Here is a 72,089-nt window from a genome sequence, read left to right as displayed (position 1 = left end):
GTTGTTGTTGGCTTCTTTACCTTCTTCTTCTTCTGAACGGAATCCTGTTTTTCCTGGTTGTCTTCCAAAGAAGACTCTACAACCTATCAATTAATTACTTAATTTCATTGGTCAGCACTCATTGAGTAATTCAGTCCAGTGTGAGATTTAATTTTAAAGACACATTTTGGAGATGACTCAATTGCTGCTAGGACATTTCAGCATTCATGGCTTTATATATATATGGATAGCTCAGTGGTTTGAGCATTGGCCTGCTAAACCCAGGGTTGTGAGTTCAATCCTTGAGGGGGCCACTTAGGGACCTGGGGCAAAATCAGTACTTGGTCCTGCTAGTGAAGGCCAGGGGGTGGACTCGATGACCTTTCAAGGTCCCTTCCAGCTCTAGGAGATAGGATATTTCCATTAAAAAAATTACTGCTTTAGCATTCCTGCTCATCAGTCAGATAAGTGTTCCTGTCCCACTGCTTCCAAACACAGAAGCCAAGAGTGCAGACACGTGTGCAGTGAAGAAAGAAAAGTTCTATAGATCTAAAAGGCCAGGCAAGAAAACTTCAGTGTGCCCAAATTAAGCCCATAATTCAGATTGGTACCTCACTTCCCTGGTCTGTTTCAGCATGCGTGTTGTATCAACCAGGCAAGGTACTAACAAGCTTCAACAGGACTTTATTTTTACAGTGTAAACCTCTTTACCAAGCTACCGCTGCACCCTCTGTTACTCTCACTCAGCCTCCTCAACTCCTCCCCCCTCCTTCCTGTTTCCTGTCCTTTCGGACTCCCAACAGCCAGTGCTCCCAGTTCTAATAATCACAAGCAGCATCTAAACACCACAATGCAGCAACAAAATTATTGTTTGACCTGCCTTACAGATCTTTTAGCTGTAGTGTGGAATGTGTAATAGGGATCACGGCAAATCTGAGAGGAGATCGTTACCTTTATGCCTAGAGTCTGCAAGTCCGCGTGTATTTCGTAGCCAGGAGTGCACGGCTGATGTGCTTCAGTGACATGTTTAGGCACAAAGAAGCTTAAGCACTAGACTTACTGAATGGCAGTAGGTTTCAAACTTTCTTATTCTCGAGCGCCACAAGAGTTTGTCAGTGGTAGAGTGGTCATGAGGAGTCCCTGGTCCCAGGCTACATCCATGGTGACACTACGACACCAGACCACAAGGCCCTCATAGACAGGGAGTTGCCCAGCGGTAAATTTAGGAGCAATGGTAGAAGGGAACCGCAAGGGCGTGCTGTCCAGTACCCCTCAGCCTGAATGATAGTGTCCACAGATCTGGATGAGGGCTGTGGAAGTGGAGATACTTTGGGTGTAGGGAAGAAAAAGGTTTGCCTCTGAAGGCTTCTGTTACTGAGGTTAACGTGCCTGTGGAATACCAAGGAGTTAGACTGCAGGCCAGTGTAACTTTCTAGTTCATTTTTCCCAGCACTGATATAAATGGAAGCACATATTCTCTCAGGCAGAAGCTAGGAGGGAGTGTTCACAAGCTGGGGGGCATCTAGAGAAGCCACAGAAGGGTGAATGTGTTGTACCCAGGGTCCCGTGTATGGAAATGCACAATAAGGGGCATAAGTGACACTCGCATGGGCATCATGGCACTCTGCCAAGGTAACATTTGTCTCCAGAGACAACCCTACCTGATAGTTAAGGGATTAGAGCTGCCCTGGAGCCCCTCCCACTTCTATCAGGGGGCTAAACTGCTGCCCTCCATGCACGAATGGCTCTGCTTGAGCAAACTTCAGGATTTGAACCCAGAACCTTGTTCTAAAAGTATGAGCATCTACTGCTTGTAGGAGAGGACTAAACCCTCCTTTGTAAACCCCTCTTGTGTACTAGCCACTACAGGGTAACTCATGCTCTCCTAGCAACGGGCTATGCATGGTTAAAAGAAAAACAAGAATCGGCAGACTTTGGGGCTAATATTTTCAAGACACCAGTGCGGGATGAGGTTGAGTGTGAAAGAATAATTAAGTGCTGCAGTAGATTAGATTGATTAAGGCTGGGATCATTTCTGACATTTGTAATTCGAACTGAAGGACAACCCAGAACACGGAAATGTGCGGTTATGACATTTCTTAAAGTGTGTTTGGGGATTAAAGGCCCTAGATAAGTGGGAGTCATTATACAGTTATTTTAGGTTTCTCCCTTTTCAGATCTTCTCCCTCCCCGGAGAGGAGGGGGCTAAGGTAAAGAGATGGCACTCTGAGCCCCGCAGAGAAAAGTCTTCACCTCTCTTCTCAATCCCTGAGCCAGTTAAGCCACAAGAATCTGAACGCAAATGCTCTCTAAAGCTATCTTAGCTCCCGGTCAGAGAGTTCAGCACTACATTTAGGTGGAATGCAGGCTGCTGAGGTGGAATACCGGAGGTATATCCTACGATTGTTTACTCACCGAGGCTTTGATCCCAGAAATCCTTGCATTGTGAGCAGCTGGGAGCACAAATACAGGTGTTGACTGAGGCTATGGCCAAGAAGTGTGTGTCCATTTACACCAGATGAGGAACCGGATTTATATGCAAATACAAGTGTGGTTGAGTAATAGGCAAGGACCTCTACAATGAATGGTAGCACGAGCCAAGTTCCTGGCAAGCCCTAAAAAAAAAGATCAAAAAAGGACAGTTTGTGGGCAAGGAGGAGATATGGGCTCATGAGAGATCCTGATCATACAAATGTGGCACTTAGCTACATGCATCGCTCTTTGACAGAGTCGGGGTAACTGGGACCAGCAGCTCTGTCTATAATGCTGGCTGTTAAGACACCAGCACTGTGCAGGAACATAGAAAGGATGAATCTCGTCTGCTCCTGCTGGCACAGAAGAGTAACTGTACCTGGGATAAGTGGCTATAGGTTGCTTTCTGTTTTTTGCCATTGCCAGAGGATGAAGTTGCAGGAGATTGCTGTTTGTAATAAGAGGGCCTGATCCAAAATGCACTGAAGTCAGAGTCTTTCCACCACCTTCAGTGAAGTTTGGGTCATCCCCTCAAAAATGGGTCCATAAGAACTTCCTGGAGAACTTTCCCTGGAGAACTTTCGCCATCCTCTACACCCTTCTAGTCCCACTCACTAAGTACATAGAGAATTTGGAAAGAGCAGGAGGGACCATGATGAAGAGACAACTCCTCATGAGAGGGGTGATGTCCATGCGTGAAAGGCATCCTCGGCGCATGCATCCAGTTGATATGCTCCTCCCGTAAGAGCTCATATCGAGATATATACCAGGGGTGGCCAAACTGTGACTCGTGAGCCGCATGCGGCTTTTTGAAGTCCCCGAAGCCTTCCCCTCTTTTCTCTGCCTACCAGACTGGGAGAGAGCTCAGGGCTTCTGCCCTGAGGTGGGGTGGTGAGGCTTGGGGCTTCTGTTAGCGAAGACTGGTGCCTACTGAGAGTGGGGGACACAATTTAAAGTTTCAGCCCCCCAATAGCTTGAGTCACACACACACACACACAGGCACGCCCCCCTCTTTCCCTCAGCAGCCTTTCCCCACTGCTTTAGCTCCCAGCTTGCTGACTCCAGCAGTTGCCATGCCGGGAGGGGTCCCAGCAGCACCATGTGACCGAGCAATCGGGGCTAGCAAACCCTGGCAAAAATCGGGGGAGGTGGGGAACGTGACCTCATGTGCCCCCCCAAGCGTCACTCTGGCTTCTGCCCAGCGGCAGGACTTCAGGACTTCTCAGGACTTGAGCCTGCCAGGCCTCAGAGCTTCATCAGGAACAGAGCTTCAGCCCTGAGCCCTGCAGACACCTGCCACGGAGCTGAAGCTCTGAGTGAGACCTCCCATCCCCGCAGGGCTGAAGCCCCGAGCCTCGGTTCTCGAACTTTTGAAGGTTGTCCTATGCGGCTCGGAGGGTCAGTAAGTTTGGCCACCCTTGATATATATCATTCGCTTATGAACACACTACACCGTACTCCCTCTGTCAGACAGCTGACTTTGTTACTGCCAGTAATCTACTCTCTTATGAATCAATGTTCATCACTCAATGAATCAATGTTGAAGAAGCAGTGATATGCTGGACCATTTTCAGAGCATGAAGCATATTAATATAATGCTCAGTAGCTTAAAGGGATAAAGTGGGGGATATTTTGTCTCATATATTTCTGCCGATTTCTCCAGGCTCCGGACATCAGTGTCTCTTAAATAAACAACCACCTCGGAGGTTGTATTTTCCCTTTTGTTTTGGAAAGGTGGGGGGAGCGGATGCACCTAGTGATAAATATTACATTTAGTAATTACATTTTCAGATTTACAAGGTCCGTGTAGTAAAGGTTCTAAATTAAATAATCCTCATTTACATAAATTTCAATCCAAAGGGCATCATTAGAGGACATCTCCTCCTAGGCAATAATGAGTTGCTTTCATTAACGGTGCCCCAATGCTTACAGCTGGCTTGTACTTCAAGAGTTGTGAGAAGGTTAGCCAGGCAAGACCGAAAAAATAAATTGTACATCTTTATCCAGTGCACTTGCTGTGTATGTCACTCAGTCATAAACTATTCCCTGCTCTCGGGCTGTTATACTCTGCAGCCCAAGAGAGGGTATTAAAAGAGGGGGGAAAAAAGCTGAATGTAAACTTATCAGCCATTTTGAATATGAAATCGGGACCATAGTCTGATTTCTGTTACTCCTCTATAAATCTGGAGTAACACAACTGACAGGGCCGGCTCTAGGCACCAGCAAAACAAGCTGGTGCTTGGGGCGGCACATTTTTAGGGCCGGCGCCAGAATGCCGCCCCTAAAAATGTGCCCCGGCCGCCCTAGCTCACCTCCGCTGCTGCTGCCGAAACAGCTGATTCGCTCGCCACTGCTCGCCCTCCCTCCCAGGCTCTCAAACCTGGGAGGGAGGGCGAGATCACGAGCGGCCGCGGCGCGCGAAACAGCTGATTCGCGCGCCGCTGCTCACCCTCCCTCCCTCCCAGGTTTGAAAGCCTGGGAGGGAGGGGGAGACTGAGTGGCCGCGGCGCGCGCGCCACTTCTCCCCCTCCCTCCCTCCCTCCCTCCTAGGCTTGAGAGCCTGCGGGGAGGAGGCAGGGCTGGGGATTTGGGGAAGGGGCAGAGTTGAGGCGGGGCCGGGGGGGGCGGCCAAAATTGTTTTTGCTTGGGGCGGCAAAAATCCTAGAGCCGGCCCTGACAACTGAAGTGGAGTATGCTCTTTGGGGCTGATATTGGTATTTATTTTTGTATGGCACCTAGGATAAGGGACCTGTTGGTTGGCTTCTAGCAGCTACTGTAGTAATAATTATTATTATTAATAATAATAAATAAATAAATAAATCGCTGGGATTTCCAAAGGACACTACAGAAGTTAGATGCCCAACTTCAGTTGACTTCCTGAAAGCTTGTGTGTCAAAGCTATAGACCAGCATGGTGAGAGAATTGTTTATTTTTATTGGTAACTTTTGCTGCTCAAAAGCTATTTTGTCTAATACTTCGTTTGATTAATTTTGCCAGTTTCTAATCAAAATAATTGACTTGGTGAATAATATTTTGTGATGCTACCCAGTCTTTCACTGGCTGAATGGTATGCATCAAATATATTACACCACCAACACTGCTATATAAATGATTCTGTGAATACTATGTCGAGCCGCTCTACAAGTGACCATTGCGAATCTCAATCTATCTCTGCATTTGTAACTTATGCGTCACTACAATGGACTGAAATGATGTGCAGGATTCTCAGCTTGTGTAAATCAGGAGAGATGCATATGCTTTATTGGGCTATCTCGATTTAAACCCACCGAGACTGTGCCCTATTCACTTCCCAGGAGATATGCCCGGTTGACACCAGCTGGCGATCTGGCTAGATAGCCGAAGATTAACCCAGCTCTCCTTCATATTTTAAACTGCTTTCTAAAGTGCGGTTAATATTGGTAGTTGATATGCCACCAAGACGTGCCATGTTGTAACATGTGGCAGATCCTAAAAACAACTGTATCACAAGCCAGATGATTTGTCAACTTCGCCATAGTTGCTATATGGATTGTCATACCAAGCTGGTGCACAGATCAGGGGTGTCACAAACCCAACCAATCACATACTTACCGATAAGCACCAGTGAGTACTCCCATCCACTTCAATGTAGTTAGTCATGTGTTTGACGTTTGGGCTGTGTTTAAATACCTGGCTGAATTAGGACCTAGAAGAGGGAGTGATACTACCGAGGACACCATATTAAGGGAGGTGTTTCAAAGGGGGGAAATAAATGATCCTTTTGGATACTCTGGAAATAAAATAATTCAGGTAGATTGCTTTGTGATAAACTGCAATACTCCATGGCCGGGGTCTTTCTGGAGTTATTACTGGCTAACAATAGTGTGTTAAAGTGCTTGTGCTCAGAGAAATCCAATCCTACGAGTCCTGGGAGAATCAAGTCACATAAAAAAAGGAATCTATTCCAAGCATGAGCCATTAGTTCTGCTCTGAATATCACTATTATTAACTGCAGGGCTTGAGTGAAAGCTCCAACCTGCCAAAACCTCAATCCTCATCAACTGCCAGGAAAAACTACAGTGACAGGCGTTAATTGGTGATTATAGAAAAGACTAGCTGAGGATTGGAAAAAATCACCCTCCGGACTAAATATGAATAATGGCCACTCCCCAGAGAGGATGAGGCTCTAACCTACTTCTCTTTGATTACCAAGTCTTTATAGTTCTACCAGAGCCCAGCTCATATTCACCCTGCAGACAGATTCATTTTAGAGATATGAAAAACTTTGGTAACAAATCATCAAAGCGGGTGAAATTTACTAGGCTCCAGATTCAGATGCAAACTGTCACCATGTTCCTTGACTGGGAACCTCTGTTCTGCAATGCTCTGCCACGTCCGTCCAATCATACAAGGCTCAGACTGCTGGCTGAGCCCCGGACAGTCCACCCCTTCTGTGTTGGCAACAAACGCAAAAAGAAATGAACACAAATGAACTGTCCCATCGGTGTGGTACGGCTCTCTTCCTTGAGCTTCTGGTAAGCTGTGGCCCCAGCTGGGCTCACAGGCTAATACAGAAAAATGGTCCCACCAAAAGTGGATCAGCATCATGCTCGTCTTTCCTTCAGGGAGGGGGGCTGTCGGGCAGCAGTGATCCAAGGAGCTCTTGCCTTCAGTCAACCCTCTCTCCAGGAGCTGAAGGCTGGAGGTCTTCTCTCCTCTCTGGCTTACCACCAACTGTGTGGTGTTTTCCCCTTTTAAGTTCCTCCTTCCTGGTGGATGGGGCGGGGCTGACTGGGCCTGAAATAGCTCATTAACCCGGTGTTAACCACTGTGGGGTGTGTATACCCCATCACACACCTCTATTCTATTCTATTCTTATAGCACGCTCCTATCACCTTGGTATCTGGGGCCACTGAGATCCTCTAAACCTGCTCAGCTGCCACCTAAGTCTTGAGGCACCTAAAGTCCCTAGGTGCCTACATTTTCACCATTAGAGTCCCCATGGCATCTAAAAATCTGCCATTGAGCATGTGCCCAGTTGTCTTAGTCTAGGCACCTAGGAGCCTCTTTCACATTTAAGGATCCTCAAACTCAGCATTCCCCCCACCCTACCTTGGCAGTGGGCTCTGGTCTGGTAGGCATTCTCAGAGCATGTCTAAATCCACACAAAACTGCCAGAGGAGGAGACAATGGCTCGGCCCCTCTCCTCAGCATTTCTACATGCTACATGTCCATTCAGCTTTCTGGCTTTTAGGAACCCCATTTTTAGGCACCTAAATCTCCCTTTGCATTGTACAGGGACCCTGGGAACCTAACCTAGGGATGTGGATTGAATTTTGACATAAAAAAAAAAGGTTTACACCTATTCTGGTATAAAATAAAAGAAATTTTGAAACAAAGAGCCAACCTGAAATGTAATTTTGAAATATTCCATTTCAAAATGGTCAAAATGGGATGTTTGGACCTTACTGAAAGCCTTTTCTTTTTTTCCACAAAAGGAAACATTAACTCAATTGACATGTTCCTGTGGAACGGTTCGGTAGTCATGAAACAGCACTTTCCTATGGAAAATGCTCTATCAGAAAAATTTCACCTGCTCTCTATAAAGCTTGTTTTGGAAAACAACACAATTTCAATCATGATTTTAATCATACTTTGATAAAATGTCCATTCAAATTTCAATAAGATATATCACAAAAACTTTGAGACAGACAATAAATGGAAACAACACTGAAAATTCAAAATTACTTTTTAAAATCCTTCTGTTGTTTGGTCTAGCTGTAATTCTCTGCAAGCTGACCTGATATTTATGGCAGATGACTATGGAAACTGATGTATGCTTAATATAAATATGCATGCAATGTTTCTAGCTGAATAGCATGGTCCTTCAACAGATCTTTATTCTTCACTCTTCCTCATCTGCTTCAGAGATGAAAGTAACAAAAAGGCAGTGTCAAAGAATGGCTTTTAAAAAAAATAAAATAATGGTTTTTTTGCTTTTGACTTCCTTAATCTTGTTCTTTGCCTAATGTCTTTTTTTTTTAATACAAGAAAACATTCTTTTGTTTCAAATGCATTTAATTCTCCACATTTCCACTTGCTGGTTGTTTAAAAAAAGGCATTATTTTCCTTTATTCCTTTTCATCTTTTGGTACCTTTCCTAGGTAAAGCCAATTTGTTAAAATAAACATAGAATGACCCAAGCCACAATGGACTCACACTAGCATGGAGTTTCAAGTGTTTCCAATGTAATCAAATAAAAATATATTTCCATCTTCGTGTGACTAGAAGGCTGAAGTAGCATGTAATTGGGATCAGCATGAAGATTCATAGAAATAAGAGATGAGACACCTCATTTGCTGATCGATAGGCTGAATTCATTGTCAGACTGTAAGAGAGAAGATGGAAAATCACCAACAGGAGTCTTACTGACCATAGGTTTCATCTTAAGTTTCCATGGTTGGAAAATGAAACAGGGTCACCATTTGCATTGGATAGACACTTCTTCTGAATTGTCAAAGGAGTAAGGGAAATGAAGGACATAAGTCTTAGGCTAGAACCTCAGTAAATGTAAATCTCCTTAGCTCTATAGAAGCCAAGAACATAAGAACGGCCATATTGGTCAGACCAAAGGTCCATCTAGCCCAGTATTCTGTCTTCCAACAGTGGCCAATGCCAGGTGGCCCAGAAGGAGTGAACAGGACAGGTCATCATCAAGTGATCCATCCCCTGTCGCCCATTCCCAGCTTTTGGCAAACAGAAGCTAGGGACACCATCTCTACCCATCCTGGCTAATAGCCAAGGGAGCACTGCTAATTCACACCTGATTTGGATCTGGACCCGGCAGTCAAATTTCCAGTGGTGTAATTAACAACAGAATCAAGTTCCTTTTCCTCAGAGGGGGAAAAAGGTTACTTTATTTTTAATAGAAAAAATATGTTAATTGAGAGTGACTATAAATCGACAGTTAAACTCTGTAGTACTCTTTGCCATGCTCTGATGCAAACCTATCCTTCACAACTCAGGGAATAACTACTTTCCATCCAAACGTCTTAATGGCTAGGAAACCTGTGATTGCTACTGTTAACAGCACAGAAATGTAGAGCACAAACTGATGTTGCCAATACCTCATCAAGGAGCAAGTAAAACACATTATCATTTACTGGTCACTAGAATGGCGCAGACTTTAAAGGAACCAACTAGAAAGATCGACCAGTTATGAGGATGAACTTTGTGGCTCATAAGGTGAAAAATAGTTAAGTAGACTATCGGCGATGCACAGTATGAAACCCAAATGCTATTACATGGACTTAAGCCACTAACAAGATAATAATTCCATGGAATCTCCTCGCAAATACCCCAGTACCCTTAAAATTGCACCTCAATTGTTGGAAGGGTTTTGTTTACAGGAATGCATTGATATACAATGGATTTCACCGTGAGAGGCAGGACATGCCCAGCTAGGTCAGTGGGTATTTGAGTGATGATATCCATATAGGGTTGACCCAAACAAACACACACAGGACTCATGGGTTTAGGAGAACCACCAGAACTGATGGAGAGCAAGAGGTAACACATTTGTTCTTCAAGGGGAGATGGGACATTGTCGGGATAGTCGGTCAATGTAAACAAGCAGAGGTGGATTTCCAAATCTGAGAATGATCGGAGATCCCAGAGAAACTCCAGTATTTTCATTATTTTGATACAAAACCCCCACCCACCCCACCCCTCTCAAATGCTTGTCATCAAGGGGGCAATTTTCTGGGAATGGTAGCATCACAGCATCGGGCTCAGTAACTTGAATGACACTAGGCTGATGTCACACAAACAGGTGCTTCCAGGACTGCAGCCAAACCACACCCACTCTTACTTAGAACTGACGGCTGAAAAGATGGGCTCCAGTCCTGAAACCTTTACCCATGTGAGTAGACCTTTGTCATACATGTGGTGCCATTGGCTTCAGGGAGACTATTCATGTGTGCAAGGTTTTCTTACAGGAGTTGCAGGATCAGGCCTCAGGCTACTTAGGAGACCACCCAGGGGCTCCGTGATTTATTGGTAAGTGTTGTACGCATATCACTGTCCTCTGTTAGAAGAGACCATCTCATGTACATAACATTTTCTTTAACTACATGAAATAGCAGTTGAACTCCTTTTGCTCCCTGGGTAGAGGCCTCCAGGAAGTGGAAGATCTACTGTTATATTCCCAGTGCCTCTTGCATGGTGGATTGATGATTTGCTATTGATTAATTCATCCATCAATCCTATTTATTATGGTAGTTCCTAAGGACCAACCAAGAATGGAAACCCACTGTGATAGGCACAGTACAAGCTCAGAGTAATAGACAGTCCCAGCTCTGAAGAGTTTACAATCTACATAGACAAGACAGACAGGGGTGAGGGAAAGAGGTCTAACTCGAAAGCAGAGTGAACAATGTGAAGGCAGAAAACATTAACTCCATGATTTATTTAATTTTTTGGAGCAAGCTTAGTTAGAAAGTGAGGGGGAGAGGGCAGCAGAAAAGAGGAGACAAGGAAGAAATACTTAAAATACTTTATCGGTATTTAAAGCCTTGGATGTATACTGGCGGTCTACTGCCTACTACTCTGTGTCCTTCTGTAGAAAGGTTGCTGAGGCTGGATTTAATGGGCATTGTTTGGAACAGATTAGGAGGGAGGCAGGATTTTCTCTGTTGAAGGGAAACTCTGAAAGACTCTTCACTTCAATATGACCCAGAGTTTAGCCAGGGCATCTTTCAAGTCAGGGCCAAATACACTTTGGATTGATATTTAATTTTCAGTTGCTTATTGGATTCTGCATAACTTGTATATGGGGGGTAATGAATGAGGGTCGGTTTGATTTGTGCTTTCTTATGTGTTTTGTTATACTTGTGCTGAGAAACTCAAGAGGCTTTAAATATGGATGTGGCCACTAATGAAGAAAAAAACATTGTAGTGGTTATTATGATTTATTAACCCTAGTGCCAGTATGTATCTGCCCATTGACTGTTACTCATGACTAGAGCTTGTTGGAACATTTTTGACTAAATTTATTTTCATCAGAATCTGCTGTTGTGTCTAACTTGAAACATTTTGAGGAGCTGTATCTAGTTCAACAAAGTTTCTAATGAAGTTTTCAGCGAGAGGCTTTCTGAGGTCTAAGATGGAATCTGTGGCCTTCTTGACAAGAGCGAGAGACCTGAATTGGAAAAGCTGACCTTTTTTCAGCCATTTTGGCACAACTCTGTTTCACAAAAAAATTTGCAAAGGTTTTGGTTTTGTTCCAGTGCAGAACAAAAACACATTTCAAAACCTTGAAAGTTGTCACAAAGTGAGATTGTTGTCCTCTAGCCAGCTCTCCTCGTGATAACTCCTGCGTTATTTGAACTGCAGTGGTTTCTCGGGGCATCTTGCTGTTTCTGTCATTTCGATGAAATCCCTGCTACTTCACAAGATAAGATACAAAGCAAGTGCCACATCAGTTTTCCACCCCTCTTTATTTTTGACAGTGGGTATTTTCCTGGTCTCAGATTGCAGCTGACAAACAACAGCCTAATTTTAGAATATTACTGCTTACGGTGATTTTTGTAAAGTAGGCAGTGCATGTCCCCAGATCTTCTTTCAAAGCTAAAATCTGTCAAGTGGATGGCAGCGGTCAGAAGATAAAGATTTCTTTAGAGAGAAGTGAATGACAGAAACACCTAATTGTCCATACAACATGAAAAGTCTTCAAAGTGCTCTTTAAAACTGTGAGGAGAAAAACAAGTAGAATACCTAGTCATAAAAGCCTTTGTCATAGCCTGCTGCGTGACTTAAACTGAATAAAATGCAACTCTTCTTTACTCCCTTTCAAAGCCCTAGTCACTGTTTGTAGCATAATCTCACATTGTGGGAAACAAAACCTAAAGACTTACTTTTGTCTTGTGATTTTTAATGTTAATTTATTTGAAAGAATGAACTTACTGCTGTATATGTATCAGTTAGTGGATGCCAATGAAAGGAGTTATGCACAACTCTCTTTTCCTTGTATCAGTTGCACAAGTTTTCACTTACTGTTAAATCCCAAAGTTACACTATGGGTATGTCTTCACTACCTGCTGATCCGGCGGGTAGTGATCGATCTATTGGGGATCGATTTATCGCGTCTAGTGTAGATGCGATAAATCGATCCCCGATCGCTCTGCCGTTGACTCCGGAACTCCACCGCGGCGACAGGCAGAAGCGGAAACGACGGGGGAGCGGCGGCAGTCGATCCCGCGCCGTGAGGACGGGAGGTAAGTATGAAAGAAGATACGTCGACTTCAGCTACGCTATTCTCATAGCTGAAGTTGTGTATCTTAGTTTGATCCCCCCCACCCACAGTGTAGACCAGCCCTATGATGGGGTTTATGGAGGAAATAGGAATTGCCATCATGATGAACTGTAATGGGGCCATATGAACAAATGATATAAGACACATAGAATGTAGAGATTGAGAATATCTATGCTATTGGGTTATCTGCTCCATCAGTTCTCAACTTGGAAGTTGTGATCACCAGGGTGGCCTTGAACTTGTGTCAGGGACTTGTGACAATCCCACCCTTCCTATGTCATTAACTGGCAGAGGGGTCTTGGTTAGGTCTCTGCTAGATGGGAAGGGGGTCTCAATATTGAAAGGCAATGGGTGGATGAGGGAGAATTCCCAATGGGTTTTGGATTAGGCCCTATATTTGCTTTGTTCATGATCAGATAATGGCACCTACACTGAATTATCTGGTGTGGGTTTGTGGCTAGTGCCAACTGCCAGAACCAATCTTACCACTTTACTGGAAAGGTTTGCAAGTGCAACCATTGCAACTGCATGTTGCCCTAAGACCAGTTATGCCAATGGTTATTTGTGAATGTCTTTCCTTCAACATCTTATTTACTTCCTGATAAATTCTCTCTCTCTCTGCACCAGCTTTGTGTGGAGTAACAGGGGACATCTAGTGGCCAGTTACATTAATTAATAGGGCAGCATAAAATCTGTTTGTGTCATTGGGTGTGGTACATTATGGGACATCTGCAGAACCAGACTAGCTTAATGCAATCTGTTAGCTATGGAGCAGGGGACCTCTGCTATTGCTGGGTTGGAAGAGTGTCACTTGCCTCCAGAAGATGCTCTGGGGGAAGGGGTCAGTCTCTCAAAGAAAGACAGCAGAATTGGGGAGCAGGCCATGACCACCCAGTGAGATGGATACTTGTAATACTGAATTTATGAAATTCCTGGTGAAACCCTCCCCCCCCCAAAAAAAAAGTATCCCCAAGAAAATTAAAGTCACAGGCTATGGCCCATAATACAGGCTGTGATTCTGCCATGACTTCCATGCAGGTACCATAGTAGCTCCATTCAGCTCAATGGAGCTACAACATTGCAGAGATAGTATAGTCCAAATGGATGGGGCATTAACATGGAAATCGAAAGACCTTGGTTCTGTTCTTGGCTCTACCATTTATTCATTTTGTGACCTATGGCAAGCTTCTGACTCAACTTCCCTTCCCATCCTTTGTGTGTTTAAACTAAAAACTCCTCGGGGCAGGGACTGTCTCTTGCAATATGTTTCTAAAGACTTTCTCTCGTTTGCTGATGTCAGAGCTTGACGTGCAGGTTCCGTAACCAGATGATAACCTCTGTATCAAGGGAGGTTAGGCATTGTAAACCACTCTCTAGATGTCTTGATGGGCACTCCCTCAAGACTACTTCCTTCACATGCACATGTCCCCCCTTGTCAGTAGAGAAAAGTGAAGTTAAAGCAGATAAAATGCAAAACTGCAGCGGTTTCTACAGTACCTGACATCACATAGGGCTCTGATCTCATTCTGGGCTTCTATATGTTATTATAATACAAGTAATTAATTAATCATGATAATCAAACTGGTTTACATGAGCAGAGATTCAGGGCCATGGAATAAGAGTAACAAGAGGTAAAACTGAGCTCTTAGATCATCTAGTTCATCCACCAGCTGGGACTGTTATCTGTAATATATCTTCGAGTGCTTTGTACATATAGTTTTAAAAGTCCCAGGTATTGGATATTCTACTGCTGCCTTTGTGGAGACTATTCAACTCTTACCTACACAAATATGCATCTAGTCATGGCCCTAGTGTCCCTGATTCACATGGACATTTTTTTTTTATTATATGGCAATATACCCATCTCATAGAAGTGGAAGGGACCCTGAAAGATTATCAAGTCCAGCCTCCTGCCTTCAGTAGCAGGACCAAGTACTGATTTTGCCCCAGCTCCCTAAACGGCCCCCTCAAGGATTGAACTCACAACTGTGGGTTGAGGAGGCCAATGCTCAAACCACTGAGCTATCCCCCCAATTTCTGAAAATGTGGAGAATAAATGTCAGTTCAGATGTGACCCAGGATATTTGCTCCTTTTGCATAATTCCACAAGAAAGTCAAAAAATGCCGGCATAAACTCATTTTTAATCATCTCTGTCCTAGGAGTTTATAAAATAAACACGGTAGATTGGGTAACTGGGATTAATTGAAGCAAAAGCAGTCTATGTACCAAGCTTGATAACGAACCTATTACAGAAGCAGGCACCCGAGGGCCAGAAGCATTTCTCAGAGTGTAGTAGAGGCAGCTAAAAATGTCCATCTTTGCTATTGCTGGTGGCTTCCAGGCTCAAAAGTGCATTCACTTAACTCCACTTATCGTCCAATATGTCTTTCCTTTATAGAGAAAAAGTGTGATTCAGCAATACAATAGAATGCAAAACAGACCTGGAAAGAAAAATTCAAATGTTCATAATGACCTACATGACCTATTAATAATAATAATAATAATAATGCATTAGGAGTAAATATAAATAGGTTAGACTGCAATAATCTCCATTGGTTTCAGTTCCTAAAGAATTAAAAATCAACAGATGGTGTCACTAGACTCTGATTGAACTAGTTACCCTTTCTTTTTTTAAACTATTTTGTGGCGCCCAACAGCAGTGGTGAGGGATAGCTCATTTGGGATGCAGTCAATATTTAGTTAGATAGAGGACTTAGCAGAAATTCATTTGTTAAAATGCCCTACATATCAAATGCAAAATATCTGGCTTTATTGCTCATATGGTGCCAAGTATCAGAGGGATAGCCATGTTAGCCTGTATCCACAAAAACGATGAGGAGTCTGGTGGCACCTTAAAGACTAACAGATTTATTTGGGCATCTGAGGAAGTGGGGTTTTCTACCCACAAAAGCTTATACCCAAATAAATTTGTTAGTCTTTAAGGTGCCACTCCTCGTTGTTTTTGCTCATATGCTTTTTTCTAAAATATTTAATATGGCGGGTTTCTTGTCACTTGCATATGTGACTAACTTGACATGTGGGAGTTGCTCCATTGATTGTGTGTCATGAATTACTCATGCACATGAGTAATCCATTGATTTCAGTGAAACTAAATGTGAGGGTAAAATTAGTCATGTGTTTGATATTGTTTCTTAGTGGCCCTGATACTGATACTTCAGAGCCAGCAGCCTTAATGGCTCTAGGCCACTTTGCTAGCCAGCCCTCAGCCCCACCCAACCCCCAGTTTGAACAGGGTAAGTAAGACTGAATGGGGACATATACCAGCATAACCCCATAGCAGTATAATTATACCACTATAATTATACTGGTATAACTATTGTGATATAAATATACCAGTATAGTTATGCTGAGATACCCAGAGACACTGACACAGGAGGGTCTGGGTTTGCTAGGAGAACATAAACTGGTTCTTTTCTGCTCCTTCAATTTAAGAGGAAAGCTTGTCTAATGAAGCTTGTAGGGAATCACAAGACTAGATGGGACTACGTCTTTGACCATTTTGGTGAATAGCCATCGATGGATCTATCCTCCAGGAACTTATCTAGTTCTTTCTTGGAACCCAGTTACAATTTTGGCCATCACTACATCTCATGGCAATGAGTTCCACAGGTTGAATGTGCATTGTGTGAAAAACATTTCCTCTTGTTTGTATTAAACCTACTGCCTATTCATTTCATTGAGTGACCCCAGTTTTTATATTTTGAGACAGGTGTACAGAACACTTCTCTACTCATTTTTCCACACCGTTCATGATTGTATAGACCTCTATCATATCACCCCTTGATTGTCTCTTTTCTTAGCTGACCAACCCTAATCTTTTTAGTCTTTCCTCATATAAAAGCCGTTCCATACTCTTGATCATCTTTGTTTGTTGAACCTTTTCCAGTTCCATCCTATTGAGATGGGGTGACCAGAATTGGACACCGTATTCAAGGGGTGGGTTTACCATAGACTTATATAGTGGCATTAGGATATTTTCTGTCTTATTATCTATCCCTTTATCTAACATTCTGGTCGGAAAGTCTATTTTTTTTTACTGTTGCTGCTCACTGAGCTGAAGTTTTCAGAGAACTATCCATGATGACGTCAATATTTCTTTCTTAAGTGATAACAGCTAATTTAGACGCCATCATTATATATGTATAGTTGGAATGATTTTTCTAATGTGTGTTACTTTGCATTTATCAGTGTTGAATTTCATCTGCCATTTTGTTGCCCAGTCATCCAGTTTTGTGGGATCCCCCTGTAACTCTTCACAGTCAGCTTTAGAATTAACAATCTTGAATAATTTTGTATCATCTCCAAACTTTGCCACTTCACTGTTCATTCTCTTTTCTGGACCATTAATGAATATGTTGAATGGAACAGGTCCCAGTACAGATCCTTGGGGGACCCCACTATTTACCTCTCTCCACTGTGAAAACTGACCATTTATTCCTATCCTTTGTTTCCTATCTTTTAACCAGTTACTGATCCATGAGAGGGCCTTTCCTCATATCCCGTGACTACAAGGCGAGGGACCTTGTCAAAGGCTTCCTGAAAGACCAAGTACACTATATTCACTGGATCACCCTTATTCACATGTCTGATGATACCTTCAAAGAATTCTGATAGACTGATTGGGCATGGTGTCCCTTTACAAAAGCCATGTTGATGCTTCCCCAAGAAATCATGTTCCTCTATTGGTCTGATAATTCTGTCCTTTACTGTAGTGGTCAATCTGGCCTTAGTTCTCAAGATAGCCTGTTTTTGCACACAGGGATTTATGATGAAAGTATTTAAAGTGTGATCAAAGTCATAAAAGTGAGTAAAAATGGTCCTGCTTTATTGTTTAGATTGTGTTTCCACCTAAAGGGCCTAATTAAAGGGCCACATTGTGCTAGGTTCAGCATAAACACATGGTAAGAGAGCCTCCCTGCCCTGAGGAGCTAGCATGCTAAATAAACAAGACAGGCTTAGAATTGGATTGTCATGACCCACCATTCTTGAACTGGAGCCAACAGGATTCATGGGAGCAGCCTCGCTCCAACCCTCTAGCCTGCTGACAATGGCTTACCCAGCCCCAGTGTGAACCTCCCACCTCCAATGTCAAACAGACAGACCCCCAGAGTGGGCGATTGACCCCCTTGACCCTGCTTAAGCCAATAGTGGGAGAAGGAAGCTATCTGAATAACTGGGGTCCTGATCCTGCACTCCACCCCTGTCCTTTGCCCCAGCCCCCTGCTTGATTTCCTGATAACTGACTTGTGGGTCCTGATCTCCAGTTTGCCTCTTGCCTCTGACCCCTGGTATCCTGTCCTGTCCTGACATGTGGTTCTGATCTACAGATTGTCTCCTGCTTCTGACCTCTGGGTATCCTGACCTAGCTGACTCTTGTGACTGTCTTGTGACTGTGGACACTGGCTCAGAGTACCAGGGCTGTCCGCCCATGACCTGTGCTGGAATTAATTATTAATATGACTATGGGAAACCGCCAAACACTAATTTCACCATAAATTCCTTTATTAAATCCAAAGGCAAAATAGGAGTTATACAAATGCTCTAAACACACCTAAAAAGCCTAAATAATAAGCCATTTACTACATTCAAACAGTAACAAAACATTTATAAGCATTTGATCAAGATACTTACAAACAGGCTAACCCCAGGGGTGCTTAGACCCATATTGGTCAGCTCCAATGTGGTCAGGCAGGTATTAGCAATGAACCCTTTAAGAGTTTGCTTTTTATACCCTTTAACAAGCGAGTGATGTCATTGCCAATGACTGACTTCAGATAAAACCCAATTGGAGACAGTTCACCCTTATTTCCAGTCTTCATCCAGATAAGATTTACAGCCTCTTTGCCTTTCCTCCTTATCTCTTCCCTTCCTCCTGGCTGACCAACAGCATTTTCCTTGCACCTGGGTTCACACAGAGATAACACTGATATGTGGAGTGGGAAGGACCATGTTGGCTCTTTTTAAAAGAGGTTCTTTTTGTCTTATTGAAAACCATCAGCACTCACCCTGATCAGTCACTACAACCTGGTCATGATGGGGACGGGAAAGAGGAATAGGGAGGTGAAATGACCTGTCCAAGGTCACAACGTTACTTGGATTGTAAACCCTTTGGAGCAGGGACTGTCTTTTGCTCTGTGTTTGTACAGCGTCTAATGCAGTGGCTCTGGCCTGTGACTGGACTGCTACAGATGGGCTATCTCTGCAGAAAGGTTTGAAGCTGAATTGCGCTCACAGTTTTGTGAGCATCAACTTTTCTAATATAAACAGCGACGGTTCTAGGGAAAAGACATCAATTTATTTATTTCCCTGTAGCCTGCTGTTGTCATCTGAGATAACACTTGTCTTTAACTGGAGATGAAAGATGCCTGGTGGTATGGAGGTTATTGGATTGTCCCCTGATTGTCAGGGATATATCAGGAAATTTTACCTCGTAAATGGAATTTCTGCTTAAAGATATAAGATCCCCCTCCAAGCATGTTTACAGGGGCCAGTTATCTGGGGTTGACATTAATTGTACTGGCATATATTGCAGAAAAGCCTCAGGTGTTCATTAGCTCAACTGCAAGACCCTTCCATGTATTACAGTCTAGCCTAATATACTTCACAGATACATACCTTTCTTTGTGCAGTCAGTCTGGACAATTTTATACAGATGGCTCACTGGCCGAGTCCTATACGTGCATTGCTAATGATTAAGGATGCACTTTTATTTGTTGCATTTCTATATACAGCTGGGCTTCTTTTCCATGTATCCGTCTTCTATTTAAAGACCACGAGAAAAGCCTTTAAGGATGAGTGAGTTAATCCTACTATAGAACCCATTAGTATACTAGAATGGTTCTCAGACCTTTCCATATTAGAAACATTCTTACTACATTTTCATTGAGAAGGTCCAGTTCCCCCATGCTTTGGAACGGAGACTTCAAATTAGGCAGGAGCTACCTCGTAAATACTTGAGTGTGTGTCCCTGTTTGGTGTGCAAAGGATCCCAAGAAAATTAGAATTCTCAGCTGCAAACTGCTGAATATGAGATGTCAAACTTCCGCTTATTGTCGTGGTCTGTTAACATCTGTATTGTTGTAATTCTTGTTGAGGAGGAGGAAAAGGTTTAGCTACCACAGTCAGGTAAAAATCCAAGGAGGAAGCTTGAATTGGCGTTGAGGTTGTGGTTTAGACATGAAACAATAATTTTGTTTCACTATCAAAGCATTCAACCAGCTCTAAAATCCAATTATAATCAAATGCACAGCCACCTCCTTCAATTCCTTTTTTGGATTTATATGGGTTGATTTGTCCTGGCTGGAGGCCAAGTCACAAGGAGGAAGTTGTATCTCCTGGAGCAAGGGGACTGCAGGGGGAGACAATGATGAGTGAAGAGACCGCCAGAGAAAGGTGCAGCACTTGGAAGGAGATAATCCCCAGAGTGGCCAGGAGTAGGTGCCCTTAATGGTGAGTGGACCTGTGACACACACTAACCCATATTATCTCCTTGTTTTTGTGTGCTCCCCCATTTGGTCTCTCTCTTGCCTTATGCTTGGATGGGAGACTCTTTGGGGCAGGGACTGTCTTTTTGTTCTGTGTCTGTACAGCACCTAGCACCGTGGAGTGCTGGCCCATGACCAGGGCTCCTAGGTGCTATGGTAATACATACTATTTATTTTAAAAAGAGCTTCACTGAAGCCAATGGAGAGAGACTTGTGTGACTCTACTGGAAGTGAGAGGGGGAAACAGGTCATTAGCATCTCATTATTTCTATGCAATGCACACACTGCAGTGCATGGAAATAAATTCCACGGATGGTGCCCCTGCCCTACAGAATGATTGCGAAGAGAATGCTTGATTTCTTTGACAGTGAAAAGCTCCCCAGAAATTTAATACAGATAATCAACAGGCAAACTGCAGAGCATAGTCTCTGCAAGACTGTTAGTTAGTGTTCACCAAAGAAGTCTTGGGTTTTTTGTTTTTGTTTTGACATGGCTAAAAATAGAACCAGTCTTATTTACTGAACATAAGAATGGCCAGATTGGGTCAGACCAAAGGTCCATCTAGCCCAGTATCCTGTCTTCCCACAGTGGCCAATGCCAGGTGCCCCAGAGGGAATGAACAGAACAGGTAATCAAGTGATCCATCCCCTGTCGCCCATTCCCAGTTTCTGGAAAACAGAGGCTAGGGACACCATCCCTGCCCCATCCTGGCTAACATCCATTAATAGACCTATTGTCCATGAACTTATCTAGTTCTTTTTTGAACCCTGCTATAGTCTTGGCCTTCACAACATCCTCTGGCAAGGAGTTCCACAGGTTGACTGTGTGTTGTGTGAAGAAATACTTCCTTTTGTTTGTTTTAAACCTGCTGCCTATTAATTTAATTTGGTGACCCCTAGTTCTTGTATTATGAGAAGGATTAAATAACACTTCCTTATTTACTTTCTCCACACCCGTCATGACTTTATAGACCTCTATCATATCCCCCCTTAGTCGTCTCTTTTCCAAGCTGAAAAGTCCCATATGGACTCTCCTCATATGGAAGCTGTTCCATACCCCTAATCATTTTTGTTGCCCTTTTCTGAACCTTTTTCAAGTCCAATATATCTTCTTTGAGATAGGGTGACTACATCTGCATGGAGTATTCAAGGATGTGGACATACCATGGATTTATTTAGAGGCAACATGATATTTTCTGTCTTATTATCTATCCCTTTCTTCATGATTCCCAACATTCTGTTCACTTTTTTGACTGCCGCTGCACATTGAGTGGATGTTTTCAGAGCACTATCCACAATGACTCCAAGATCTCTTCCCTGAGTGGTAACAGCTAATTTAGAACCCATCATTTTATATGTATTGTAATGGTCCTTTTTTTTTACCATCACAAGCCCTGATTTGGGGAGTCATTAATGACTCGAGTTTATTCACTCTTTTGAAGTTGAGAAGAGGAAAATAGAGCTAAAATTAAACAATTATGGAACAAATACAACCACAATGTAATTGCAGTGACTTCAGTAGAGTTGCATCTGCTTAGAAAGGATCTGAATTCGTCCCTGCTTCTTTCATTAATGCACCTACCACACTAATAGCATTAAATACAGGGATAGGGATATCTATGCCCATTATATTACATGAGGAAATTGATTGTTGCTGCCAGGTATTAGTTTATAATACATGTGAGAGCATCACCTAGTGAATTTGGAAATAGGAATTCTTAGGTTATAGTCCTGGCTTTCCCATTGGTTTAGTGGGCCAGATCCTGCTTCTGTTAAGTTTTAACTTTAATGGGAGCAGGACTGTGCTTATGTGTGACCTTGGAAGTCCCTTGCATTTCCCAAAAGAGTCTTCTGAGTTTGGGTGCCCAACCAGAAACACCTTGGACCTGAATTGCAGGGGTGCTTTGTACTTGCAGCACCCAGTGAAGACAGTTGAGGCTTTGGGTGCTCAGAATCTTTGAACATCAGACTCTACATGTTGCAGGTTGAATGCCACAAAAATGGTGCCCCCGAAGCACTTACACTTCTTTAATCAAGACAATATCAATGGGAAATATTTGAAGATATTTGCCCGTCTCAAGTAAGGGCTTCTAATGATCTGTGTAATTTTGCCAAAATTGGCTAGTTGTGTGAAAAGCAGACTGGTTACATTCGTTCTATCCGGAGGCAAACCCTGGAGACACAGTAAAAACTATGTACTAAGCATTGTGACTCTAGGCAGCATATGTCTTCCAAAAAAAAAATGGAATGGAGATGCACCTGACAGAGAACGTACGTATGCACACTGTCAGAGCTTAGTTAGCGTTCCAGAATCAAGACCCTTTTCTCACATGATGTGCCGAACATTTCCTGCCCAATCACACAACACTAATATTGAGGACGTTGCCAAAGCTAAATCTACCAAGAGCAGGTAGTTTAGGACACTGATATAATGTTTGCAATCTTTGAACTTTCAAATTCTACCTAGAGTTGTGGGAAGGTAGTCTGTTTCCATACGGGAAATCAGTGATAATTTGCAGCACAGGAAATCCTCAGGAAAATTCTTAGGCTCCAGAACTTCAGTCCATATCAAGGACTGAATTCCTTCTGTAGTTGTATAGCCAATCAATTTAATTTCAATGAGGAGGAAGGAGGAGCATATATTGTCTAACAAAACAAAATTTAGCCCTAAATATTCAGGATTGCAATCATCTTGGTGAAGTGTCAATGGTCAGGTTTAATATCCAGCAGGATATAAGGGCTTGATGCCACAAACCTTTATGCACGTGCTTAGTACCTCTGGCATTCATGGGATGTCATAAGACTGGCCATACTGGGTCAGACCAATGGTCCATCTAGCCCAGTATCCTGTCTTCCAACAGTGACCAGTGCCAGGGGCTTCAGAGGGAATGAACAGAAGAGGGCAATTATTGAGTAATCCATCCCCTGTCATCCAGCCCCAGCATCTAGCAGTCAGAGGTTTAGGGACACCCAGAGTATGGGCTTGCATCCCTGACCATCTTGGCTAATAGCCACTGATGTACTTATCCTCCAGGCACTTATCTAATTCTTTTCTGAACCCAGTTTTACCTTTGGCCTTTACAACATCCCCTGGCAATGAATTCTGCAGGTTGTGTGTCGTGTGAAGAAGTACTTCCTTTTGTTTGTTTTAAATCTGCTGCCTATTAATGTCATTGGGTAACCCCTGTTTCTTGTGTTATGGGAAGGGGTAAATAATGCTTCCTTTTTGACTTTCTCCAAATCATTAATGACTTTATTGACCTCCATTATATCCCCCCTTAGTCATCTTTTTTTCTGAACAGTCCCAGTCTTTTTCAACTCTCCTCATATAGAAGCTTTTCCATGCCCCTAATAACTTTGGTTGCCCTTCTCCGTACCATTTCCAATTCTAACATACCTATTTTGAGATGAGGCAACCAGAACCACATCCAGTATGCAAGGTGTGGACGTACCATGGATTTATATAGTGGCATTATGATATTTACTGTCTTATCTATCCCTTTCCTAATGGTTCCTAACATTCTGCTCCCATTTTAAACTGCTGCTGCACATTCAGCTGGTATTTTCAGAGATCTTTCCACAATAACAGCAAGATCTTCCTGGAGTGTTAACAGCTAATTTAGACCCCATCATTTTATATGTATAGTTGGGATTCTTTTCCAATGTGCATTACTTTGCATTTATCAACATTGAATTTCATCTGCCATTTTGTTGCCCAGTCACCCAGTTTTGTGAGATCCCTTTGTAACTCTTTGCAGTCTGCTTTGGTCTTAACTTTCTTGAGTGATTTTGTATTGTCGGCAAATTTTGCCACTTCACTGTTTACCCCCTTTTCCAGATCATTTATGAATATATTGAACAGTACTGGTCCCAGTACAGATCCCTGGGGGAACCCCGCGATTTACCTCTCTCCTTTCTGAAAACTGACCATTTATTCCTACCCTTGGTTTCCTGTCTTTCAACCAGTTACTGATCCATGAGAGAACTTTCCCTCTTATCCCATAACAGCTTTCTTTGCTTAAGTACCTCTGGGGGAAGGACCTTGTCAAAGCCTTTCTGAAAGTCCAAGTACACTATATCCACTGGATCACCTTTGCCCACAAGTTTGTTGATTCCCCTCACAGGATTCCAATAGATTGGTGAGGCATGATTTACCTTTACAAAAGCAGCATTGACTCTTCCCTAACAAATCATAAAAACAACAAGGAGTGTGGCACCTTAAAGACTAACAGATTTATTTGGGCATAAGTTTTCATTGGTAAAAAACCGCTTCTTCGGATGTTTTTGTGGATACAGACTAACATGGTTACCCCCTGATACCTAACAAATCATGTTCATTTATGTGTCTGCTAATTCTGCCCTTTACTAGAGTTTCAACCGATTTGCCTGTTACTGAAGTACTGTATTACAATGCTATGTAATAGCAGATGGATACTGTTCTAAAAGAGAGCTACAGGTGAAGAAGCTCTGGATTGCACTGGTGTATTATACCAATTTGAAGGACAGAGATATTTGCAAACCAAACCTTTGATAGGATCTTTCAGAACTCTTGTGATAATATCAGCATCCAATAATTATGTCAATAATCAATTTGAATATAACCTTATAAAATTATTTCCCCTCTCCGTTTGAAACCGCTCTCATTTCTGGGTTTACAGGGAGACATTGGTTCTCTTGGGCATCACAAGTACCAGAAATCTCATGCTAACCCTCCAAGTGGCTATGATGTCTCTGCTGGCATCTGCCTCTTCTGGTATTTGTAGTATCACAGAATGATGAATGTGGGGCATCATTAGCATTCAGCAAACCTGGAAAAACAGATTTCATGGCAGGAGGAGAGTGGTTTGAAAGAATTTTTGGAAAGTAAATTAAAACACATTACAGTGCTCGATCTCCTGTGCCCAGCCCAGTTAGCCGGGACATTCAAATCACGTTTCTGGTCTTGCCTACAATTCCCTTTTCTCTATACAATTGACTTTTAGCCAGAGATGGACACAGAATCCAAACAACTCAGAAACATGAGGAAGATCAGATCTGGGTCCAGATTTCAACTTCACAGTTCAGGTTTATTTTTATAATGGTGCAGTTCAGAACGCCAAATCCCAATACACTTGTGAAGTGGCTTGGCTTTGGATCTGAACTTTAGAACTTGAATTTGGATCGAAGCTTCACAACTGACCCTCGTTTGCTATGAACATTACAGAGTTTAATAGGGTGACTTTCCAGTTCTTATTATTTATTACAATATATTCCAACATTAAGGCCCCAATCCAGCAAGCTCTTAAGCATATACTCAATTATAAGCATGTGAGTAATCCCACTGTAATTGATGGAACTGCTCAAGTGCTTGGATGTAAGCACATTTAAGTACTCTACTGGATTAGGGCCGTTTGAAAATATGAAATAAAATATCATTGTCACTGTTTCATGGGAACTGCTAGGGTACCCAGGCTCCTCCTTTCCCAAAAGGATCCTAATAAACCTAAAACCCTTTTCATCCACACATTGAGACCCTGAACGTCTGCCTGTCTAACCAGCCCTATGTATGGAACTTGAAGCATTTCAGAGAATGCTACCATGGACCTCCTGGTCTTTAATCTCTTACCCAGCAGACTAAATGTGTCCTCCAGGACCTCTCTCCTACCTTTCCTTATGTCATTGATACCTCTGTGTACCATGACATGCGGCTTCTCCCCAGTACTGCACATACGTCTGTCTAGATATCTCAAGAGGTCCTCAACCTTTGCATGCAGCAGGCAATTTACCAACTAGTTCCCCCAGACATCACAAACCCAACTATCTATATTTCTAAAAATTGAATCCCCCATTACTATTACCAGATCTCTTCCTAATAACAGGGATTTCCTCCCTTGGAGGGGTATCCTCCGTGTGAGGGGATACTGTAACATCATCTGGAAGGAGGGTCCCAACTATGGGATCATTTCCCTCTTCTCCAGTTTGATGTTCTTTTCCCCTAGGACTTTCATCCTCCTCAACAGCACAGAGGCTGTCAGACTGGGGGTGGGACCATTCTACTGTGTCCTGGAAAGCCTTGTCATTGTACCTCTCTGTCCCTAGCACCTCTTGTTCAGCCTCTCTGACCTCAAGACCAGAGGTACCCAGCATCTCTCAGGATTATTAAATAACTCCAAATGCTGGAATCTAGACCTGATTCAAAGCCCATGGAAGTCAGTTGGAGTCCTTCCATTAACTACAGTGGCCTTGGATCAGTGTCAGTGGAGAGAACCTAAAGGCCCTTGTAGTGTAGGCTAGAACTATTGGTTGAAAAATTTTGACTAGAGAGCAGGTTCATGAAAATCATAGTTTTGCAGGCATTTCACAAACTGATAAGAATAAAATCCATTGAATAAAGTTTTCTCCATCAGTAGATTTACCAGTGTCACCGTGCCTCAGTGGGTCAGAACTGAGAATACCAAATTCAGGACAAACTGCTGAGACATAGGGCAGACACCCCCCAAAACTGGTGGTTATTGTCCCAGAAGATATACGAAACCAGCAACAAAAGTAACCTTCCGTTTCACCACACTGGCTAACAAGAAGTCAGAAAAGCAGTCTCCTTAGGCATTCTGGTCCTTGTTTCACCGCCAAAGACACTAGACTTAATGAGTGGTGGTTATTTATAACCAATTTCATCAACCAAAGGGTTCTTCTGATCCCAAAGGATCAGCCACATACCCAGGTCAATATACAACTCAGCTCTTACCCAATAATCACACTGTTGACAGTCCCTTAGTATCTAATATGTAAAGGTTTATTTATAAAAAGAAAGAAAGGTGAGAGTTAAAATTGGCTAAAGGAATCGAATACATACAATAAAGGCAAAGTTCTTGGATCAGGCTTGTCGCAGTGATGGAATAAACTGTTGGCTTGTTAAGTCTCTGGTTGTTTCCAAATCATTGGACGGTCCTCAGTCCCTTGGTTAGAATGCTCCCATTAGTATAAGTTCATAGTCCAGAGGTTTGAGCAGGAAAGAGGCAAAATGGAGATGTTCCCAGGGTCATTTATAGCTTCTTCCAAGTGAAGAGAAACCCATTGTTTCAAGAAAGCCCTCCGCACAGGAAAAATACAGGTAACAAGATGGATTTTGGAGTCACGTGGGCAAGTCACATGTCTATGCCGGCTTCGCTTAGTCATAGCAAAGGCCATTACCCATACTCTAGATAGAATGTTCACAGGAGAGTCCATTCCGTGTAGATAGGTGTCTTTCATTGTGTGTTAAGTGTTCTTTGATGGGCAGGGCCGGCTCCAGGCACCAGCTTGCCTAGAGAGGGGCGGCACCTCCAGCCATTCGGCGGACCTCCCGCCGAATTGCCGCCGCAGATCACGATCGCGGCTTTTTTTTTTGCGCTGCTTGGGGCGGCAAAAGCCCTGGAGCCAGCCCTGTTGATGGGCCATTCAACTTGAATAGTTCTTTCACGATGTGCTGGCTAAACATCTTGTTGGTGTTACTACAGGAGCAAACATTTAAAATACAGGGACATAGTTAATAGTCATAACTTCAGATACAAAAATGATAGATGCATGCAAATAGCATAATCAGATTCTGCAAATCATAACTTTTCTATTGACCTCTTACTTGACAAACTTTGTATAAGATTTGTTGCAATTGAAGCAACAATGATCTACATGGTCCTATTTTAATCAGATAATGTCACACCCAGCTATAACTGTAAGGACAAAAATGGATAACCCAACATAACGGAGTACAGAAGAGGTCATTATTGACACAAGGCACTTGCTACTGTAATTTGTCACACTCAAAAAATCAGATCACACAAGTAGGTACAAATGTGTCATGTCATTAATATCGCCTACCATGCAGCAAATTGCTTGTCATGCTTCATTTATACTCATTTACGACTAAACGGGAGTATTTGGAAAGAAATATATTGTACACAGCCTTGTGTAACCACAGTTTTTAACTCCTATGGTTTCCTGATGCAACTAGAGCAGTGAAGAGCTGAACAGAGAACCCCTTTTTTAATTGTTCTATCTGCAAGCACAGACCAACACAAGAGTAAGAATTTTGATGACTTACTCACATTAAATAGACATTAATCAGTCATAAATCTTTTCTTTTTTTCTATAGGAGCCCCAGTGGCCTAATGGATAAGGCAATGGCTTTCTAAGTCAGAGATTGTAGGGTCAAGTCCCATCTGGGGTGAAAAGTGCTACTTTCTTCCTGTATAATGCAAGGAAACCTTGGTCTTATTTTAGGGGGGAAGGGATAGTTGAGAGTGGTTTGAGCATTGGCCTGCTAAACCCAGGTTTGTGAGCTCAGTCCTTGAGGCGACTATCTAAGGATCTGGGGCAAAAATCTGTCAGGGTCTGTACTTGGTCCTGCTGTGAAGGCAGGGGACTGGACTCAATGACCTTTCAAGGTCCCTTCCAGTTCTATGAGATAGGTATATCTGTTGCTTTCATCCAGAACAGATGGTATTGCCTTAGTTAGAAATAAGGGAAAACCATAATATGCATTTATTAGAAAAACATGGTTTTTTGCAATGGAGGCTGACTGGGAACTTGGAATTTGGGACTTCAGTAAAGTATCATGATCACTTACAGGATAACATCAACTGGAAATGGCAGTTGTCACAGGAGAATGGTGTCCTGCCACAACACAAACGCCAGGATGGAACTGGGATGTTGACTCTCAACACAGCGGAAATCTTCCAGGGGTCAATCTGCTAACTCTGAAAGTTGTCTTTAAAAGCGGGCCATACTTTTAGGAATGAGTTTGTTTCTGTCTGGCTAACCTTTTATCTCTGGTCTCTCCAAGATATTTTAATATGACCTTCACCATGGTATGATTTAGTGGTCTGAGTATAGGAATGGGAGCAAGGAACTCCCAGATTCTAACACAGGCTCTGACACTGGCTCCCTCTATAGACTTGACCAAGTCACTCAGCCACTGCCAGGGCTTCCTTATCTCTAAAATGGGGTAATCGCTATGTAAGTAATAAGTTATTGTTTGCAAAGCATTTTGAAGATAAAGTGCTATGTACGTGATAGCGCTGATACATGCCACTCAGCTTTGCAAGCTGGCATGGATCCCATAGTCAGAACCATTTTCTGTCCTTCTGAACACTGCAGGAAATGCCTATTTGCAGCAATGGGATTTGCATGTGCGGATCAGGTGACAGAATATGGCCTGTAATCATGGGTGAACCTCAAATGTTTTGCGCTTCAGGCTCTGTTCAGATATGCGCTCCAAATCTTTGGAAGATTATTGGAAACGGCTGAACCTGTCCAAACCTTATGGGTCTCCAAAAGTCAGCAGAAGCTGCTTTGTAACAAGATTTTTAGTACTTTCAATTAATGCTAGAGTCAGATGTGTCACAAGAATGGACCTTTCTCACCTTATTTCAGCAAATATAGTCTGAGACCAAACTAGGCACATGAAGATGAAAGCCAGTGGCAAAATGCCCGTTGTATGTTACAGAGAATTTGGTTCTGGTTCAATTCCAGAAACAAGCAAAGGTTGATGTGAGTTGTTTCACCCAACCCTTGTGTCGAGTGACAAGTGACACGGGAACAGATCAGATTTATTTTCAGTGTTTAGGAAAACATTGGTTTACTTTTATTGCACATCTATATGATATGGGCCAGATTCTCTTGTGCATTACATCATCCAAGTGCCGTAAAGGGACCATCATTTTGCTGCAGATTTCCATGCTGCAAGGGAACTCCCTGACACTCTGAACTGTGCTGCAGCCAGTGATGAGAGTGTCGTGTGGTTGAACAGAGCTCTTCTATGCCAATCCTCCACTGGCATCGGTTCCATCAAGGACTCTTGGCGGGTGGGGTAGTTACGAGCTCCCCAGCAGCAGTTCTAAATGATCCTGGAGGTCGCCCCCCTCAGCTGTAACCAGCTCTGACACCCCCCCTTTCTCCTGGGCCATGTACAGCTCTGGGGCTGGAATGAATCCAGCCCTACACATTTAACCTAACAGCATTGCTGTCTATAGCTTAATTCCAAATGGCATTCTGGGATGTATAGAAATACTTTCATTGGGGGCCCCCCTGCCACCTCCAGGCTGCATCTCAATGCTTGATGTTGCTACCTATTTCTCAGCAATATCTGACTTTTCCCCTCATATCTCATCCTTTCCTTGCCTGACCTTCCTAATCTATTCCCACTCTGATTATATCCCTCTTCCTTTTCTGGGATGCTTTTCTTTGCCATGAACCTTAAGCAGCACCTAGTGTGCAAAAGTTTGCTCAGTGGCAGGATCTCTCGGGGGTTCAATGCAGGGGGAGAAACGTACCTTTGAAGCCACCTTGACTAGAAAGCCTTAATGTTTGCACTGAGGGGCTCACTTCTTCCTCCTCTACTACCTGGAGCTCATTAGCCATCTCTCTAATAAGAAAAGATACTGAAAACTTGAAGGTCTGTGATAATCCAGCAACATTCCCCAGCTCGCTGGGGAAAAGAAGTGGTTCATTAACCAGCTCCCTAAACCTAATTCTCCAAAAGTTGAAGTTCCTTCCCAGCTCTATACATTTTTACAGGCATGTACTGATTCCAACCCAAAGTCAAAATTCTCATTGACTTTAAGGGGAGCAGCAGCAGTCTGAAAGGTTGTAAGAGTGTGCTATCTTCCAAAGATAATGCGGCCTATTCTCTGCTAATGTAAATTGGTGCAATTCTATTGACTTGCTGGAGCTATGCCAGTTTAGGCCAGCAAAAAGGTAGCCTGCTGTGTTTGATACTTTTGATACAGGCTCTCAAGGCTATATGGCTCCACCACAGATACCAATTGGAACCTGAGCATGATGATGAAAAACACTGGGGGGAAGATGGTGTTTGAAGGACACTGCTCTATCACGTTGGGTGTCCGAATAACAAATCACTTCTCAGGCCTATTTTATGCCTAGTGGGAAGAAAAAAGAGCAATTGGTTGGAATGACTGTGGGAATCAAACAGGCATTCTGTACAATGAACAGCCGTAAGTGAGCTTCCCAGAGATGTTAAAGAAGAAATCAGAATTGAGTGTGCAAAACTGAGCCTATCAAATTGGGCTAACAAAGGATTAGGTGGTCCTGAGCCCACTGAAATCGATTGAAGTCAAGTGATGTTTTTCTATGAGCTTAGGATCTGGACTCAAGAGGAAAAAGATCAGTCTTGGGAACTGTACTAGGAGTGCCGCTCCTTGGACTGGGTTATGACTAGGGCTGATTGAAAATTTTCTATAGAAACTGGTTTGATTAAATGAATATTTTTGGAAAAAGTCTGCCTTCCATGGAATATTTTGACTTTTGATGTGGAAATGATGGCATAGTACCTCATGGGACTTGTAATGTCTCATGTCCTCATTCTTGTCTACCAGCTGGACTACATCTCCCATGATGCATTGCGTCCAGTGACCCACATGATGCATCACAGTGACTCAGCAAGAGGGAAGACCATGGTGAATTCTGGGAGCTGCAGCCTGATCCTGCAGCCGACCCACACAGCAGAAAGGGGGACATGAGGCAGCTGAATTACATTTCCCATGCAGCGCCAGAGTGGCACTGCCAAAGCAAACGCTTTGGTTTTCAGCAGAAAAAAATTGGCTGAAATTTGTCAGATTTCAATTTTTCATGGAAAAAGTTGAAATTTTCCAGGAAAGTTTCCTAGAAACACTAGTTACAATCCAACCTGTCTTTGCACTGCTTTCTCGTTTCAATGGCCTCTGTGTCAAACGTGTTCTGGTTCTTAACAGGAGTCCACTTCACAGAAACCACCACCATAACTTGCACTAATTGTCATGGTTGTTGGAAGTGGCTGCATAAGCATGGAGTGTGAACTGTTCTCTCATCTATTTCATAGAGTTTAATGCCTGAAGGGATCTTAGATTAGTCTGATTTCTGGTATACCACAGACTGTTACACTTCACCCACCCTCTCCTGGGTTTAGCCCAATCAATGGGGTTAATTTCAAGTTTCACAATCCTCACACTAATGTGCTGTGTGCCACAGGCAGAGAACAGAGGAGACTGAGGTGCCACCAATGCCCGAGAACCCTGCAGTATCATGGAATCGGTTGCATGAAATATGCCATGGGGCCTGTTGAGTGTCTCTCTCTAGATCAGTGGTTCCCAAACTGGGGTTACAGGGGGTTCTCAGGAAAAAAAGCCCTAATGGCGGACAGAGCTGTCCCTAGGGACTCCAGACAGCACGGGGCCAGCAGCCTGAAGCCCCTGGACTTCCAAGAGCTAAGCAGATCAAAGCAAGCATATCTATCATACTGAGGAGATTTAAACTTCAAGACTCCTTATAAGAAATGGAAAAGGGAGGTGGATATTTTTTGCTGTTTTTAAAATTAAATAGGCAGGTACTATTGTTTTTAAAATGATTATGAAGAACAAATTTAAGCTTTGTTGTAACATGCACTGTTTGCCTGGACTACTCAAGACCTGAATGCTTATGTAGGAGGAACTCTTTGAGTTGGCTTCTTAAATACCTTCATGCTGTTTCACATCTGATACTCCTTGATGAAACATAGGAGCTTTGTCTTATAACAGGCTTATTCAAAGTGATACAAGCTATGGAAGTGAGATCTTGGAAGAGTGTTGCCATTTTCATAATGTAATAAAAATAGTGTAATTATAAATAATAATTAATAATTAATAGTGTGTAATAAGCATGTCATAAAAACAAATTTTATATTTCCAAGTTCACTGCTTTTATAATTTATACTCAGGTAAAGGAGAAAATCCCTGGAAATATTCATTTTTAGGAGGGGGCTCGCGAGACTTGACATTTTAGTGAAAGGGGTTCACAGGTTGTTAAAGTTTGGGAACCACTGCTCTAGATAAAGGCATGAGCACATTGAGTAGTACTGCACACTGACATACCATTCTGCAAAGGAAAAGCATAGTGTTGTCATGAAACAGATCATGAATTACAGTAGTGATCCTTTTGTTTAACTGTAATCATCTTATGTCTGGGGTGGGGCCATGCCCAGAGATGTTGTCTTCACTAAGAGCAGGACAGAAGTGCTGGTTTCCACCTTGTAACATCTCAGTGACAAACCATGAAAATGCCATCAGTAGGACATTTTCCATCAAAGTTTTTTGCATCTAAAATCAAGACACTTTATTGGTCATTTTACTGCACCCCTAGGATTCCTGTAGAACCTCATGCCCTGTCCCCATGAGGTCATCAGGTGGAACCCTAACACCCTGTACATACCACTTTGCCACAGCACACCTGGGAAGCCACAGGATCATCACCCAGAGTTTCTACTTAAATATTTAAAGACAAAACGATATAAGCCCTGGTTCAGCACGACAGTTCAGTTTGTATCTCCCCAAGCAGCTGAATGGCGCTGTTGACCCACATGCTTAGTTCGTTACATGCTCAAGCAACTTCTTGAATCGAGGCCACAGTGCATACGTTTCTGACGAGAATGTCAAGTGACAATGAAATCGTAAGCAAGTTTTGCAAAGAGCAGGAGATAAACACCTAACGCTTCACTTGAAAAGGTCCAAGATTGGTTGAACATCTTGACCGGGCATAACCTAGGCAAAGATGATTTCATTGAGCCACATTTAAAATAAAATAACAGGAGTACTGGTCGCACCTTAGAGACTAACAAATTTATTAGAGCATAAACTTTCGTGGACTACAGCCCACTTCTTTTGCTCTAATAAATTTGTTAGTCTCTAAGGTGCCACAAGTACTCCTGTTCTTTTTGCAGATACAGACTAACACGGCTGCTACTCTGAAACCTGTCATTTAAAATAAAAAAAATCTGGCCTTAAATCAGGAAAATATGCTCCTATGCAAACTGGTATGATTGATTGTTGCACTGGCTTGGGTCTAAGTGCAGTTCTGTTTTGTTAGGGGGTTATTATTTTTTGGCATGGCTTTCCATGCTTGAGCCTAAGACAAGAATAGAAATACCTACCACCTGTGGCATAATGAGAGGCCGAGTAGGTGATATTCACATTGAAGTCAGTGAGAGTCCAGCCCAAAGGACTGAACCCTTAAAAAAAAAGAACCTGACCACAGGATGTAGGTAGAGACAAGACTTGGGTGGGAGGGTAGAGGATCTGCTTCCACCCTGGAGATGGGTCACATTATAAACCACTCCACCTCATGCTGGCTGCCTATTGCACAGCTCAGAATACAGGGCTGGAGCCTACATTTCTGGCATCCGGAAATGGCCTTAGAAAGAGACAGAGAAAATATAGCCGTGGTAAGCAGAACCACTCCTAAACAGCATGTCTTGCTAAACTCTGAAGTGTCAGCTGCTCTTTAAGCAGTGAGAAGCCTGTTGCTCTCCTCACCTGAATGCCCAGCGGTAATTTCACTCACTAGGTGTTGGTACAAATCAAAGGCTTTAAGGATGGCACTTATGCCAGGAGATGGTTGCTAAACCCCACCTCTGGCCTCAGACAACTCTGCCCCAGCCTCAGGAATGAAAAATAAAGACAGTTTTAAGTGAAGGCAGCTTTTATCTCCCGGGTGTTGATTTGGAAATCGGAGCCGCTGCGCAGCGGGATAATGTCTCTGCATGTTTGACTCAATGAAGAGGATAATTATTGAAGGGGAAGAAAAGATTAGAGGCAGCATTAAATAGAGGCCTTTTCAGGGAAGATAATCACTTGCTTATTTGTTGTAATAATAGTATTTTCCCCACTTACTATTCATTCCAGTACTTCAGCAAATCACAAAGCCCGTACTCATTGTTAACTCAGTCCTTACTCATGCGCTGTCCCATTGTCTTCAGTAAAAAATCGCCTGGGTGCCACTTCCATGAAGGGTGCTAGAAGCTAACCCTCAGGCAAACACTCAACAGTCCAGTGTGCTGACCAGTGGCCTAGCTAGGAGTGGAAATTTGGGTGGGTCCCGACTTTCGGATGGATGGGCAATGACAGACTGTGCTCTGGCTGGCAGTGCAGCCTGGCCGGGGCGGGGAACGCTGATCCCCTTGGCTGCGCCCTGACTCTGCAGCGGGGGGAAGAGAGGGAGCCGTTGCCTCATTGCAGGGTATGGGCTGCTGCCGTTCAGCTGTGGGCTTGTCTCCTACAGGCCATATGGCCAGGGCCGGTGCAAGGAAGTTTCGTGCCCTCGGCGAAACTTCCACTTTGTGCGCCCCCCCCCCGCCCTGGGGCAGCCCCCCGCCCCCCCCTCCACCCTGAGGCGCCCCTCCCCCGCAGCAGCTTTCCCCCCCTCGGGGAGCCGTGCAGCAGCTCCCCACCCCAGCTCACCTCTGCTACGCCCCCTCCCCGAGCACACCGCCCCTGCCGGCAATGACAATAATTGCATAGAGCGGCCGCTGCGCTGGGAGAGGGAGTCTGAGCTGCACGTGTCAGCGCACCGCCGGCAGCCCAGCCCAGGAACGCTGTAAAAAAAAAATTGGGGGCACCGCTTTTTTGTGCCCCCAAATCTTGGCGCCCTAGGTAACCTCCTAGTTTGCCTTAATGGTAGCACCGGCCCTGCGTATGGCCCCTGTGCAGGGTCAGCTCCGGCTGCGCTTCAGGGGCATGAACAGGGGCTTGCCTGGTGCACAACTTGGTCCGGACTCCGTACTGAATGGCCCAGTAAAGTGCATCCTCTCCTGGGAGCGCTGCAGCGAGACCGGCCTGGCCGCTGCCTCCAGCCATGCAGGGGATGAGCCATGCGGAGAACGCCGTTGGCCAACAGGCAGCCCTCGAGCACCTGCTAGCTCAGCGTCTCCCCTGATGCCACGCCCTCTTCCTAGCCCTGGTGCCCCCAGACAAAGGGCTTCACCTGCCGAGCTGGGCACGTGCATGCGGCATCTCCGAAAATGGCACGGCAGAGCTGCTGGAGTGTAGCTCTCTGAAGGGCAGGTGCAGAGCTCCATCCTGGATTTCAGGGACCTGAGTGATTCTCTAGGCTGCTGTGGCAGCACTATACCTCTGCTCAGATTTGGATGGGCCTGGATGCTAAGTGGGTGGGCCATGGCCCACCCAGCCCAACCCGTGGCCATGCCCCTGGGGCTGGAATCCTTGTGTTTGATTCAGGGCTATCTCTAATAGTGATATCTTAATATACTGCTTATTTCTCAAGGGGACATACCCAAGGGATGCAATTACTTTTCCGGAAGGAAATATGAAGATAGTCTTAGAACAAGGGTTGGTTTTATAAATCACTTTGCATATACTGGGACTAGAAAGTTCATGGAGCCAGTCCACAGTAAACAAACTTCCCATTTTGAATTCCCATTGGAAACCCTGATTCTCAGGCTTATGCTCATCTATGTGGGGAACAGAAACCATACCGTGTATGATGCATCCCCAATTCAAACTGGTTTTCATTGGCTGTTGGATACTCACTCTGACATGGAAAGAGAGCGAGAGCAGTGACACAGCAAGCACAGTTGGTGACAGGCAAGAGCCATCCAGCTGGAAGTGGAGGAGCTGTCACGGCCTGTGAGATAAGTGTCTGGGTTTGGGGTTGCTCATCTCTCTCTGGCCAGGAGTGGTGTGTCCTACCCAGTAGAAGGTTTTATCCAGGAGGGTAATTCCAGGCACTGAATTGCTTTCCTCGTTCCTATGTTTCCTCAATCTGTGTCTTCTCTAATGTGTTGACCATAATGTTTCCCTCTTCTTGTATTGTCTCCCTTCATAGGATATGGGCAGGCTGCCAGGTGTGTATCCCCAGAGGCTTGTTGGAGATATACACCTATCTCATAGAACTGGAAGGGACCTTGAAAGGTCATCAAGTTCAGTCCAGTCCAGTCCCCTGCCTTCACTAGCAGGACCAAATACTGATTTTGCCCTAGATTCCCCCCCTCAAGGATTGAACTCACAACCATGGGTTTAGCAGGCCAATGCTCAAACCACTGAGGCTAGGTCTACACTGGGGGGGGATCGATTTAAGATATGCGAATAGCGTAGCTGAATTCGACGTATCCTATTCGACTTACCCCGTTGTGAGTATGGCGGCAAATGGACCGCCGCAGCTCCCCCGTCGACAGCGCTTACTCCTCCTGACGAGGTAGGAGTAAGCGCGTTGATTCGGGGATCAATTTATCCATCTAGATGAGACGTGATAAATCGATCCCTGAGAGATCGATTTCTACCCGCCAATCCGGGCGGGTAGTTAGACTAGCCCTGAGCTATCCCTACCCACCACCCTTTGTTCTTGAGAGCCTTCAAAATTCAGGAGAGGAAGAGAATCATGCTGGATATTGGGTGCGACAGTGGTGGTGGTGAGGTGACCGTCGGTGTTGACTCAGTCACTTTTCATTGAGTGGGGTTGATCTTGAGTAGATGGGAGGCGTGGGGGGGGGCGAGATCTTGCGCACCAATCGAGCTTTGGGCAGTGATGACACTTGTCTGGGTTATTTGCTGTACTTGCAGAGTAATCGTCCAGGAACCTCAGCCGGAGGAGAAGCTGGAAGAAATGGATCTGAGCCGCCTGGACATCCATCTAAGCAGAGACAAACAGTCCTTAGCTTTCTGCCTTCTGCCACACCGGCTGTGAGTCATTTGTAGGAATTGGTTAATACAATGGAACTGAGAAAATTGTGGACAGCTCACACAAACAGAAAAAAGGAGAAATTCATCAAGTCAATAATTTGCTACAATTTGTAGTTTCCAAATGAGACTTGATGAAATTATTGGCTACCTCCTACACACATGCATAATGATGCTTGTTAATGCAGAGACTTTATTTTTATATATGAATCAATTTTATAGGGGGAGTATGTAACCTCTGCTAACACAGTATAAATCTTTAACCCCTCTACGGGTTACATGACTTAGGGAATATCTTCGCTGCAAAAAATGGCAGTGAAGACCCATCAACTTAGCTTTTCACTTGGGTGAGCAGCTTGAAATAAAGCCTATTTGGGAGCCTGTGGTTGAACTTAAGCCGCTAACCTCAGTTAAAAGCCGTGTGTGTCTTTTCTGCTATTTTAACCCGAATTAAGAACTTGCTTGCAGTGAAGAAATACCTATAGAGGCTGACGAGGCGTCTACTGTCTCCAAGCTAAAGGCGTTGGGTTTTTTTTTAGACAGCAGTAAAAGTCCATGCTCTTATAACTCAAGGTCCTGGATTCAATCTGCACAGATGGCTTGTCGGTGGATAACCTTATATACCCATTGCATTGGCTACTGGCGCACAGACTTACCCATTTTTGATGCACACATGCAGGGTTGTGTTTACAACTTAGGACTTCTTTTGAAAATCTGTGTTTCAAACCCTTACAGTTCCCTTTGCTGATGCCTAGAAACGGCTCTTAATTCAGTATTATGTGGATTATCTTCCGTTGTTTATTCTTTAGGCCCAGAGAGGGAAGTACACTTAATATGAAAGGGCTTATTTTGTCTCCCATAGATATTTCATAACCCCCATTAACGGTAGCTGTTAGCATCGATCACAAGGCGAGACTAGATCTATACAGTTTTAGAGGATGTACGATTTCTTTCTTACTTTATCTCGTGACAATGAGATTATCACATTGGTTGCTATGGTGCTTAGCTGTTTCAGTTACAATGGCAGCTGATGAGGCACCGGAGGACTATTGGCTAAGTCAGAAAATATAAAAAGAAGCTCAAATCCTTTCTAAAATTGAGCTTAACATTTTCACTCTAAGTGAGCTGAGAGCTGGCAAAAGGTGCTGCCTGGATGGCCCTGAAGACTGAAGTCAATATTTATTTCTGCACAGAATAGTTGAGGTATCAGCGGTGGCAGTGCAAACTTCTCCAGGTTGCCTCACCAAAGTGTTCCAACTTTGACCCAGCAGGGCGTGCTCTAGAGGCTGAAGGGATAATTCATCCTCCACTGGTAGTTCAGTAGTTAGCATGCAACTGATCACATCTCTAAACCAAACCATCAAAGTCCCCTCATTGGGAGTCTGGGCAGAGAGGCTAACGACTCCCACTGAAGTCAGTGTAGATTGTAGATCCATGCAAGAGGCACTGAGCATTCCACAGAGCCTAGCCCTTCTCTGTTTGGCTTCGGATTAAGATTCTTCTCTTTATTTACACAGACCACCAAAGAGCTCTCACCTGGTATTAGCTTTTGATGACTATTGACCTGAGCCAAGTGTGCACCAATGTGCTGCTACAGCTGGTACGGATTCCGTTACCAGCACTTGTGAATTACCAGCCTGGTAAATGCAAAACCACTTTAGTACTGATGCAAAACACCTACCCATACAACAGTACGATTACAGGGCCACGTCTGAGGTCAACATCCAAGGCCATAACAGAGTCAATCGTCAGAACTTTTACTCACACGGCGTAGCACCTCCCCCACAATTACGCCTATTTATGCCAGTGGCTCTACCTGTGCAGAAAGGAAACGCAGGTAAGAGTATGAGAATCTGACCCTCAGCGTGTATTCTGGGCAAACTCCCATTGACATTGAAGAGTTTGCTGGAGTAAGGATGGAGTAAAACCTGAGTAAAGGACCTCCCTCCTTGTAAACCCGGTGATTTAGGCCATTCAGGTGGAATGGTGTAGAATCAGGGCTAGCTCCTTGGCTGCAGTATAACCAGGGTCGGATTTACACCTTGGGCGCCCCAGGTGCAGGGGCTCGGAGCCCCCTCCCCGTGTCCTCAACAGCCTGGAGCTGCAGGGTCCCCCCCACTATGACTTGGAGCTCCTAACTGTGGGCAGTGGTGGTAGCGGTGGTACCCTGCCACTTTTAACTTTTAGGTGCCCCGCCACCCATCGACCCCCCCCACTGCCAGCATCCCCCACCACAACTTCCCAGTGCCCCACACAGGCCCCTCACTGCCCAGCACCTCAACACACACAAACATCTCCCACCCCCCACTGTCCAGCACCCCCCACAAACCACCCATTGCCCAGTGCCCACCACCCCCTCACTTCCAAGAGTCCTCCCCACACGCCCACAGAGACCCACTCTCCCAAGCCCTGCCCCCCTAGCCATACTCACCCGCCCCACTGGGAGGTGACTCTGTCCGCTGGGTTGAGTAAGGAGAACTCCAGCAGGGCTCATAGGACTTTTTCACCCTCAGCCAGCCCCATCCTCTGCCAGGACCCGGGAGCAGCAACATTTTAATTTGTAGGTGTCCCTAGGCACGTGCCTATTTTGCCTAATGGGAAATCCAGCCCTGTATATATCAGCACAATTCCATTGACTCCAATTTACAGAAGCTAAGTCTTTGACTCATCAGTTTAGAGAGCATTGAAGTACATTTTCTAGTTTCAGTGAGCAATGAACGAGTGTGATTTTTCAGTTTTTAGTGATAAATTTCCATTTGATTTTTTTTCCACCCTAATTTATTAGACATGTAAAAATCTGAGCTTTATTATTTAGCAGCCAGCACGAATCGCGACAAAGTCCATGGCATTTAAACTAACTGCTTGCATCGATCTCGCAGACGATACCCTTTGCAGAAAAAAAATGACTGACTTGTTATCTTGCCCTCAAGATAAGTATTTCAACCATTCTCCTTCTACAGACAGACGCCAGCCTTTATCAAAGGAGTTGTCATGAGGCCAGTCCCAGATGGCGCAATTTGTAAATAAGGATGTCAATCAATTTGTATGGTCACACTGAAATTACTGATAATATTCTCTTCCTCTGTGATAGTGCTGGGAGATCAGACTCCTGTCACCACTCCATTTTACATCAATCTGAGAATCTTCTGAGTAGAGGAGCTATTCCACCCCTGAGCCAAACATGTGTCACCTCTCTCCCTCCCTTTTGCCGCACCCCTTCCACCTTCCCTCCACTGAAAACAGGACCACAAACATAATCAACGCCACTGCCAATTTCAGCCCATTGGCCAGCGATGGGCACGATATGCAGCATCTCTGTTTGTACATACCCAGGATCAACCCTGCCTCTCAGTGGGGTTCAGAGATGCCACCCATAGCTGTGACCCAAGCAATAGGAGGAGATTAGACTGAAATTTTCAAAGGGCTCTAAATGAATTTTGCATCCAAATCCCATGGCTTTCCTAACTCCTATTGAAAATCACAGTCTAACCCAATGTAATGAAGGACACGTTGTTAGTGTCTTTATTTAGTTAATTGCTTTTAAAGGGGGCAGGGCTCATAGTCACTCATGGAAAACATTCCCTAATTGGAGACAATTGCACTCATTCAGTATATTAAATATTTTCTGGGTTTATCTTCCCTTGTTCTTAGAGACACACATGAGAGAGAAGGGTCTGTTCCTTACGAGTCATCTGCTCCTGATGTCTATGAAGTCATCACAATAATCCCATTTATGACCTTGCCCACCAAGCCACTGTGACTGGGTCACAAACAGAGGATATGGACCAGTTGAGCGTGCTCACTACAAATCTTGACGGAGGTGGGGGGAGAGTTAAAGGGGACATTAAATTGCCTTTGTCTCCCCCATCCTGGATCTAGCAGATGTTCATCCTGGAGCCTTGCAGAAAACAGAACCACCTAAGCGCTGCTTGTCTCTTAGTGACTCTTCTAGAGTAAAGCTAAATCTTTACCTCTTTCCTCTGGCATCTGCATCTGATGAGTACAACGCTTTGTCTCTTTTGTGTTTTGATGTTATGGGTCACCACAGCATGAATGAGTGAAGAAGATGACCTGGGAACTGTGGAGGAGATGAAAAATGTGTAATCAAAGATGTCCAGGTGAAGAGACACAGGTACAGTGTAAGAGGAAATTACTTCATTCTTTCCCAATCACCTGTTTCTGGCCTGCATCTTTGGCCCATACTTCCTTTCCACGCTCCATGCTCTGAAGGTGTGGGTCAAAATTCTCTTCTCCAGTGCAGATGGAGGATTTTATCTACAGTGGCGATGTGTATTGAATATTCAGCACTCGGAAAGCATACAGAACTCCCGTTGGTGTAATGGAGCTGGACTGGGCAGTAGCATCCCCAGTGGATTAGTGACAAGAGGCAAAGATCCTCCATTGGTGTAGATCAATGTCGCTCCATTGAAGTAAATGGAACAACACCAATTGACACTAGCTGAGGGTCTGGCCCAGATTTTTTTTTTTTAGGTGTTTCTAATAGGACTATTTAGAATGCATAATGTTAAACCCATGCATAAGTGTGGATTTTTCCTTGTTATGTTGTATGTGAGCCTATGTGAGTTTTACTGTTTTTCATGAATACTGTGTGCCTCGGTTTCCCTGTGTGCTGCGCCAATGCTTAAGTGGTGGGAATAAGGGTGTGCGACTTTGGCTGAGACCCTCAGGGGAAGGGGAGGCTCCTCCAGCAACCTGCAAATAGGCTATGGCCGGTGCCATTCGTAACCTGAGACCCAGGAGGGGGATGCAACCAGGTGATGACCAGGTGACATTTTGCCTGGGAAGCAAGACAAAGACCAGAAGGAGGAGCAACGGGAGTGTCTGAGGTCTGGTTGCTGGAAGCTGGGCAGTCTGCTTGGGGGGACTGGAGCGGGGAGTCCAGGGCGTCTGGCCCGGGATTCCCCCAAGATGCACTTGGCTGAAAGTTACTGATTTCTGTGCTAACAAGTTCAGTTCTGCACTGTGTTCCCTGTCGACTAATAAAACTTCTGTTTTACTGGCTGGCTGAAAGTCACTGCTGACTGCAGAGATGGAGTGAAGGGCCCTCTGGCTTCCCCAGGAGCCCCGCATGGGCGGACTCGCTGTGGGAAGCGCACGGTGTGCAAAGGGATGCTGAATGCTCTGAGGTCAGATCCAGGAAGGTCGAAGTTATGTAAGCCTCTTGCCCGGGCGACAGTATGCTCAGAGAGAGGAGGCATGCTCCCCCGGAGTCCTGACTGGTTTCATACGGAGCAGTTCCAGAGCATTGGCCCGGTGACTCCATGACAATGTCATTGCCACATTTGTACCTGATAAATTTTATGATAGCTTGTTCTAAGTGTCTATGAAGTTCACTCTGTTACCTGAGAGAAAGGTGAATGATCTATTAGGAATCCCATTTTGTGCGTATGTGTGCACAGATGGGAAATTATCAAGAGTCACTAAGTATAATAAATGGAAATTACCTCTATTGGCAAACCCATACACTGCTAAGAGCATGATGCACAGAATCCAGCTATAAATATATATGAGACTTTCTGCTTCATGGTCAAACTAGTGATGCTGGTATCAATTCTGCAGCAGCTCATGCTTTTATGCTTATAAAAAAAAATATATATAAAGTCTTGGGTAGGATTTAATAATTATTAAATAGACAGCACTCTACTGGGCAAAGGTGATAAATAATGGAAAGGAAGAGATTAACTACAATATTTGTGTATAATTAAAACACCGAGCTACTGCTGGTCAATTTAATAAATTGCATCTTCTTAATTGTAAAGTGTTTTTAATTCTAATTTAAGACTAGGGCACAGAGTCTTTTGCTCTAGCAGAAGCATCAGGGAATGGCTAGATGGAGTCTAACATTATCTTTCTTGAATAAAGATGAGCGCTAATATGAAGCAAACAGTGCAGAGATAAACACACAGGGAGTAAATGAAACTTCTGGTTAGGATTTGTGTCCAGTAGATGGCTCTGCCACCACTTGAAAACGGGAACATAAACACTTTTCCACGAGTGGAAAAAGGCAAATATAGTGCCCATCTTTAAAAAAAGGGAAGAAGGAGAATCCCGGGAACTACAAACCAGTGAGCCACACCTCAGTCCCTGGAAAAATCATGCAGCAGGTCCTCCAGGAATTCATTTTGAAGCACTTGGAAGAGAGGAAGGTGATCAGGAACAGTCAACATGGATTTACCAAGGGCAAGTCATGCCTGACCAACCTGATTGCTTTCTATGATGAGATAACTGGCCCTGTGGATATGGGGAAAGCAGTGGACGTGATATATCTTGACTTTAACAAAGCTTTTGATATGGTTTTCCACAGTATACTTGCCAGTAAGTTAAAGCAGTATGGATGGGATGAATGGACTATAAAGTGGATAGAAAGCTGGTTAGATCGATGGGCTCAACAGGTAGTGATCAACGGCTCGATGTCTAGTTGGCAGCTGGTATCAAGTGGAGTATCCCAGGGGTTGGTCCAGGGGCAGGTTTTGTTCAACATCTTCATTAATGATCTGGCTGATGGGATGGATTGCACCCTCAGCAAGTTTGCAGATGATACTAAACTGGGGGGAGAGGTAGATATGCTGGAGGGTAGGGATAGGGTCCAGAGTGACCTAGACAAATTGGAGGATTGGGCCAAAAGAAACCTGATGAGGTTCAACAAGGACAAGTGCAGAGTCCTGCACTTAGGAGGGAAGAATCCCATTCACTGCTACAGGCTGGGGACCGACTGGCTAAGTGGCAGTTCTGCAGAAAAGGACCTGGGAATTACAGTGGATGAGAAGCAGGATATGAGTCCACAGTGTGCCCTTGTAGCCAAAAAGATTAATGGCCTATTGGGCTGCATTAGCAGGGGGATTTCCAGCAGATCGAGGGATGTGATTATTCTCCTCTATTCAGCACTGGTGAGGCCACATCTGGAGTACTGCATCCAGCTTTGGGTCCCCCGCTACAGGAAGGATGTGGACAAATTGGAGAGAGTCCAGCAGAGGGCAACAAAAATGATTAGGGGGTTGGGGGACATGACTTATGAGGAGAGGCTGAGGGAACTGGGATTATTTAGTCTGCAGAAGAGAAGGATGAGGGGGGATTTGATAGCAGTCTTCAACTACCTGAAGGAAGGTTCCAAAGAGGATGGAGCTAGGCTGGTCTCAATGGTGGCAGATGACAGAACAAGGATTAATGGTCTCAAGTTGCAGTGGGGGAGGTCTAGGTTGGATATTAGGAAAAACTATTTCATTTGGAGGGTGGTGAAGCACTGGAATGGGTTACCTAGGGAGGTGGTGGAATCTCCATCCATAGAGGTTTTTAAGGACCGGCTTGACAAAGCCCTGGCTGGGATGATTTAGTTGGGGTTGGTCGTACTTTGAGCAGGGGATTGGACTAGATGACCTCGTGAGGTCTCTTCCAATCCTAATCTTAGATGGTACTTTTGCTTTATAATTTTCAGACTTTGCAAAATTTGTAGGTGCAGTCGAGCAACCAGATTTCCGATGGTTATGACATTAGTCAAAACTGATGCACCTCTTGGGGCTGCAAAATTGCCAGATCTCTATTTAGATTGAATGCTCCTGACTTAGATTTGGGGTAGGGATCATCCTTTGGTTATGTGTATAGCCTCCAGCATAATGGTGATCTAGTCCCTGACTGGGGGTGAAATTTCACCATGTCTGGCTCAACTGGAAGCAGGACATACCACAAGAACGGCCTCTCTCACTGCATCATGGTTTAGATAATGGCATAGAGAGGACAAATACAGTTTGTGGATGATACCAAGCTGGGAGGGGTTGCAAGTGCTTTGGAGGATAGGATTATAATTCAAAATGATCTGGACAAACTGGAGAAATGGTCTGAAGGAAATAGGATGAAATTCAAGAAGGACAAATGCAAAGTACTCCACTTAGGAAGGAACAATCAGTTGCACACATACAAAATGGGAAATGACTGCCCAGGAAGGAGTACTGCGGAAAGGGATCTGGGGGGCATAGTGGACCACAAGCTAAATATGAGTCAACAGTGTAACGCTGTTGCAAAAAAAGTGAACATCGTTCTGGGATGTATTAACAGGAGTGTTGTAAGCAAAACAAGAGAAGTAATTCTTCTGCTCTACTCCATGCTGATTAGGCCTCAACTGGAGTATTGTATCCAGTTCTGGGCGCCACATTTCAGGAAAAATGTGGACAAATTGGAGAAAGTTCAGAGAAGAACAACAAACATGATTAAAGGTCTAGAAAACATGACCTATGAAGGAAAATTGAAAAAATTGGGTTTGTTTAGTCTGGAAAAGAGAAGACTGAGAGGGGACATGATAACAGTTTTCAAGTACATAAAAGGTTGTTACAAGGAGGAGGGAGAAAAATTGTTCTTCTTAACCTCTGAGGACAGGACAAGAAGCAATGGGCTTAAATTGCAGCAAGGGAAGTTTAGGTTGGACATTAGGAAAAACTTCCTAACTGTCAGGGTGGTTAAGCACTGTAATAAATTGCCTAGGGAGGTTGTGGAATCTCCATCATTGGAGATTTTTAAGAGCAAGTTGGACAAACACCTGTCAGAGATGGTCTAAATAATACTTAGCCCTGCCATGAGTGAAGGGGACTGCACTAGATGACCTCTCGAGGTCCCTTCCAGTCCAATGATTCTATGGTACTTTGGCCCCCATTCCTGAATCTGGGAGTCCACTGAGGGGTGACGGTGAAAACCAACAAGGAAGAAAAAGTAAATTGACCTTTTTCGAGCCTTATTCAAAGCCCGGGTCAAGTTTGCGATGGAGATTCAGAGAGTTTCTTACTGCATTTGAACTGGTTTGCCCATCCTTGCTAGCTCCCTGCCAAGACACAAGGACAGCTCTCTGTGTTTCTACTGCAAAAGCTGCTGCTGGCATTGACCGCACATTATCCCACCCTCCTTGTATTCCGTGCTCTGCTGCTCATGTCAAAGATGCCATCAGCAAACAGCTTGGAATTCAGATCTTGGCAGGCAAATAAAGGAAGAAACCAATATCAACTAAATTCTTCATTTTATTATTGGTGTGTATGTAAATTATAACCCAACAAGCCAAGAGAGCTGCTTGCAGTGATTAGTGTGAACGTCAGTAGTATGCTTTGAGCATTACCCCATGCTGAGACCCTTGTGGTCTTTCTCTTATAGAGCCAGATTCTGCTGGAGCGAGCTCTCCAGGCCCCTTTACTACCCTACTGGGCCCGACTCAGAGAGTGACTCTGGTTTGGGTGGGGAGAACAAAGGCTGTCCAGCCAATGCTCTCTGCAAAGAGCAAGTAGATTGGGGAAGTGGAAGGCAGAGGGGGCTGAGAGTGGGAGGAATCCAAGTTCTGCATCCCCTGCTCATAGATTCTAAGGACAGAAGGGACCGCTGTGATCACCTGGTAAATTGATTGTTCTCCCAGAGCAAGGGGAGGGATGTGAATTGTGATTCAGAGGAATGTCTCTGAGTCACAGCCCTCCCTCCCTCACACACACACACACACACACACACACACAGGGCTACTCCTAGGGTGATGCAGTTTATACACCACCCCCTGCTTAAGGCTGCACCTAATATCACAATCTATCCCGCTGTGAGCACAAGTGGGAGAAGACAGCCCATAGCATAAACTATTTACAGTGACAATTTCTTTGCTCTCCGGGATATCAGAGGAATCCTCCAAACCATGAGCCTGAAAGGGAACCCCATATTCACCCTGGTGAGCAGTTACTCACAGGTCTAACCCCACTGACTTCCCTAGGATTACTTGCGTGGGTAAATGCTCACCAGCCTCCAAGGAGTTCATACACTGGCCCCATGAGCCTCATTCAGTCAGGTTGACTTCTGCTGAATAGTACCTTAATCCACGAATGGTACTATTAGAGTCAACGGAACTACTTACAAAGTACAGTACTGGTACAATTCCGTGTGAGTAAAGGGGGCAGAATCGGCTCCTAGATTTCACTACCATGGGCTGGTTTTACATCTCATTGGTAAGAGGACACCTTTGGTGGCATGGTACCTCTGATGCCATGCTGGGACAACCCTTCAGAACTCAGACAGATAAGCGTTGGCTACTGCAGGATCATCACTGCTTACTGTAGCAGCCTGTGTTTTCCATGAAAGTATTGACTGGATCCAACCTTACTTATAAACGGATAGGGAAAGAAATGGAAAAGATGTTCAAAATTTGTTTGAAAACTCCCCTTTAATTCACAATAGCATGCATGCTCTACATTCACTGTTAAAGGAAAGAAAAAGATACAACCACTCAAAAAAATCAGGGAGATATAGCACTTGTCCGGGTCAAAAAAATAACCTGTTCTGCAGATAAGACTCTGGGCACTCCTTAATCTCTCCTACCTGAACAAACTGATTATTAGATCTATATCAAACACTCCATAGCAATCCATTTCACATAAGGACACTGCCAACCCACAAACTAGACCTTTCTTGAAATTCAGCCAAACAGGTTTGGATTCTTATGGATTGAATCAGATTTATTCTGGCCATCTCTCAGAGAAAAGTGACCTCCAATAAAACTGAGTTTATGTCCCTGTTTTGTGTAATTGTTTAGGAAGCTGCTATCACATTATGTGTTTTTATGTTTAGTCTATTATATAGGGGGGCTGTTAGGATTCCCTCCCCACTATGAACTTTAGGGTACAGATGTGGGGACCCACATGAAAGACCCCCAAGCTTATTTTTACCAACTTAGGTTAAAACTTTCCCAAGGCACAAATTTTCCCATGTACCTTGGATTAGGTAAATGCTGCCACCACCAAGTGATTTAAACAAATCATTTAGGGAGGCCACGTGGAGCCCTATCTCCCCCCTAGTATCCCTCAAGCCTTACACCCCCTTTCCTGGGGAGGTTTGAAAATAAACAAGATGAGCACAGACCAACCTTGGGTTTTTTTAGGACACTAAAAAAACCAATCAGATTTTAAAAAGCCCAGAACTTTATTAGAAAGAAAAATGGTAAAAGAAGCACCTCTATAAAGTTAGAATGGAAGATAATTTTACAGGGCAATCAGATTCAAAACACAGAGGATTTTCCTCTAGCCAAAACCTTAACGTTACACACACACACACACACACACACACAAACAAGAATACACCTACCTCTCAGCACAGAGAAAATCACAAGACAAAACAAAAGATAATCTAACGCATTCCCTTGCTAGTACTTACTATTTCTATAGGAGTTGGATTGCTTGCTTTCTTGATCTGTCTCCGGCAAGAGCCATACGGAACAGACAGAACAAAGCCTTCCCCTCCCTCCCCACAGATTTGAAAGTATTTTGTCCCCTTATTGGTTGTTTGGGTCAGGTGTCAGCCAGGTTACTTGAGCTTCTTAACCCTTTACAGGTAAGAGGATTTTGTGTCTCTGGCCAGGAGGGATTTTATAGTACTGTATTCAGAAAGGTGGTTACCCTTCCCTTTATATTTATGACAGGGGCTCTCCTGGATTGACACATGGGGAAACCCAAAAGCACAATGGTGCTGTACTGACAAGCATTCCTCAATGAATATCCATACAGAATGGTAAGAGATGGGCCTGAGCCAAACCTGTAGATCCAAATTCGCCCAGACTTCGAGGGCTGCGGATCTGAATCTGAATGTTATAGCTGGTCACTATCTCCACACTGGGTGACAGAGAATCCAAAATTTTTTATAATTCAGAACTAGATCTGGAGCTGACCTTAGTGGCTCCGAGTCATCTCGGATGAATGTAGATTGTAAACTCCTTCAGGAAGGCACCATATACCCCCTCTGTATTGCATACAGCGCTGAGCACAGTAAATAACACATCATATTGAAATTGCTGTTCAAATCTCTGTGATTTGCTTTGTGATGCAGTGGCTACAAGAGTGGATTCTCCATTGTAGCCCTTGTTAAATAGACCAGTGAATGTTCTATTCAAGTGGCTGGAAGGGTTTTCTATCTGTCCTACAGTTTTGGGCAGGGGGGTATTCTCAAATGAATCTTAAGCCTCCAGCTGGTCTATATAGTTGAGCAGCTGCAGGGAGCAGATTTTTATGATGAGCTATTATCATCAACCAACACCTACTGCCTTTTCCCACCACCTTTGAGCCATAGCCCTCTGAAAGCCAAGATCAATAGAATATGGACTCAACGCAGCCAAGGAAGCAGGAAGCCCAAGATTCTTGGAGATGCACATAAGGTGCAGAATCAAAAGATGGAAAAACATTCATCTCTTATAGTTCAGATGGCAAATAGCTGGCAGAACAAACAAATTAGACATCCAGCGCCTAAAAAGTCTTAGGCTGGATGGCATATCAGATCTCTGCTTAATGAACATTACTTATAGCTCAACAGAGTCATTAATGTTTGCACTGCTCATTAGCAAGAGTCACCATTGTGCGGCTGCCTTTCTGGAAGTGAGCTCGCTTGTTTAAAGCAAATCCTCTGGTTATTTTAAGCAGAATCAGACTCCGGGACTCAGATTGGCCAACTGGAAATGAAAAGTGTCTTGGAAATCAGTGGAAAAGGTTTGACCTTTTGGTTGGCCTCTGGTGCCATATGCTTGTCAGATATTATCTAGCTACAGGAGTACGTGACCGGCAATTAGAAAAGGACATAGTCATTCATTATGCAAATCCCTGTTCTACTTTGCACAGGCTGTTCAGACACTTGTGTGATATGTGAGTAAAATGGTGTCAGTCTGATCCCTAATGAAAAATACATGGCGACAGCAATATTTAATCCTATTGCAACAGGCGGGCATTAATTGTTGAATGAATCTAATAAAAACAAAAACACACTAAAAAACTTGCATTGCAGTTTGGATAACTGATTCCCAACTACATATATACATTTACCCATGCCAATAAATTCCTGTTGTGTCCACTGGAACTGTGGTATATATTTGATGGAATAAATAAGTTCAGAGAGTCAACAGTGTTAACACGATCCTGTCATTGTACAACATTAATAGTTAAACAAGGCTTGGGAATACAGAACCTTGCGCCTGCTTAGTACCATGGCAAACACACCATTACAAATCCTTTTAACCTTTTATTAGAGATACAGAAAAAAGAAGCTCCTTCTGCTTCCCTGGTTTTCTAGACTGGGGATAGAACATGCAGACTCGGCTGACATTTGTAACTGATAATCTCTTTCAGGAGATGGAGAGGAGTAGGTGCCCAGGCAGATTCTATTAGTTCTTTCAGTGATGCCGCTGATCATGAAGCGCTGTGGATTTAGCCGTAGGGCATTCATATCTTTCAGGGAGGATCCAGAGGGTCATATTGAGCAATTGTTCATCTTCTTTGAGAGCTCTTAAGTATAGCTTGCAGGGAGTCCGGTTCTCCTGACCCAGCTTATTCAACATCTAAGTGAGGCTGCCAATAATCATTGTGAGATGCTTTTGGCTTACTCCTTCTCATAACACAAGACCTAGGGGTCACCAAATGAAATTAATAGACAGCAGATTTAAAGCAAACAAAAGGAAGTATTTCTTCACACAGCGCACAGTCAGCCTGTGGAACTCTTTGCCAGAGGATGTTGTGAAGACCAAGACTATAACAGGGTTCAAAAAAGAACTAGATAAATTCATGGAGGATAGGTCCATCCATGGCTATTAGCCAGGATGGGCCGGGATTGTGTCCCTAGCCTCTGTTTGCCAGAAGTTGGGAATGGGTGACAGGGGATGGATCACTTGTTCATTACCTACAAAAGTGGTATCAGTATGTCAATGATATTGAGCATCATGCTTCCCTGTTAGAGAGACCAATTTTTGGCCAAGATAGGTAGCTACCTGAAAGGAAGACTCACTTTCAGCCAAGAAGGAGGGGTTATGAGTGAGGACATCTCAATGGGAGATGTGACTGCTCTCTCTTCAGAGGGCCTTTCTCTCTCAGTGATGTGCAGTATGGAGACTATTTGATTTCCAGGTGACCACTGGAATTGCAACCTTCCCACAGCTCTCTCTGCCTCTGTCATTTCTGAGAGGCATTACCCACCCTACTTAGAACCTCTTGGAAACTCCAGCTAGAGCAGAAAGTTGATACCTATCTTTTCAAAAGGTTAAGTCTATGTAGGTGCCTAATACGCATGTGCCATAGACTTCAATTACTTGTGATTTCCTTTTGAGTGAGTTTTATGGTACTGATATATATAAGACCCTAATGACTTGGGATCCAGCCATCTTAGAAGTGGCCTTTTCCACTAAGGCACTTTCAAATGGCTAGAATCCTGTTACAGTGAAATCCATAGGAAGGGGTCCTGGGGCTATTTCCTTGGGGCCGGGGGCAGTGAAATTTCACCTCTGGAAACAGCTGCATTGATTGCTTTGGGGGCACGTTTGTTTCATCTTCTTCCTATGTCTTTTGGTGGATTTGGGTCAATTGTAGGGCAGGTGTCTGTTGTCAGTGGGTGGCTTGGGTACAGAGTGACAATGGCAATGCAAGGCCTTTGTCAGGGTTGTGTCATTGGCAATAGTTACGGATGGTTCTAGCATTTGCAAACATGCCCACATATTGTCACAATAGGTGGAATATATTAATGATCAAATAAACGTGAAAAGATTTGTGCAAAGCATTGTTAGTTGCACCCCATAGGAGCCATTTATTATGGTGCCACATCAGACAGTGGGGGGACGGATAGCTCAGCAGTTTGCACATTGGCCTGCTAAACCCAGCATTTGTGAGTTCAGTCCTTGAGGGGGGCCACTTAGGGATCTGGGGCAAAATCAGTACTTAGTCCTGCTAGTGGAGGCAATGGGCTGGACTCAATGACCTTTTGGGGTCCCTTCCAGTTCTATGAGATAGGTATAGCTCCACATATTCAATATAAATTTAAATAGAAGTGATGATTGCTTTCCTCAGTTAACATCATTTCTGTGCAGAAGCATGGAAAGTAGGATTGTTAATTGATCACTCACCTCACTCCTATTAAAACAGAGAAATAAACTTCTTGGTAGTAACTCATCCATCTGGGGATGGGGGGGGTCCAACAGTTCCATCCAGAGGGGGGTCAATAAAGTTGCACCAGGGATGAATTTGGCCCAACTGAATAAGATGGACCATTGGGATTTCAGATTATTACCATGATGCTGGTTCCTAGAGTTCTCAATGGAGATCATGCCCCTGTTGTGTAGAGACACATAATAAGGGACACTCTCAGGATTGCCAACTCCCATGATTTTATTGCAAGTCTTGCAATATACAGTGCTTTTGTTAGAGCCCAGCTGCTGGAACCAGGTTATTACTGTTACTAAATATTAGCATAAGAATGGTCATACTGGGTCAGACCAATGGTCCATCTAGTCCAGTATCTCAACTTCGGACAGTGGCCAGTGTCAAATGCTTCAGAGGGAGTGAACAGAATAAGGCAATTTGTTGAGCGAGCCATCTGCTGTCGTCCATCCTAGTTTCTAGCAGTCAGTTCTCCAATTATATACATGTGTGTGTGTGTGTATATATATATATATATATATATATACACATACACACACACACATACATATACACACACACACACACACACAAAGGGATTATATATAAATCAAAATCCCTTTTTGTGCATAAACGAAAATGTTTTGTATCTACAAATCTAGTGCTCTGTACCTATCGAACTGCAAAGTTCTCTGCACTTAGGTTGAACCTTAGTTGGTGACCACACGATGGAATGTATGTAATCAAAAAGGGAATGTGTGTAATCTCATGCTCTGACCCCGTTGATCCCTAATAATTGCATCCAGATGTTCATAGGGACCACTGGTGATTGACAAGGGATGTTTGTTATCACAGATGTGTTCTGTGATTGATGAAATAATGAACCATTGATGGATGTTTAGGCCACTAAGAATCCCGTGTTGTCACAGATGGTTTCTGTAATAATTGGTGAGTTGCAGATGTCTTTAGCTTATTGATTAGGTAAATTGAGATATGTGGGCTGGAACCCAAGGTAAGATCACTCATGGGAAAGGAATGTCTTTGCCCTAAACAGTATATAAGGAGAAAGTTTTAGGGAGTTAGTGAGGAATGAATCAAGTGGCTGTCACTTCTCCAGTCTTCAGATCGGTTGGGTAATGTATAAAACCTTCTTTTCTGTATTCTGTATTGAGCTGTATTAATCGTTGACTAATAATCTTCAGTTAAATGAATTCCACTTGAGCCTGTTCACTGACCTCTATTATTAGTACTATTAATGATAAAAATCTCAAACCCAGAACAGTACCTGAGAATCTCAGCTTTCATTTTTTAAATGTACGTTTCTAGCCACAGTGGCTGCAGAATAAATCCTGAAAATGTGACTCCGAAACATTTCAACACCAGAAGGAAAAATATAGCCCCCGCGCCACTATCTATATGACTTGTGATTTTTGAACACGTGGTATTGACAATACTGTAGTTCCTCCCTCCATGAGGTTGTCATCTGACTAGACAAGACAGACAGAGTGTGGGAAAGATGAAGTGGTATTGTCCTTATTGTACAGATGAGGAATAGAGGTCCTGAGAGATTAAATGACGTGACCAAGGTCCCATATGAAATCTGTACCAGAGCCAAAAACTGAATCTAGCTCTCCGGAGTGCTAGTCCTGAGCCATAAGACTACCTTTCCTTTCAGATCAACTGTTACCTAATACTGAGCAATATAAACTAATCCCATATATCAAACAATGGACTAAGAAATTAAACTGCAAAAAAAAAGCATAGATCAAAAATAGCCGGTGCCCAAAGACACTCTCAGATAGTACTGCTAAAAGCCAAATACAAATACTGAGTGGTGATAGTCACTGATTAATAATTTATCCCCATGCTCTTTTGCTGTTATATTGATGTTATGTATATTGAAATTACAGACGCCCTTTAATGGGAAAATGGAGTCAGCCAATTTATAAAGGTTGAGTCCAGGAGAAGTGAAAAACCTTTGTCAATAACAACAAGGCATGTGAAAGCTTTAGTTTATTAAAACGGGAACTTGTATTAGTGAACTCTGATCCCTCATAATGTCTCCGTTACTCTCCATCTACCCGGGTAATCGTTGATTCAATATTCGTAACATTTCAGGTAATATGGAATGATATTCTGTCTGACACTGCTTGAAAAAAGGTTAATATACTTAGGCCTGGAAGAATTTTATTTGTTTATCATTTCAATAGATGATATTGGTATTTATTTTTAAGCATTTTTTTTTCAATTGTATCTCTTTAAATTTTCAAGCTGCAGGAAATAATGTGTGTGGGGGGGGGTCAGACAACAGCACGGGTCAGACAATTATTTAACGACAGTAGATGCTGAGGGCTAGATGCACTATATCGGAGCAGCTGCATAGATGCAGCTGTGCAACTGTAGCACATCTGGTGCGGACTATGCTGATGGGAGAGGTCTCTCCCATCGGCATAATTACTCCTCCTCCATGAGAGGCAGAAATGATGTCGGCGGGAGAGTATCTTCCGCTGATATAGCGCTGGTGCGGACAGCGCTTAGGTCTCTGTAACTTATGTCACTTTGGGAGGTGGCTTTTTCATACCCCTAAGCGACGTAAGTTACAGCGACTTAAGCTGTAGTGTAGACCTGCCCTGAGGTTCGATAAAGTTAAAGCCTCATAACCATTAAAAGACAAATTGTCGACATCACATGCAAAACATACAAAGTAAATATCTTTCAATCAAACTCTAATAAGCTCTCATTTTTCACACTTTGCTTGTCTAGACATTTTGATTATTATCGATGGATATATATATTTTTTTAATCGGTTTGTGTGCATACGGTGAAATCAACTTTTACCGACGTTTACAAATAACACTCAAATCCTTCCAAGCCTAATTATACGCCTCAGACTCAATGGAAGACGGGAGTGTGGTCTAGTGAGTAGAGGTGGGCACTGGGACTCTTTGGGTTCTAATCTTGGTTCTGCTACACTCTGAGACTGTGGTGAGACTCTTGGTGTGAATAACCAAGCACTCAATCAAGATTCACGGGCGTGAATGTCACGGAAAATGGATTTCAAAGCTGCCTGGGAAAATATTTGTGAAAACTGAGTTTTTAAACTGCAGGTGTGGTTCTTCATAACAGAGGCACCTGCATGTTCAGCCAATCAGAGAACAGAAACAATGCTGTATGACTGTGTGGAGGAGGGCTAGCTCAGTGGTTTCAGCGTTGGCCTACTAAACCCAGGGTTGCAAGTTCAATCCTTAAGGGGGCCATTTAGGGTTCTGGGGCAAAAATCTGTCTGGGGAGTGGTCCTGCTTTGAGCAGGGGGTTGGACGAGGTGACCTCCTGAGGTCCCTTTCAACCCTGATATTCTATAATCAGAAGTAATCAATGAAGCTCAAATAATGAACTTTGAAAACTCAAAGAAATGGTCACTCTCAATCCATATAGTTAAATGAAAGAAAGTCATCAAGGAATTTTGATAATGAACAAACTGAAAGGAATTGCAGAAATTCCACAAACAGAAAAAGAGGCCAAGGCCTCAAACTAGCTATGGATTAATCTCATGTTTCACTACTGCAGGCCTTTGAGTACTCCCACTGGAGTGGCTTCAATGAAACTATTTATATGCATAAGTGCTTATATTTGTATGCATAATGGCTTATACGCTTTGCTAGACTGGGGGCATAATACAGCAGGTACGTTATTTGTGGCAATTTATTTACTCAGCTCTTGTTCTGACATTTTAAAAGGCCAATAGTCATGTTTTCAAAAAAGTTTAACTTTGAGATATTGGGCCACGATTCAGGCTATAACCACCAAATTGTTCTGGCTAGTGGACAATTAATGTGGGTCAGGTAGTATTTTTTTATTTGGGGTGCAACCCACAAAATTCAGTGGCCTCCCCCATGTTCAATCTCAAATCAAGCAAAATGTTGTCATCTCAGCTGACTTTTGCAGTGAGATTGCTAGAATCTGGACCTCAAACTTCAAGGAGGAGGGTGGGAACCCACATGAAGCAAAATGGAAGGCAAGACTTGCAAAAGCTGAATCTGTCGCATTTCACATGACTGTTTTGGGTATATGGGCCAGATCCTCCTGATATAAATGGGTATAGCTCTGTCAAAGATACTAGCTAACATCCGTTCCCATGTCTTTAAAAACAAATTCATTGGAAGATAAAATAAATCTATGCAGTTCCAAGGCCAGAAGGTGCCACTGTGGTCATCCAATCTGATGGCCTGTATCACACATGCCATACAGAACTTCCCCAAAACAATTCCAGTTTCAACTATAGCTCCCCCCCCCCCCCACACACACACACAAATGCCAGTGATGGAGAATCCACCACAATCTCTGGCAAAGTGTTCCAATGGTTAATTGTCTTTACTGTTAAAAATTTACGCAATGGAAAAATCGTCATTACATTCATTACAAAAGTCAGCCGGGTCTTGGGAACTCCTAAATCAAACCTACCCCACAGCACAGTTTATGCCTTTCTTACACTGAGCCAAAAGACAAGGAATTATTTAGCAATTTACCAAAAAAAAAAAAAGGGGGGGGGGAGCAACTTCCTCCACCATTTAAATACTTGTCGTTTATTGCTAGTGTAACTAGGTTTACAACCTTCCGGTATGAAGCATAGACATCTGCTCATCTCAGCACTAAACATCTGGCTATTCCAACAAAGCATATAATTATATTTAATGGATGAGAAGTGTTTGATGGATTACAGCCAAGTATCTGAATAAAACAGTTATACATAAAGACTACTTGCAGAGATTAGCTTGACAGGATAACAAGACACAGTAGAACATTCTTTTGTCTGATATTTATATTGATATCAATGGGTATTTTACATTACAGATGCCTTATAGATGTTGCAATCATTTATTTTTGTTGGTCTCTCCAGCACAGACTTTTTTTTTTTTTTTTTTTGCATCTAGGCAATCAGAGTGTGGGGATTTAGACTCATTAAGTCAACTAGCCCAGCTGACTGCCAAGGCAAGATTCTTCCCTATTGCTCATATGCTAGTGTTTTGGCTAGCCCAGTTTTAAATGTGCAAAGCAATGGCACCTGTACTATTTCTCTCGGGAGACTATCTATTGGCTAAAAGATTGCTCTATCAGGACATTTCCCCCATGCTAAAAATTGGTCTCCTTTGTAGTTAATTCATTCGGAATTGATAATGAATTGCATTTCATTAAGATAATGCTTGCTTGGTTCCAGCACTACAGACCTCTGACTTGCAATGAATCAAATGGCTTGCCATTTGTTTAGTTAATTGGCAAACAGGTCCATCTCTTGATCAACGGGTGCTATTCTCCTGCAGTAGGGCCTGCGGCTGATCTTCACTATGGGGAGATCGACAGTGCTGCAATCAATGCACCAGGGATCCATTTAGTGGGTCTAGTGAAGATCAGGGCCGGCTCCAGGCACCAGCTTGTCAAGCAGGTGCTTTGGGCGGTCACTCCGGAGAGGGGCGGCACGTCCAGCTATTCGGCGGCAATTCGGCAGATGGTCCCTCTCTCCGGCTCGGAGCAAAGGACCTTCCGCTGAATTGCCGCCACAGATCGCGATCGCGGCTTTTTTTTTTTTTTTTTTTTTTTTTGGCTGCTTGGGGCGGCCAAAACCCTGGAGCCGGCCCTGGTGAAGACCTGCTAAATCGATGGCAGAACACTCTCTGGTCAACCTCGGTATTCCAGCTCTCCAAGAAGAGTAAGGGAAGTCGACCAGGAAGCGTCTCCCATCGATGCTGCACAGTGAAGACACTGGGGTAAGTTGACCTAAGCTACGTCGACTCCAGCTATGTTATTCACAGAGCTGGAGTAGCGTAACTTAGGTTGACTTACCCCCGTAGTGAAGACAAGCAGTTGACCAAGGCCCCACATCTTCTGTGATAAGCTGGACCTGTAGGTTCTACAGGACTCCAATGTAGCTGGATGGCAATCCTGGGACACCTCAATTAAATTACCTCATGGAGGTGTTAAATGAATTGAATGCGAAAATGAATAATGCAATCAGGGTAGTCCTGCCCTATATTTATTTAATGTTGCCCCCACATTTGCAGTTTCCAGCAAGCTTCAAACGCTTGCATTGACATGGCAGAAATGCATTGGGCAAGTTGCCAGGGGCAAGCCTAGAGGTCTTGGCAGCAGGGTAAGGGATGGTTGAGGGTTTTAGGACCTGGGGAGGCATAGGAGGCTATTCGGGATTGAGGGAGAGGCATATTAGTGGAATGTTTCTACTAAAATGATCATCAGTGAAATACTTAACAACGTTGGCATTTAAAAGTCAAATTGTGCTCGAAGCCCAACAGCTCCCATCAAGCTAGATTGTGGTGGCCTTGTGCGGCCACTCCCCACTTACTTCCTGTTCAGGTTGTGACTCCGGACACAGGGAAAAAGCAGAAGCCGCTGTGCTAGGACACGCTGGACAACAAGCATTCTGGCCCGCACAAATGTTTGAGGTTTCAAAATCTGGTTTGGTTCCACCTAACCTTTCGAAATGTTTTGTGAGAAAACACCAGAGCGAGAAAGCAACCCATCCAAGAATAGCCAATAGCCCAGTGGTTAGGGCATTCACCTAGGATGTGGGAGATGCAAGTTCTTCCTGGTTCACAACAGGGACTACAGTGTGGTCTCCCACATCCCAGGTGAGTGCAATAATTGTCAGGCTCCTCTGGGGGTGTGAAGGGTGATCTGTTCCTTTAAGGGTAGTGGTGTCTAGAAGTCAGCAGCCGCATGCGGATTTCAACAAAATTCCATTTTAAAATAATCAAAACAACGAGCTTTGATAAGATCTCAAAACGCTCTGCCGGTTTCAAAAATGTCTTGATGGACCCAACAATGTCACATGGTGGGGAAGTTCAAAATTAGATGCTTTGCTTTTGTTCAGAAGAGGAACAAATCTAGAAATCATGGGAATTTGCTGTTCAATGGAAATTCCAGTTCCCTCCCAGCTCTACTTTAAACACAATGAACATGAAGATCCCATCTAAGGCATCTGTGTGTGATGAAACCCAGCTTGTTGCAGGGTCATTCAACTCCACTCAGAGCAAGTTATTCTTCCCTTGTGTGTGATAAATGGATGAGTCATCCTGTCTCTTTGGGGTACTAAGGACTGTGGTTCCCAGTGCAGGCTGGGAGACACTCACAGTGCTGATTAAATAATGAGAGTTTATATAAACCACAAGGAACCCAATGTTCTCTCAGGAATTTCAGTCTAAAACTCATTTCAGGAAAGCAGGGAGGAGTAGGTCCGAGAGACGTGTTATTTGAAAATCCTGAGCAATATCTCTCCTAGCTGGTAGCAGTATCCCAGAAGGTTCTTATCTATTCTGAAGGCCAGCCACAAGGGGGCAATGTCACACTTTCATATACTTCTTATAGCCCTATCATCTGGTCTGGTGCCTAGACTACGCACTCCACATCCATTGCTGCTTTTTTTAACATGTTTGTGTTTCCACCGTTCCTGCATTTTGTGTGCAGGTCAACCTGGGATGTGAGGGTATCCTCCAATTTTAAAATGGTTACAGGCCTTGTCCTAGAAAACACCAGTCTTTTCCCTGCTAGGAATACAAGCAGCTGCCATGTATTTAATTTAATTTTGGCAAAGTGTGCGGGGACAGTGTCTAATTTGAGTCAAGTGTTTTTTTAAAGTGTCCCTTTAACTGAGAAATTATAAGGTGGAATGGCTCCCTCCAGTCAAGCGTTGTCCTATAGCCTTTCTCGCTGCTTCTCCCGAAAGTGAGACCATGCCAAAATATTGGTACTGAACAGTTAAAAACACCAGTGTCAGACAAAACCACTAGTCTAAGTGTTTCTGTGGGTGATTAAGAGACTCGATAACTACTGAGAGTTGGTTATTCTGGACGTGGCTATATTTCCACATGCAAATCCTTGTTTATTAAAACTCATTGGCATGCAGTCCTGCCAACGTCGTCTGCCAACAGCTGAGTCAGGCTCATGTTTCCAGTCAAGAGTGTCACTTGCCAGGATCCATGATAAGTAAAAAGACTCTAAAAAGAGGATGATGAAGAAGAAAAAGGACCACCTTGGGAGGTTGTTTGGTCCAGCTGATAAGGTGCTGAACCAGGAAAACTGGGTTCTCTATTCCTGCCTCTTCCACTGACCTCTGATATGACCCTGGGCAAACCAGGGTTACTTTTATTATTTGTATTACCATAGTCCCTATGAGCCCCAGTCGCAGACCAGGATCCCATTGTGCTAGGCACTGTACAAATACCCTTGGTTGGTCTTGCCTATTAAGATTTTAAAGTAACAGTCTGTTTCTTACTATGTGTTTGTACAATGCCTAGTACTAAAGGATCCTGATCTGGTTTGGAACATTGAGACCCTACTATGATAATAATAATAATTTTGCCACAAAGATGTTTTTAAAGTACGGAATGGGTGGTGCCTAGTGGTGTGAGGTGGAGACACAGAATCAGGGCTCTTGGGTTCTAATCCCAGCTCTACCAAGGACTCACTGTAGGCTCAGGGATGCATGGTACTGAGTACTTCCTGTGAAGTGCTGAGTGTCCTCCACTCCCATTGACTTCTGTGGGATCTGAGGTGGCCCAGATTTCACTAGAGGCAGACAGCCCATTGCAGAGTCAGGCCCTATGTCACCCTGGTCAATTCTCTTAAACTATTTCTGCCTCTATAGGTTCTTCTACAATGCCTGTCATTCTATTATATCAATGCCTTCCAGGTGTATTAAAGTGGACACAAGAAGATCTCAGCATCATTCCCTCCTCTTCTCCCCCTTTTGGTATAGGGGGACCTTAGCTTAGTTTTCTACGGGGTTTTGGTGGGGCTTTGGAAGTCAAGCTAGACTGCAGGCATGCATACTACGTTTCATCGTGAAGGTGCTGCAGTTTGTGACCATCTTGCTCCCTTCTGGAAGAGAGTTCCAGTTGTGGACCAGTTGCTGAGGAAGCTCTTGTGGCTGCCATCTGAGCAGAATGGAGTTGTCCTGCGGAGTCATTTCCCTGGAGGGCTTCTTGGGTCAATCCCCGAGAGCGCTCCGCAGGTAAGGCCCCCAGACTTTGAACTTGGTGGGATCTTCTGTGAGAATTCCATGAAGCCCGTGAGGAAATATTAGCAGTCTGGGTTCAATTCCCGGCTTTGCCACAGACTTCCTGTGTGACCTTGGGCCAGTCCCACAGTCTTTCTGTGCGTTAGTTTCCACCTCTTTATAATGGAAATAATAATTGCTATTTTTCATCTGTTTTAACTATTAGAGTGTATGTTTTGGGAGCAAGGATGATCTCTCCTATGCGTTTGTACATCACCTAATGCAATGGCGCTCCAGCTCAGATCTTGGATACAAATAATGAATAGATTACAGGGCGGGTGGTTTTCTTTGATTTTTTTTATTTTTATTTCCCTGTGATTAGTGCTGGATAAGGTCTATTTGGAAGGGAAAAATTGTTTTGAAATATTTGTAATTAGTCTTTTACCGCTACAAATCAATTCCAAAGGGTTGTCACTGCCAATTCAGTCATCGTTACAATGGACTGGAAATAAATAACTCTTTATGTGCTCTGGTCTTTTGATCTGAGTGTGGCAAGAAAGATATTTATAACTTATTCCATTTAATCAATTTTTTTTAATGTACAGTGTTCATCAAAAAAGAGTCAGGCTTAGCTTCCAAACAACACTGTAAATTCAGAATCCTTAGTGGTTGTATTTGGCTATTTCTCAGGAATGACAGGACTGGCCAGGCTCATTGTTTTCTCAGCTAACATTCAGGTTTCTGATTTCAAGGATACCAGCTTCAGGCAACCTATTCTGAGAGAGTTTTGTTTGCACTACCAGCCGCTGTCAGTCATTTTTTCAGCACAAGGGGGAAGAGTTTCCCATTAAATGATGAACTCAAATTTAAATAAGTAAATACAAGTAAATCATTTTTTAAAACTCTGTATTAGGTCCTGGATCTATTTATCCCTTCATCTACCTTCAATGGAGGTTGTGGAATCCCTGTCATTGGAGATTTTTAAGAACAGGTTGGACAGACACCTGTCAGGGATGGTCTAGGTTTACTTGGTCCTGCCTCAGTGCAGGGAGCTGAACTAGATGACCTCTCGAGGTCTCTTCCAGCCTTACATTTCCATGACTTTATGATTTATGCAACATTAACCATCTATGAATCTGTTTATGTATATGCCAGCACATCATCTATCCATCCATTGGTGGTGTCATCTTTCTAACTATCTTCTTCCACCTGCACCCAATGACAGTAGCACTATGGCAAGACATGAAAGAATTCAAGCTGAAAGGATATCCTCTATAGGCTGCAGTCTCTCTCCAGACACGGGCTCACACTTTCTGAGGTAAAGTAGTTTGTGTAGTTATTGTTTTAGCACCTAGTAAATGTCGTAATCACAAATGCTTTAGCCAATCTGATGTTCCGTTTATTAATGGACTGTGGTGAACCACATACAATCTGGTGCTCCATGGACTTTTGATCAGGTCACTTGGTCCAGTGTTGAGAGGGGAGGGACCCTCTTGTGATTAAAGCACCGGACCGAAACTCCAGAAGTCTGGGTTCAATTCCAAGTTCTATCACAGACTCCGTGGGTGACCCTGAGCAAGTCCATTAGGGTACGTCTACACAGCAACTAGACATCCACAGCTGGCCTGTGCCAGCCAACTAAGGCTCGCGGGGCTCAGTCTGTGGGACTGTTTAATTGTTGTGTAGACTTCCAGGCTCAGGCTTCAGCCAAAGCTCTGGGACTCCCATCCTGCAGGGTCCTAGATCCCGGGATCCAACCCGGACCCAGCCCCACAGTCTGAGCCCCACAAGCCTGAGTAAGCTACCATGGGCCATCCATGGGCTTTTCTTTGCTGTGCAGACATACCCTTAGTCTCTCAGTGCCTCAGGTACAATGGGGAATAATAATACTTCCATTGTCTTGTCTATTCAGACTATAAACCCCTGAGGGCACAGACTGTCTCTTAGGAATTAGACTCTCAGCTCTTTGGTGCAGGGACTATTTCTTTCTTCTGTTTGTACAGTGCTTAGCACAATGGGATCCTGCTCTGTCACCCAGCGCTCCCAGGTGCTACCAAAATAAACAATGATGATTATGCGTGCATGCTAAACCTAGCAAAACAGGGCCCCAATCCTCACCGAAGGCCGCAGGCAGTACCATAAAATAAATAATTAATCAACACTAATAAAACAGAGGCAGAGAAGCACACACAGGGTGTAATCAGGCACAGACTCACCCAGAGGCACCTCCTGTTGGTCATCTCGGGAATTAGCTCACCAGTAGTCACAGTGCCCTCTGCAGGCCAGGTGTCCTGCCTGTCGTTGGCCCCCCATGTCCCTCCTGGACCCTGGTGCCCTTGTCTTGGGTGCTGCCCCCCTGGCAGTACCCCACTCTCTCTGGGTCTCCCCACCCAGGGGAACCCCCACCCGCTATCCCCACGTCGCCTCAGTCATAGCTACTGCCAGTCACCATCTAGCCCCCGCACCCTGCAGTCTATCAGCCAATCATCACAGGCAACAAGGGGATTGGACTGGCTGCCTTTACCCACCCTCAGGCTGCCCCTCTGCAAGCCCAATACCTATGTGGGCCTAGGACCAGGCCCTGCAGCCTGGGGAGTTGCTGGCCTAGGGCTTCCCAGGCCCCAAGACCTTTCCCCAGCCCTGCCCCACTCTAGGTCCCTGGGTAAGTTCCCCAGCAGCCAGGCCTGTCTCTCTCTCTCCTGTCAGAGGGAGACTCCTGAGCTTCTCGCTGCCCTGGCCTTCTTATAAGGCCTAGTTGCTCTGTTTGGGGCGTGGCCCCAGCTGCAGCTACTTCCGCCAATCAGCCAGGGTTTTGCCCCTTTACACAGCCCCAGCCCTCTGCAGGGCTTTTGCCACCCCGTCAGGGCTGGAGCGGGGTGTTCACCCCGCTACACAGGGCATAGAGTAAATATGCTTGTCCAAGCAAACTACAGCCTTGGAGATCTCCAGTCCCTCTTGTCATGCAAGACAGCTGTGGGGTTTTTTTTGTTGTTTTTAAAAGGAGCTCAGGGTTTTTCAATGGAATTCACCCAGCTTGCCAGCTCAAGTGTTACAGCTCCGTGGCTACAAGAGGGGCAAGAATTGAAACCGACTTTTCATGCCTGGGTGCTGGTGTGAGACACAGAATCATTTTGGAATTGTCAAGCTATCAAATTTATGCTGCCCTGGAAACTTGGAGACTTGTAAAAAGCTCATAAACCTAATCAAACCCAGCAAAAAGCTTCGCAGTAATACTTGGTAGCGTAGGTGCCAGGCATTTCAGGCAGCCTTCCAAAGAGGATTAGCCAGGGATGGGTGACAGAGAGTGTCACTCCTTTACCTGGAAGAACCATGTGACTGTGGAGCTGTTTGTTTAAGACAGCCCTGATTTTCCATTAGGGAGCCCTGGGGTACGTTTCCAGTTCATTCCGATTGAACAGAGGAGATGGGCCTGACAAGCTCCTCAGTGGAATGCCCTGGATGTTTGAGGGAGGGAATCCCAAGGCAGAGCGGGATTCAAATTTCATAGCTGGCTCCTGCCCCTATAAGGCAGAAAACTCAAAAGCCCAGCTCCGAGTGTCGCTGTGCTCTGCAGGGTTTCAAACACGTGTAAGTCAGGCCCGCTCCGTGTGGCATTTTGTCCCCTTTAGAAATAGCTAGGCCAGCTAGAGATTGATAGACCTGCTACAGCCCCCACTAACAGTTGGGTGTGTTGGATCAGGTAGTAGCGGCTCATGCATAAGAACATAACGTAAGACGGTCATAGTGGGTCAAACCGATGGTCCATCTAACCCAATATCCTATCTTCCAACAGTGGCCAATGCCAGGTGCTTCAGAGGGAGTGAACAGAACAGGGCCATCATCCCGTGAGCCATCCCCTGTCATAGACTCATAGACTTTAAGGTCAGAAGGGACCATTATGATCATCTAGTCTGACCTCCTGCACAACGCAGGCCACAGAATCTCACTCACCCACTCCGGTAATAAACCCCTAACCTATGTCTGAGCTGTTGAAGTCCTCAAATCATGGTTTAAAGACTTCAAGGTGCAGAGAATCCTCCAGCCAGTGACCCTTGCCCCACGCTGCAGAGGAAGGCGAAAAACCCTCAGGGCTTCTGCCAATCTGCCCTGGAGGAAAATTCCTTCCCAACGCTAAATATGGCGATCAACTAAACCCTGAGCATGTGGGCAAGACTCACCAGCCAGACACCCAGGAAAGAATTCTCTGTAGTAACTCAGATCCCACCCCATCTAACATCCCATCACAGGCCATTGGGCATATTTACCGCTAGTAGACAAAGATCAATTAATTGCCAAAATTAGGCTATCCCATCATACCATCCCACCCACATTCTGGCGTGATTTAATCGTCCCAGATTTGATCCTTCCTACTGACAACCCACCCGAGGCTGCTAGTGTTGCATACAGACTTTTGTATTTCAGGGCCATTTCTAATTCATCTCTGACAGTTCTAGAGTGTCTTTGACCCCAAAGCACTTTACAACTATGTACATACAGCACCTCAGAAAGTCAGCCACCTCTGGGGTGATGGAAGCAACCACCAAACAGTACCCACCACACTGCACAATAGTGGGAGTAGGAGAAATTATGCCCACTGGGGCAAACCTCTTAAGAAAACTGCCCTGGGACCTTCGCTTTGTATGCGGTACAAACAGCGCGTTACTTTTTCAGAACCACACATTGTGAACAGTCTGATACTGTCAAGTATCAGGGGGTAGCCGTGTTAGTCTGTATCTACAAAAACAACAAGGAGTCTGGTGGCACCTTAAAGAAGTGAGGTTTTTACCCACGAAAGCTTATGCCCAAATAAATCTGTTAGTCTTTAAGGTGCCACCAGACTCCTAGTCTGATACTGTATCTTTCCTGGACAAATAAAAGGCTCTTTCCCCATTGCAGGCATTTGAACCTGTCTCTCCAAGGAACATAGCTGTTTCCGACCTGACGTTTGCTAAACCACCCCTTCATTACTCATGGAAACGAACCTTTGGAAATGCTCAGCGTTGCATGAAAACAATCCGACATCTCTCTCCAGTCCTTCGCTGTCTGGTGGCTTGGTTAAATTGAGTCATTGCTTTCCTGGATCATCAGACTTGTCTGAGCTGCACGATCCTGAAGGTGAGTTAAGGTGGGGCTGATTTGAAGAAAATCCGATCATTTAGAAGTGCGACAACCGGGAAGTATTCAGAGCCCTGGGACCTGCCTACCTGAGAGACCCCCCCCCCCCCCGGGAGATAATGCCGCAGATGCAATCAACAGGGGATGGGATGCTGGAGCTGGCTTCCCCTCATTATAAAAGAGGGGGGGGGTCACTCAGCAGGGCATTCTCAGCAAGGGCCAGAGGATCTGGAACTTGCTCCCCACATTGGTGTGAAATAGCCAACTACTGATCACTTTCCAGGCATGCTACAAAAGGCATGTATTTGATAAGGTTCGGTGGGTTGTGAGGAAGTATATACATAGGGGCATTGCCAGCAGATCGAGGGACGTCATTATTCCCCTCTATTCGGCATTGGTGAGGCCTCATCTGGAGTATTGCATCCAGTTTGGGGCCCCACACTACAAGAAGGATGTGGAAAAATTGGAGAGAGTCCAGCGAAGGGCAACAAAAATAATTAGGGGGCTGGAGCACATGACTTATGAGGAGAGGCTGAGGGAACTGGGATTATTTAGTCTGCAGAAGGGAAGAATGAGGGGGGATTTGATAGCTGCTTTCAACTATCTGAAGGGGGGTTCCAAAGAGGCTGGAGCTCGGCTGTTCTCAGTGGTGGCAGATGACAGAACAAGGAGTAATGGTCTCAAGTTGCAGTGGGGGAGGTCTAGGCTGGATATTAGGAAACACTATTTCACTAGGAGGGTGGTGAAGCACTGGAATGGGTTACCTAGGGAGGTGGTGGAATCTCCTTCCTTAGAGGTTTTTAAGGTCAGGCTTGACGAAGCTCTGGCTGGGATGATTTAGTTGGGGATTGGTCCTGCTTTGAGCAGGGGATTGGACTAGATGACCTCCTGAGGTCCCTTCCAACCCTGATATTCTATGATTCTATGAAGTAGCTGAGAATAGGTGCCTGTGTGTGTGTGTGTGTGTGTGTGTGTGTGTGAGAGAGAGAGAGAGAGAGAGAGAGAGAGAGATGTCTTTCCATTGCTTTGATTTATGGTCTGACTGTATTAATTAGCTATCTGCACCTGATTATTTAATGCTGCAGTGCTGAGTGGTCACTACCAAGTTGAATGAATTGTTAGGGCTGCCACAGTTTTTCTTCATTGGTAGCTTTTCTTAGCTGCTTAAATCTCTCTAAATAAATAGATAACATTATTTCAAACAAATAATGGCCACACTGGTGTGGGAAGAATTCCCCTGGAGTTCCTGCTGTCTCGATCAATATTCCCAAAGTCTGATGGGATTGGATGACTCAAAATGTACTCACCCCTGAATTCTTTGGATAACTCTTCTCTAAATAGTATCGCCAGGGCACCATGCAATAGATGAGCTCTGACCAGGAATCAAAGTAGCCAGTCCCTGTCTTGAAGAGCTTACAGGTTAAAACAAACTGGAGACCAAAGCAATATTGCTCTATGTAATAATCTCGCGCTCTAAAAGAGCTCTCATCAGCAGAGATCAAAGCACTTTACCAAGCAGATTAGTGTCATTGTCCCCATTTTAGAGGTGGAGAAACTGAGGCACCAAGAGGGAAAGTGACTTGCCCAAGGTCACCCAGCAGGCCAGTGCCAGGGCCAGGAATAAAAGCTTGGTCTTCCGAGTCCCAGTCCAGTGCCCTATCTGTAAGGTCACTCTGCCTAGCTGCCGTCCTCCCATTAACATGTCAGAAACTGCAGTCAGGCTGTGGTATCCCCAAGGAAGCAGGAAGGCTCAGACTGCAGTAGAAAGATTTATTTCCCTGTTACATCAATGGATGAGCCTGGATTCCACATCTTACTAAGGGTGTGCAAAAACTGTATCTGTCTACATGTCTCTCTCTAGCCAGCTCCTGGTAGATCCCTGCCCACAAGATAGTGCTATGCCACATGGCTTCTGGAACCTGAATCATCCATACAAAATATTGTGCTTTCTAAACTTCTGGCTGTTGTGTAGCAATCAGCCCTTTCTGCATCACTCTGTGGTCCACGCTGCATCTTAGCTGTTGAGGCCAGTGCTACAGGAGTCCTGTTAAACCCTGACTAAGGAAAGCATCCATATGGAAGTCTGCAAATGCCACCTGTGTTTGTACTTAGACCGGTAAACAAATAATCTGATTTTCCCACTCACCTACGGCATAGTAACGCCACTGATTTCAGTGTCACTGCTCCTGGTTTACACCCATGTGGAAGTGCCGGAGAATCAGGCCTCTCTTTTTCCTCTTGCGGTTGCTTGGCAGAGTGTATTCCCCATCCCAGAGAGACATTGCTCTGATGGGTCCCAGTGAGGTTGGGAATGGCTTTCCTTTTTCTGCTGTCCTCGTTTCAACAGGAAAGTGCTTTGAGAAGCACAATGCATAGCACAAAAGAGAGGGAGGAAAAGATTTCCGAAGCCAAACCGCATTACACTCAGGCGGCGTGAGCACCACAGAGCCTGCGTCAAGAACAGCCTGGCCTTGAGGGACTAGCAAACATTCAGAGGCTCTGAGGATTCAAAGTTATGAGCAACATCTGCGTAGGAATAGATTGTCTTCTTCCTGTACGTCACCTCTTTCTATTAGCTTAGATATCAGGACGCACAGCTGGGAAACCTCATTTATAAAGAAGGAGAAAATACAGACGATAGAAACAAAGAACGTGGTGGGGGAGCCAGGAATAGCCAGGCAATATTAAGCTCCATTTATACTAAACTTGTCTGACAAAAGATGAGCAGGAGATAAAGCGTCTATAGATTTGCAAGCAACTTCCCCACTGTTTCAGGTGCAATGCTACTGGCATCAACAGATGCGTTTCCTCAAAGGGATGTGAATTCTGTCTCCTCGTGCAGTCATACGCGGGATGTGCAGCAGAAGCAGAATGGGACTGGGAGGGGATGGATGGTCCTGCAGTTCACATTCCGATCTAGCAGTCAGGGCTCTACTCTGTATGGCCCAGGGCAAGTCACTTTAGGCCAGATGTTAGCTCTTCAGCCACTGGTTATTTGGGGGGAAGCTTTACAAGGGTGCAAGTCGACGTTTGTGCGCAATGCCCGGGGATCCAAAGTGGAGCACAGCCACCCTGACATCTTTTCCAAAGGTGCCTTAGACAATCTGGATTCCGGCCCGGCCACTGCCTCAGTTTACCTTCTCTCTCTCATTACACAGCCCATCTGGCACTTTCCCAAGACTGCTGCACCCCTGGGGGTGGTTCGTTCCCATAAGATAACACTCAAACCCAGCCACCCCTCTTCTCCAGGCTCACTTGGGGCGTTCAGTGTATAATTGGGCTTTAGCATCCACTCAGCCCTCCCTCTAGGCTCAGAAGTCTTCCCAGTCCTTTATCAGAGTTCCCACTGCTTCTAGCACACCCTCTGAGCTCACAGTCCTTTGCGGTCCCCCTAGCTGGGGCTTCTCTCCCAGCAAGTCCCTCGCCCAGCCTTATATCTCAATAGGCACCTGCTCCATGCAGGTCCCTCTGCCTGGGAGCACCAGAGCATCATCTGTCCTCTCCTCAGCTGGCTCCCTCCCACCCCTCCCAGGCTCAGGCTGCCCTTATATTCCCGACCCTGCTCCCACCACACGAGCACTAGTGTCATGCCCCTCACCTGAGGGAGTGGGCTAAGTTTGACACAGAGGCGGCTGAGTCCCATCCACAGGCGCTGACTTTTATTTTTGCCGGTGGGTGCTCTGACCTGAGGCCCTGCCCCAACTCCGCCCCTTGCCCTGAGGCCCTGCCCTTGCTCCGCCTCCTCCCACCCCTACACTTGCGGTGGCATTTAGGGTACATGTAGCTGTCTGGTGCAATGAAAAGCAAGCTGCCACATGCAGCGGTGAAAGGCTCTGACAGGGGGAGGCAGCGGGGAAGGGTTCAGGCAGAGGGGAGGCAGTAGGACACTACCCTATTAAAAACATCAGAGTAGACATAGGGGGAACTGCTTGGGTGAGTAGAGAGCCATGGGATACATACCCTAAGATTCTGCCATGTCTCCACTCTATTCGCCTAAGCAGTGTCCCACTGTCTGCGCGGCTATTTAGATCCCTGCTAGCTGGGTGTGCAGTGTCCATACTGTACATGCCGCCACAAGTGTCGACCTACCCTAAAATGTGTGTTGATTCTTCACTTTTCAGGTGTGTGCATTGCTGGTGATACAGGTGTTACCATAAATGAAATGTAAAGCTTTGGGTGTTCAACGAATTGAACGACCAAACGTAACTGAATTTCATTTCTCTTTCTGTTTGGTTGTAGTTTCAGCTTTGTTTTATCCTTTTGAGAGGGACTTGAGGTTTCAAGACGAACCTCGCTGGTTCATATTATGTGGATTTTTCCTCTATTTGTAACTGCTGACACGGGTTAGTTTTTATATATATTTATTTTATTGTGCTTTAAGAATTAACTCCTCCTCCTCCAAGCTTTATAGACTTTAGAGGTCCTTGATTCATAATTTTCTCCTATTTCTTTCGGTCGAGGGCATATTTTTGTCATTTATGATAATTCACATTACATAAGAACATAAGAATGGCCGTACTGGGTCAAACCAAAGGTCCATCTAGCCCAGTATCCTGTCTACCAACAGTGGCCAATGCTAGGTGCCCCAGAGGGAATGAACATAACAGGTAATGATCAAGTGATCTCTCTCCTGCCATCCATCTCCACCCTCTGATAAACAGGCTAGGGATACCATTCCTTACCCATCCTGGCTAATAGCCATTAATGGACTTAACCTCCATTAATTTATCCAGTTCTCTTTTAAACGCTATTATAGTCCTAGGCTTCACAACCTCCTCAGGCAAGGAGTTCCACTGGTTGACTGTGCACTGTGTGAAGAAATTTCCACTACATGCATCCAAAGAAGTGGGTATTCACCCACAAAAGCTCATGCTCCTATATGTCTGTTAGTCTATAAGGTGCCACAGGACTCTTTGTTGCTTTTACAGATCCAGACTAACACGGCTACCCGCTGAGAAAGAGGTCTTTAAGAGGTCATTAAGAGGTGTTAGGTCTTCCTTAATATTATCCTTCCATGTTCTCCTTAATTAGCCACAAGGTTGGGCACTATATAATTTTTCTTACAGGAGATTCTTAGGATGATGGAAGACAGAACAGCTAACTTCAGGCCTTGCCCATTTTATTTTTTTTATATTCCCCCCGTAGATGGAAAAGTGTTGCCCTTCCTGCAGAAAAAAAAAGAGAGGATTTAAAGGCTGTATTTGAAAAAGTCAGAATCCCATATTTTTATAAGCATGAACAATTTATTCAACGTATTTGCATATAGAGACATAATGCAAAGCTTATGCCAGTGAGAGAAAAGCCATCAGATTATGCTGCCATATAATCAAGTAATCATTTTTTCCAGAGCCAGTTTGT

At 44.4% G+C, this 72,089-nt stretch overlaps 1 long non-coding RNA gene across 2 annotated transcripts; it reads right to left on the bottom strand.

The window, feature by feature from the left end:
- Positions 1 to 27,612: 27,612 nt before the first annotated feature.
- LOC117885174 lies at positions 27,613 to 69,202 on the bottom strand. 2 transcript variants are annotated; one of them, XR_004647733.1, is made up of 3 exons: positions 68,878 to 69,202; positions 66,599 to 66,747; positions 27,613 to 27,716 (listed from the first exon to the last, which is right to left on the bottom strand). It is a non-coding gene; the product is annotated as an uncharacterized LOC117885174 (long non-coding RNA). The 2 variants fall into 2 exon arrangements; XR_004647734.1 differs by lacking the exons at positions 66,599 to 66,747; positions 68,878 to 69,202 and adding exons at positions 39,385 to 39,519; positions 40,135 to 40,405.
- Positions 69,203 to 72,089: the final 2,887 nt, after the last annotated feature.

The sequence above is a fragment of the Trachemys scripta genome, chromosome 11 (genome assembly GCF_013100865.1).
Source record: "Trachemys scripta elegans isolate TJP31775 chromosome 11, CAS_Tse_1.0, whole genome shotgun sequence".
Lineage (NCBI taxonomy): Eukaryota > Metazoa > Chordata > Testudines > Emydidae > Trachemys > Trachemys scripta.
The sequence above is the reverse complement of the archived record's forward strand: the minus strand, read 5'-3'. Positions and strand labels throughout refer to the sequence as shown.